At 39.7% G+C, this 56,595-nt stretch overlaps 1 pseudogene across 1 annotated transcript; it reads left to right on the forward strand.

The window, feature by feature from the left end:
* Nucleotides 1-26,288: 26,288 nt before the first annotated feature.
* Nucleotides 26,289-27,537, forward strand: LOC311601845 (serine/threonine-protein kinase H1-like; annotated as a pseudogene). Its single transcript has one exon. The product of its transcript is annotated as a serine/threonine-protein kinase H1-like (transcript).
* The last annotated feature ends 29,058 nt before the right edge of the window (nt 27,538-56,595 follow it).

Below are 56,595 nucleotides of genomic sequence, written 5' to 3' on the forward strand. Positions count from 1 at the left end.
CAGTGTGGTGGTTCAAGTGAGAATGTTTCCCAATAGCTCAATATTTGAATGTTTACTCCCCAGCTGGTGGCCTATTTAGAAAGGATTAGGAGGTATACCACTGGAGGTGGGCTCTAAGGTTTAAAAACAAAACAAAACAAAACAAACAAAAAACCCAGACCCAGATCCAGTGTCTATCTTTGCCTCTTGTGTGAAGATCATGATGTGAGCTCTCAGACGACTGTCCCAGCACCATGCCTGCCTGACTGCCACCATACTCCCTGCCAAGATGATCATGGACTTGAGCTCTGAAATTGTAAATAAGCCCCCAGTTAAATGTTTTCTCTTATAAGCTGTCTTAGTCATGGTGTCTCTTCACGGCAATAGAAAAGTAACTAAGACACACTGTATCTCCTAAGCTTGCTGGGTCTCATCTCATATTCTTCCCACTTCAACCTTCTGAGCGATGGAATTACAGATGTGTGCTTCCATGCCTGGCTTGACCGTAATTCTTTTGTTTTTGTTTTTTGTTTGTTAGTTTGGTTTTTCTAGACAAGGTTTCTCTGTATGTAACCCCTAGCTTTCCTGGAACTCGCATTGCAGACCAGGCTGGCCTCGAAATCACATGAGATCCACTTGCCTCTGCCTCCCAAGTGCGGGGATTAAAGGCGTGCACCACCACCACCCAGCTGACAGCAATTCTTTCAACTAAGAATGGTGTTCATGAAAAGACTAGTTTTTAACAGCACAAATGTTTGTCCCTGAGGTAATTGTAGCCCAGAGGCAGCAGAAGTGCTTCTCATTTTGTCATGTGATAGACAGCACCCTTGCCTCAGGTCTCAGGGGTCAAGATTTATAATACTAACAATTTTCCTATGTCATATACTATATTCTTAGACAAATTGGAATGTAGAAAACTGGCATTTGTGAGAAAAGTCCATTCTGTGGACAGGATACTGGTTATAGCAGTATTTGCCACTACTGCATCGATCTGAGCTGAGATGCCAGTGGTCTCCTCTCACCCAAGGTCAACTTCCTCAGGCTGGTGTTACACGTTTGTACAAGGTTAATAATTCTAAACCACACACATTATTGCCATATTGTTCTTCAGGTCAGAAGTCTGAAATCAGTTTCACTGCACATAAATGAAGGTGTCAGAGGGGTCAGTCTCCCTCTAGAGGTGTCATGAGAGAATCTGTTGCTTTCCCCTTGGGGGCTTCTGTAGCTGTGTTTGGCTCATAATTCTTTCCTCCATCCTTCAAAGCACAGTACCGTCCTTAGACCATAGCAGTCATTTCTGCCTTCTGTCCAGTTCTTCCCCTGCCCTGCCAGCATTGTTCATCCTGAAGAAACAGAATGAATGCCCTCCTGAAAATTATTTTTTAATGTCCAGACTTCTGACTATACACTCACCCACTTAGGAGATATGAAAATGTTTGTGCTCATGTGATGGTCACACACTTTTTAAAAAATTTTATTTTTATTAATTTATTCATATTACATCTCAATGGTTATCCCCTCCCTTGTATCCTCCCATTCCTCCCTCCCTCCCATTTTCCCCTTACTCCCCTCCCCTATGACTGTGACTGAGGGGGACTTCCTCCCCCTGTATATGCTCATAGGGTATCAAGTCTCTTCTTGGTAGCCTGCTATCCTTCCTCTGAGTGTCACCAGGTCTCCCCCTCCAGGGGACATGGTCAAATATGAGGCACCAGAGTGTGGTTTTTTTTTTTTTTTTGGTCATACACTTTTAAGAACCACACTAGATATAGAGACAGGAAGACCACCATGAGTTCCGGGCTAGCCCGGTCTTGCATAACACCTCTCTCTAAGCCACAGGGCTCACAATTGGCTCCATGATGGAAATACCATTCAGGCTGCAAAACTCAACATGTAGATTGTACAACCTGCCAAAATGAAAATAAAGATCTAATCTATGAAAGTCCATAGTTCTGAGAAAGTCTCTTGCTTTTTGGCTTCAGTAGGTCTGCTTCTGGCTAACTGTTTTTGTTAACTGAACCCATGTTCCAGCAATCTCCTCTGGTGGCTGCTCCAAAACAATTGAAACTTCATCTTGCTTGGAATCTCTTAAAGCAGGGAGGTAAACAGCTCAAAATAGGCCTCTCCCCACCATAGTAAGCAATAAAAGCTGAGAGTCCCTTTCAGAACAGCTACAAAGACAACTCAGACAAGGCAAACTACAAAGACAACTTTGAGACCAGACCAGCTGCCTAGAAGAAGAAACCAGCTGAGCTGCTTAGAAGATGTTTAGACCAACTGAATCACTTAGGACAATTTTCAGCCTGTTGAGCTGCCTGCAGGCTGTGCAGTATGTTCAATGTTAAAAGATTTTGTGACCTGCCACCCATACTGGGGCGGACTTTGGTGGTGCAGCTGTCTTTGAATCATTTCTGTTCTTGTAAGTAAACCATCACCCATACTCCTGTAAGTAATGTAACTCCAGTAAAACTTACTGGTTCACCATGTTTTACTTTTGGTGGTATCTACACTTGGTTCTGTTGTACGCTCCCAGTCTGGGGTAAATACATGTGTGTGTTGCATTACTCTAGAAAAAAGTTTGTCTATCTTTTGGGTACCTAGTGAGTTCCATGCCACTCAAGGCTATATAGTAAGACTATCTCAAAATCAACAAGCAAGCAAAAATTGTGTGTGTGTGTGTGTGTACCTGTTTGTATGGGTATGAGCATATGTGTGTAGATGCTAGAGGTCCACACTGAGTGTCTGCCTCTGTTGATCTCCTGTTGGGGAATAGCCTTGTGCATTGTGTATTCAGATGCTGATTCCTGTGCCCTGAGATCTGGTTACAGTCTGGACATGGGCATTGCCATTTCTATGAAGACTCTCCTGTCTCATTGTTGTGTAAAAATGGTTCTACATCATCTCTGATTGGTTAATAAAGAGCCACACAGCTTATTGCTGGTCAGGAGAGTTAGGTAGGGCTGGACTTCCAATCTCAGGTAGAGGGTCTGACTGAGGTGGAGAGAGAGAGAGAGAGAGAAGAAATAGAAGGCTGAGGAAAAGGGGAAGGTTGCCAGGAGCCATAAGGAGGTCATCATAAAGAATTCACCATGAGGACAGACAGGTGGAACAGAAGCAGCCAAGGCTAGACTAAAATGGCAAGTGACATGGTGCACATAACTGGGGAGTAGTAGCCAGGCAACTATAGACAGGTTAGAATAGATCAACATCTGCCCACATTGTGCTTTAAAGCTTATTAATAAATGCCATAGGTCTCTGTCTCATTACTTGGGAACATGACTGAGTGTAGAAAAAAATCTATTATATTATTTTACTCTCTCCACCATAGATTTTTAAGACAGGATTTCTCACTGAGCTCATCGATTCAGTTAGGCTGAGCTTAAGGATCAGTGCAAGACCCTATCTGGCCAATGGGCTCCAGGGATTCACCTGTGTTTGTCTGAAGGTACAAGCACACCTTTCTGCCCTTATTTCATGTAGGTACTATGCATTGAGCTCAAATTTTCATGTTTGTATGTCAAGAACAAGTTTTAGAGGTAAGCTATCTCCTTGGCACCTGAAAAGTTTTCTTTTTAGACTAGCATAATTGAATACTTTTAAGGCAGAGTATTGTAATCCTCCCAAGAAAGCCTGAAGAGTGAGTCAGGGAAGGAAATACATGGATGCTTAGTTCACTTTTTCCATGTTTTTCATCCCTGGACCCCAGCACATTAGATGGTGATAGCCATAGTCCAGGTGTGTCTTCTATCTTTAGTTAAAACTTTCCAAAAATACACTTATATTTGCACACATAATTAGTGTACAAGTGATTTTATTTTTTTCTTTCTGAGACAGTCTTAATATGTAGCCTTGGCTGTCCTGGAACTCACTATGTGGATGAGGCTGACCTTGAACTTACACAGATCCACATGCCTCTGTTTTGACTGGTGATTCTAAATCCAGTCCTCATCATAATTTTATAGTCCTTTAAAATTTTAACATATTTAATTATTTTCCTGTCTTATTGCCTTGTCTATGACCTTTAATGTTAAAATGTATGAGGGTGGCAAGATGATGTTCTTGGCAAATTTATTTTTGCCTTCTTACTAACATTAATGGAAATACCTCTAAAATTTCACAATAATCTTAAGCACAGATGGTTTTGGAATCCCTTTTTATTTTCAAGCTAATTTATATTCCTGATTCCAGTTCTTCCTCACATTTAAATTCTATTTAGTTCCAATAGTCTTTACCAAAATATCTTGGGCCTAGGAAAATCTTGCTAGAGAAAAAGAGGAGGAGTTAGAGAGATGGCTCAGTGGTTATGAGCACTAGCTATTTTTCCAGAGAACCTGGGCTCCATTCCCAGATCCCACATGGCAGCTCAGAATTCTCTATGATTTCAGTTCCAGAGTATCTGATGCCCTCTTCTGGTCTCTTCAGGCACAAGACATGCACATGGTGCACATACATACATACAGGCAAAATACATTACAAAATAAGTAAAAATTTAAACATTTATTATGTTCTATATTTTAGGACCTTTAAAAGTTGCAGGTCTACATAGTTAAGATAATAGATATGAATATAAAGTTTACTTTAAAAAATATCAGCTCCTGTGCCTCGTCTTTCTGGAGACAGCCACATCTTGTGCAGGCTAGCCTTTTCCCTGAGATATGATGGGGAAAGAGTGAACAAATTTGGCTGTGTTGGGTGCCTAGTCACCAGGTCTGCCTTTAACTCCGGCAAAGTAGATGTTTTTGTTGTCAGTGACCTCTTTATTGACCTCAACTACATGCTCTACATGTTCCACTATGACTATGCACAGCAAGTTCCATGGCATGGTTAAGGCTGAGAATGGGATGCTTGTAATCAACAGGAAGGCCGTCTCCATATTTCAGGCTCAAGATCCTGCCAGCATCAAATGAGGTGATGCTGGTGTTGAGTATATTGTGAGGTCTACTAGTGTTTTTACCACAATGGAGAAGGCTGGGCCCTCTTGAAATGTGGAGTCAAAAGGATCATTATGTAGTCCCCTTCTTCTGATGCCCCCATGTTTGTGATGGGTATGAACTGCAAGAAATATGACAACTCATTCAATAACATCAATGATTCATTCCTCCTACACTGTAGTGATTTGAACAGGAATGGCCCTCATAGGCTCATATGTTTTAATGCTTGGTCATTAGGGAGTGGCACTACTTAAGAAGGATTAGGAAGTGTGGCTTTGTTGGAGGAAGAGTGTCACTGGGGGTTGGCTTTGGGTTTTCTTTTTTTTCTCAATTTCTAAAAATTAATTTATTCAGATTACATCTAAATTGTTATCCCCTTGTTGTATCTTCCCATTCCTCTGCCCCTCCCTCTTTCACCCTATTCCCCTTCCCTAGGTCTGTGACAGAAGGGGACCTCCTCCCCACCATATGGTCACAGCCTATGAAGTCTCATCTTGGTAGCCTGCTTATCTGCGTGCCACCAGGCTTCTCCACCAAGGGGAAGTGGTCAAATATGAGGCACCAGAATTCATGTCAGAGTCAGTCCCCACTCTCCATACAACTGTGGAGAATTTCCTGTTCATTGGCTATATCTGAATAGGGGTTCAATGTTTACTGCATGTATTGTCCTTGGTTGATGCAGTAGGTTGAGCAGACCTCCCTGGGTCCAAATCCGCCCATCATGATGTTATTTTTATACATTTCTAGGACCCTCTGGATCCTTCTATTTCTCTATTCTTCCATGCTTCTCTCACCTAGAGTTGCAATAGGAAGTCCCTGCATCTATCCCAATCTCTTGGTAATTGAAGACTTTCATGGGACATCCCTTTTGGGCTAGTGTCCAATTATAAGTGAGTATATACCATGTGCATCTTTCTGGGTCTGGATTAACTCACTCAGGATGATCATTTCCAGTTCCATCCATTTGCCTGAAAATTTCAAGATTTCCTTGTTTTTAATAGCTGAGTAGTATTCCATAGTGTAAATGTAGTACAGTTTCTTTCTTTTTTAAAAAATATATTTTATTAATTTATTCATATTACATCTCAATTGTTATCCCATCCCTTCATCCTCCATACCACAGTCTTTATCCATTATTCAGCTGAGGGACATTTAGGATGTTTCCAGGTTCTGGCTATTACGAATAAGGTTGCTATGAACATGGTTGAGCATATGTCCTTGTTGTGTGGTGGAGCATCTTTTGGGTATATTCCAAGGAGTTATCACCATGCACAAAACTCAAGTCCAAGTTTGAGGATTAAAGACCTCAACATAAAACCAGACACTAAATCTGTTAGAAGAAAAAGTGGGAAAGAGCCTGGAACTCACTAGCACAGGTTACAACTTCCTGAACAGAACTCCAACAGCCCAGGCCTTAGGGCCAGCAAATAATAAATGGAACCTCATGAGGCTGAGAAGCTTCTGTAAGGCAGAAGACACTGTCAACAGAACAAAGCAATGGCCTACAGACAGGGAAAAAAATCTTCACCAGCCCTACATCTGACAAAGGTCTAATATCCGAAATATATTAAGAGCTCAAGAAATTAAACACCACCAAACCAAATAACCAAGTTAAGAAATGGGGCTCAGAATTAAACAGAGATTCTCAATAGAGGAATATTGAATGGCTGAGAAACACTTAAAGAAATGCTCAACCTCTTTAGTCATAATGGAAATGCAAATCAAAACAACTCTGAGATTCCATCTTGCACCCATCAGAATAGCTATGATCAGAAACTCAAGTGACACCACATGCTGGCGAGGATGTGGAGAAAGGGGAACGTTCCTCCACTGCTGGTGGGAGTGCAAACTTGTACAATCTCATTGGAAATCTATCTGGCGCTTTCTCAGAAAATTGGGAATAAGGTTTCCTCAAGACCCAGCTATTCCACTCCTTGGAATATACCCAAAATAGGTTTTGGGTTTTCAAAGGATGAAGTCAGGCCCAGTATCTGTCTCTTTTCCTGCTGCCTGCAGATCCTGATATAGAACTCTCAGCTACTATGTTTCTGTGTGCCATCATGCTCCTTGCCATGAGGAAATGAACTAAAGCTCTAAAACTCTAAGCAAACCCCAATTAAATGCTGTATTCATAAAAGTTGCCTTAGTCATGGTATCTCTTCACAGCAATAGAACATTGACTATGACTTACTCCACCAACTGCTTAATCCCCCTGGTCAAGGTCATCCATGAGAACTTCAGCACCATAAAAAGGCTCATAACCAGAGTCCGTGACATTACTGCTTCCCAGAAGACTATGGATGGCTCCCTCTGGGAAGCTGTGGCTTGATGGTTGTGAGGCTGCTCAGATCATTATCCCTGCATTCACTGGAACTTCCAAGGCTGTGGGCAAGGTCATCCCAAAGCTGAAAAGGGATTCGCTGGCATGGCCTTCTGTGTTCCTATCCCCAGTGTATGCATTGTGGATCTGACATGCTGCCTGGAGAAAGCTGCCGGGTATGATGACATCAAGAAGAGGGTGAAGCAGGCATCAGAGGCCCCTGTATTAGCCAGAGTTCTCTAGAGGAACATAATTGATAGAATGAACACACACACACACACACACACACACACACACACACACACACAGGACTTATTAGAGTGATTTACAGGCTGTGGTCCAGCTAGTTTAAAACTGGCTGTCTATCTATGGAAAGCACAAGAATCCGGTTGTTGTGAAGTTCATGAGGCTGGTTGTCTCATTTGGTTTTCAGTTTATGCCACAGTCCTGAAGGAGTAGGCTATAATGCTAAGTGGAAGAATGGACTTACCAGCAAGGGTGAGAGCAAGCAGACAAAGAAAGAGAAAGCATCCTTCTTCTATGTCCTTTATATAGACTGCTACCACTGGATTAAAACTCGGTCTTCCCACTTCCCACTTTAACTACAAAACAAAACAACAAACAAACAAACAAACAAACAAGAAACAAAACAAAACAAAACAAAACAAAAAAACCAAAAACCTCACAAGTATACCCAGACACATGGGTTTTAGTTAATTTCAGATGTCATCAAGTTGACAACCAAGAATATTCATAATAGGCCCGTTAGAGGGCACCTGAGCTATACTAAGGAACAGGTTGTCCCTTAGATTTTTCATGTTGCTTTCAATGATAACTTTGTAAAGCTCTTTGCCTGAGATGACAATGATGAGAACTATAGCAACAGAGTGGTGAGCCTCATGACCTACATGGCCTCCAAGGACTAAGAAGCCCTTGACCACATACCCAAACAAGGGAAAAAGAGGAAGAGAATGGCCCACAGCTACTGCGAAGTCCCAGTCCTTAATTAACTTCAGCACTGAGCATTTTCACACACACTTTCTATTCCAGGCCTGCAGGAAAAGGTGAGGGGCTTAGAAAGGCCTTCTCTCCTGAATACCATCAATAAAGTTCACTGCACCTGCGCATATATTCATAATTTTATAATATGTAAATAATCCACTTTGATAATATTCTCCCCATTATCCTCTCCCTTAGAATCCCTTCTTCCTAGCAAAAGAAGTTTTCTGAATTACATGGATTTGGGTGTAATTCTGCTCTTTACTAGGTGGAAACGTCACTTAATCCCTTTGAGGCTTAGATTCCTTATTTGCATGAAAGGCATAATATTGGTACCTACTTTAGATTAATTGAACAAACATTTAGCATGTCAGTCATGTCTTAAGCACTGTGGCCATAGCGGTAAGTAGAACAAGAAAATCCATGTCCGCATGAAGCTGTAGCTTGTAGTCACAAGACTGTGAGAGACTCAGATAAGAGAAAGGATCTATATCATGTTTTCTTTCTACCTTTTTAAAAAAAAATTTAGATTTCTTTGTTTTAGCTTATGTGTATGACTGTTTTGCTTGCATGTATGCATGTGTATCACATGTGCAAAGTGCCCCCAGAAGGCAGAATAAGGCAACAGATTCTTTGGAACTAGAGTTATAGATAGTTGCGAGCTGCCGATGTGGATGCTGGGAATTGAACCCTCCTCTACATGAGCAACAAGTGCTCTTAACTACAGATAGTAGCTGCCTCCTCTCCACTAGTAGTCAATACGTTTAAGAGGTAAGGTGTGGTCAGTGAGTCATTCCTGAGCCGCAGTTGATTCATATAACATAGCATTGGCTCTGGTGCAGGACCCCCTGCATGACATTACGGTAGGTGGTATTATGACAGCACATCCTCTGCTTAACCAGGAAGCTTGAGGACATGGAGAGTGGCCAGACTTGTAACCTCTCACTAGGCTTAGCTCTTAAAGTTTCCGCTGCTCTTCCGTATCACAACACAGGAGACAAAGCTTCTAAGACATGAATTCTTTTTTTTATTTTTTTATTTTTTTATTTTTTTTTATTAATTTATTCTTGTTACATCTCATTGGTTATCCCATCCCTTGTATCCTCCCATTCTTCCCTCCCTCCCATTTCCCCCTTATTCCCCTCCCCTATGACAGTTCCTAAGACATGAATTCTTGAAGAAATACTCAAGCTGTATTCAAACCATAGCATATGAATACAAAAATTTGAATTTGACATAATTTTCATAAAGTTACATTGCCCACAGGTTATACAAAAACAGGTAAACTCTGAACCACAGTTTTACAAGCTCTGGATAAGTATTTCACAATAGATGTAGTGCGAACACTACATTCGTTTTCAGACATATTATTCTATTTAATATTGAGAATATTTTATGAATCATATTCTCATTATCCCCATTTTTAGGGTTGAGAAAGCCAAGGCTCAATGATCTCTATAAAGTAGTGGCTTTTAACCTTGATTGCAAGTTGGAGTCACCAGTTTTTGTTTTTGTTTTTGTTTGGTTGGTTTTTTTTTTTTTTTTTTTTGTACTGTACTCAGAGAAGTTCTAACTTAATTGGTTTAGAACCACAGTTCTCAATACTGGGTGGTTTGTTTACTGTCCCCTAGAGAGCTATTTCGCAATGTCAAGAGATATTTTTGGTTGTACTGATGTAACATTGGCACACAGGGGGTAGAGTCTAGCTATGCTTTTAAGCAGCCAGAAAATACAGGTTAGCCCTGTCACAACAAAGACTTATCTAGCGTCAAAGGTTAACAGTGCCAGTGTTAAGAATCTGAGATGTGCCAGGGAGGATGGACTACACCAAGCAAACTGCTTTCCAGACACAGAAGCACTGATTGCATATATAAACTCAAAGACAAGTGCAAGCCAGATGTGGTCTCAGTGCTGAGAGGGGAAGTGGACATGGTTCCCTATCCCTAGTCCAGAGGCAAGACCCAATTGACAACCCCTCAAAAAGGCAAAATTAGTTCTCTCCAACGGAGTCTCACTGGGCATACAAACCACACTAAGGGCGGGCCCTATGCCCAGCAGTGGATGACAAATACAAAACTAAGTCAATGACATTTTGGAGCTTTTTGTTTCATAATGCTTTGTTAGGCCATTTAAAAAAAATGTCTTTGCTTATACATTATGCTTTCCAGTTTTGTGTTTTTATAGTGTGTGTGTGTGTGTGTGTACACTTGTGTATGTGTTCCTTGTGCTTTTTTCCTGTTTGTTTTGTTTTATTCTGGCTTTTTTGTTTGTTTACGTGTGTGTGTATGAGAGAGAGAGAGAGAGAGAGACAGAGAGAGAGAGAGAGAGAAAGAGAGAGAGAGGGAGGGAGGGACGGAGGGAGGGAGGGAGGGAGAGAGAGAGAGAGAGAGAGAGAGAGAGAGAGAGAGAGAGAGAGAGGGAGGGAGAGACAGACAGACAGACAGACAGAGACAGAGACAGAGAGACACAGAGAGACAGAGAGAGAAGAGGGGCATAGAGTTGGATGGGTGCAGAGATGGGAAGGATTTTGGAGGAGATGAGGGAAAGAAACTATAACTAGAATATATTGTATGAGAAGATTTTATTTAAAACATTGCAGATGTAAGGGCGGGCCCAGGCACTAACTGACAGGAAAGGCTCTCCAGTGAATTCCCACTTGATAAGTTTTCTGGGTGAGTCAGCGAGACATAGTACATGAGAACTAACAGGAGATTTCTGAGAGGTGGATGAGTCAGCCCAGGATTGCAGAGAGAACATTTATTAGAGACTTGGGAACAGAAGCATGTGTTGGTGCCAGCAAAAGAGGAAGAGCCACACACACCCAAGATAAGGAAGAAGATGTGCATATGCTAATCTAGACTGGGAACTGTTGCCAATCAAAATGTAGCAGGGCTTCCTTAAAAAACAAAACAAATGCAAAAAGATACCAGCATGGTTTAAAAAAAAAATTAAGACTTAGCTTGGAACCAGGTGTGGTGATGCATTCTTGTAATCCCAGCACTGGAGAGATTCTGTCATCAGGATTTTCAGTATGTTTGACTAAGATATGTTAGTGAAACAGACATAGAGGGTGTGGGATAGAGAAAAAAGAGGAGAAGGAAGATGAGGAAGAGAGGGATGGAAGGAAGAAGGAAGGAAGGATGAAGGGAGGGAGGAAGGGAAGGAGGGAGGGAGAAAGGAATGTGAACATCAGTGGCTGGTACCAAAGTGGTGGCTGATTGATCTTTTTCTTAATGACGTTGTTTAGTCCATGGAGTTTTGAATACATGTCAAGGGTACTCGGTAGGATAATGGAGACTACAGATAACATGTATAGTGCACATCAATAGACAACTGACTAATGACAACTGTGAGTTTTCAAGAAAAGACAGTTGCATCTTTTAATTGGCAAGCCTTTTTTCTTGAGCTGCCAATAAGATGCTAAATGGACCAGCTTGAGAGCCTCCTTTTTTGTTGTTGTTTGTTTTTCTTGTCTACTATGCAGAGCAAAGGTTTTGATAATGCTTTCCTTAGTAGGTGGGAGATATGTGTACATTTACTTGAGAGGTTCTTGCTTCCAAATACTTGGGAAACTGCTTGAAGGAAGGAAAGCTGAATACTCTGAGGAAAGTTGCAGTTTCTGGTACTTTACAAAGAAAATGCATGCATGAAGATCCCGGAGGTGGAAATATGGAGAAAGAAAGTGTCAGAGCTGTATGCAGTTTTCTCATTCAAGCTAATGAGATGGGGTTAGGCCAGAGAACATAAGTGGAGGTTAAATAGAGCGTGCAGAAAACACTCCAGAGAGATACTGGGGAGATTCATAATGCAAGGATTCCTAATAATGTAATACCAAAATGGAAGGAAAACACTGTGTGGAAAATATATCAAAAGGTTCTTTGACTAACCAGAATAAAACTACCTACTGTACTTGTTAAAAATACAGATTTTCCAGGTCTGGCTGAGGTGTGTGTGTGTGTGTGTGTGTGTGTGTGTGTGTGTGTGTGTGTGTGTTTGTATGTACTTGTATATGGAAGCCAGTGGTTGCAAGCAGAGGTTGCCATTATTAATTGCTTTCTACCTTATTTTTATTTAACAGTTTTATTTATGTTTATGTTTTGAGGTGAGTGTATTCAACGTGTATATGAGTATGTAAGGAGGCCAAAAGAGGGCATTAGATCCTCTGAAGCTGGAGTTACAGTTAGTGGTCTAACATAGGCACTGGGAACTGAGCTGGGGAAACTGGGGAAAAGCAGCAAGTGCCTTTGACCTGCTAAGCTATCTCTAAGCTCTTTGTTATTTGACAATTTCATACATATATAAACTAATTTTGGTTACCCTGCCCCATTGCACTCTCATCTGTCCTTCTTTCCTGCTGAAATCCCCCTTTTCCTAACAACCCCTCCCTTCTAACTTAATGTTTTGTTTTCTTTCACTGAATTTAATTATGTTTGTTTGCATGAGCATGAGCATGAGTGGTGTGTGTGTGTGTGTGTGTGTGTGTGTGTGTGTGTGTGTGTGTGTGTGATCCTCAGTGGGCAAGTCTGTTGGGAATTTTCTTGATTGCTAATTGACGTAAGAAGGTGCAGCCCACTGAAGGTGGTGCTACCCCTGGAAAGGTGAGCCTTTGCTGAGCAAGCTGGGAAAGTGAGATAGTAAGCAGCATTGCTTTGAGTTTCTGCCTTGATGCTCTTCAATGATTGACTCTAACTTGTAAGCCAAAAGGATCCGTTCTTCCCGGAAGTTGCTTTTGGTTGTGGTGGTGTCTATCACAGCAACAGAAGAGCAAAGGAGGACACAGTCAGACTTTGCCTTACCTGGCATTTAATGTGCTGCTAAAGGTTGAAACTCAGGTCCAAAGGCCTGTGCAAGGAGCACTTTACCACCGAGGCATTGCTTCAGTCCCTGCTGAGAATTGTGAATGAAGCACCTGGTAAGACCTCAGAGTATGTATATTTAAAAGGCTTTGCATGTGTTTCTGATCGATCCTGAAGTTTGGGATACATTGGTGCAGGCAGAACACTGGCTACGACTGGAATATGATCAAGTTGTCAGTATACTATGAAATACAGACATCGTTTGCCTTAGGAAAGAATGTTTTCCTGAGAAGTGCGAGTTAATAGAGGGTTTTCATATTTTTCTTCTGTTGTAGTTGCACCAGTGGGAATTATTATCCCTTCCTAGAAGCCAAAGTTTAAAGCTTGTACAGAGAGAGTGTTCACATTCTGTTTATCTCTTAAATTTTTTTTCAAGGGAGGTCTAGTCTAGTCTCTTAAATTTTTTTTTACATATATTAGCATTATTACACATATATACAATAAACTACCTACAGCAAGAAGAACCACAAAACAATCAGGAATTCTGTATCTGTTACATTCATGGAGTTTTGGCTATTTGTATTTGGCAGCCTTGAGGAAAACATCTTTCCTATCTTGGTGAGTCTAAAATTCTGAATGTAAATCAATATCTATCATATCTCTTCATTATCAACTTAAAACATCTATCTAGACCTAAAAAACATCTTAATCCCTAAACACTTAAGCTTAATTGTAAAACTAAGCTATCTGGTCTTCAAGCCCATCAGAGACTTGAGATGGAATAAAATTATTTGAGTAGACAGGAAGTGTAGGTTAGTAGCTTTCCAAAATGAGACGATGACAGAGAGAGTTTGCTGCTTGAACAGTCACCCAAAGCTCTCTATAACATTGGAGCATCATCATCAGCCTTCTGGCCCAATATCTCTAACAGACATATTTGTGAGTCAGGAACTATTGAGGACTTGCTTACCCTGTCTTGGCAGAGTTTGGCTGTCGACTCTGCCTGCATCGAAGCTTGCCCATTTTTAGGCAGAATTCTGTCTGTGACAGAAACGAGGACATTTTGCCCAGTGGGTTGTTTGCCACATTTGAAGCCATCTCCATAAGGAGGTTCACTGATGCTCATCATCTTCTTTGAGTAGTCTACTCTATCATAATCAGTTTTACCTAGCTCTTTAATCTAACCTAAACAAACTGCAGAGATCACAAATTCACTGTTAGCCAGGCATGTGCGGCTTTGAGGCCAGCCTGGTCTACAAAGTGAGTTCAGGACAGCCAAGGCTACACAGAGAAACCCTGTCCAAAAAGAAAAAAAGAAAGAAAGAAAGAAAGAAAGAAAGAAAGAAGAAAAGAAATAAAAGAGAAAAAATTCATTGTTGTATACCCAATTCTGCAATTCTTCATCATTTTTGCCTTTTGCCAAAATGCTTTATGTCAAGTTTAAGTTTAGAAAACAGAGTGAATTAGGTTTAATTAATTTTGACAACCATGATAACATGCTTGTTATGATTATATAAATGAGATTTTTTGTGGCTTCCATATCTGTTGTATCTCATGATTAAAACAAAGATTTCACATTGGGGCAGGAATATGCTGATTAGATGAGTAACATTAAGTACAAAATTATACTGTGCTGGGTGCATTTGAATTTTATACAAAGAACAGACTCAGAGGCTAATTATTCAAGTCTCTGATTGCTTTGTCATTCATAGTTTTGATAAATGGTTTAAACATTTAATGAATTGATAATTTGCTATTGAGTCAATGAATTGCCACATTGTAAACCTTACTTCTGAAAATCTGAACATTAGTTGGATTTTCACTCTTTGCATTATTTAACAGTGTATGTATAATTGTTCTTTAAAAAAAAAAAACCTGTCCTTAATCATTTCCACTTGATTTGATAAGGCCTTTGCCTGTTCTCTGGAAGATTTTCATTTTGACAGGATGATAATAGTACATGGCATAATGAAATTACCACAATTCTAGTAGAGGAGAATAATGCCTTTATAGTGTGAAGATGTAGAGTCTCTGTTTAGAAAGTCCAGTCACAGGGCAATGAAATGCCTTCCCAGCCTGTTGCCAATTTACCCATTCATGAAGGCCCATGGCAATTCACAATGTTTTCAGTGTAAAGGAATCTAGGAGAATGTAGAATTGAAAATTGAAGATTGTTAGAACTGGGAGGAACTTGGGAGTTCTCAAGCTTAAATGTCTCAAAGCGCCAGGTAATTATCATAAATGAGTGACAAGCGGTAACCTGCAATTAAAGAGGGATTCTTTCTATGTTGCTTGGTGTGGAAACATGGGCTTGGTGTTTGCAAGTATTCTGATTTTGAAAGAGCTGTCCAAATGCAATCTTTCCTGGGCAGCCTACGACCTGCTACCTCCCCTCTTACCACAGATAATTAGATCTTGGATAGGCACCTTTCTCTGAGGAATGTTGCCTTATGTATACCTGGCAGTTGACTTTTTTCTTTGTCTTTAAGTAATTAAATTATTCACTTTACATCTCAGCCTCCTCCCTCCTCTCCTCCCAGGCCCATCCTCCCACCCTCTTTCCCATTCCTCCTCCCCTTCTTTCCAGAGAAAGTAGCACCCACCCCCCTCATGCAATCCCTCCCCGCCACATCATGTTGTATCAGGACTATGCACATCCTCTTCCACTGAGGCCAGACAAGGCTGCCCAGCTAGGGGAAAGTGATCCAATAACAGGCAACTGCATCCATGTCAGTGACAGCCCCTGCTCCATTTGCTAAGGAACTCACATGAAGACCAGGCAGCCATCAGCTCCGTAAGTGTAGGGGGTCTAGGTCCAGTCCACACAGGTACTTAGGTTGGTGGTTCAGTCTCTGTGAGCCCCCATGGACCTAGGTTAGTTGTCTCTGTTGGTCTTCTTGTGGAGTTCTTGTCCCCTTTGGGAGATGTCTTTATCTTTCTCCTGTCTCCCCCACAAGATCCCCAGATCTATGCCTAATGTTTGGCTGTGGATCTCAGGAGCATCTATTTCCATCTGCTGCTGGGTGAAGCTTCTCAGAGAACAGTTAGCTTGGCTCATATCTGCAAGCATAACAGAATATCATTAATAGTGTCAGGGGTTGGCTCTCTCCCATGGGGTGGGTCTCCAGGAGGGCTAGTCATTGGTTGGCTATTCCCACAAACTCTGCTACATTGTTATCCATGCTCATCTTGTAGGCAGAGTAAATTTTGGGTCAAAAGTTTTGTGAGTGGGTTGGAAGTGCAGAAAGGAGGAAGATGGGTCATGAGTTAGGTGGAGGAGAAGTGCATGCCCAGCGTGGAGGGAGAGTTTGCCCCCAGTGAAGAGCATTAGCAAGTATTTGGGATAATGAATGGGAAGTAGTTTGATAGAAATTATTAGAAGCAGATGATGTGGGATTGGAGCAGGCATCCCATACTTGCCCTAATATGGGAGGTAATTTAGAGGATTAATATTTGCCCTGCTCCCGGTTAACTAAGGCAATTTTCAAATCTAACAGGTGTGAGCTGGGCATGGTGGCACATGCCTTTGATCCCAGCACTTGGGAGGTAGAGGCAGTGAATTTGAGGCTAGCCTGGTCTACAAAGTGAGTCCAGGACAGCCAACGCTACACAGAGAAACCCTGTCTCAAAAAACCATATATATCATTGATGGCTAGAGGGTTAGAAAATACAGCCCTTATAATAATTATAGGCCTGATAATAAACATTAATAGGTCTACTGATAAAATAACCACAACACGTTGTTATACCTTTCCCACCACTGGAAGTCCTGCATGGCTATAGGGAATGATCACTTCAGTCTCCATATCCACTTGCTGCTAGGGGTCTCAGCTAGAGTCACCCCATATCCCTCTGGGAGCCTCCTGTGTTGCAGGTCTCCAGCTTGTCCCAGAGATCCCCACCCACTGGTTTCTCATCTCTCTCCCAGACCTACTGCTGCCTGACATGCCCACTTTCCAGCACCTGGTTCTCACCCTTATTATTCTCCCCACCTGTCTCCCCTACCCAGTTCCCTCTCTTCATCTACTTCTGATGTTTCTTTTACTTCCCCTTCGGAGTGGGATCCAAGCTTCCGCCCTTGGGCCCTCCTTGTTACTTAGTTTCTTTGGGTCTGTGGATTGTGGTATGGTTACCCTGTACTCTATGGCTAATATCCAGTTATAAATGATGCATGTCTTTCTGGGTCTGGGTTACCTCACTCAGGATGATCTTTTCTAGTTCCATCCATTTGCCTGCAAATTTCATGGTATCTTTGTTTTTAATAGCTGAGGAGTATTCCATTTCTGTAAATATACCACAGTTTCTTTATCCATTCTTCAGTTGAGGGACATCTAGGTTGTTTCCATATTCTGGATATTATGAATAAAGATTCTATGAATGTACTTGAGCAAATGTCCTTGTATGATGGAACATCTTTTGGGTATGTGGTATAGCTAGGGCTTGAGGTAGAGCTATTCCCAATTTTATGAGAAAGCATCAGATTGATTTTAAAGGTGGTTTGTACTCCCACCAGCAGTGGAGGAGTGTTCCCCTTTCTCCACATCCTCTCCAGCATGTGCTGTCATTCGAGTTTTTAATTTTAGCCATTCTGACTGGTGTAAGATGGAATCTCCGAGTAATTTTGATTTTCATTTCCGTGATGACTAAGGACAATGAAAAATTTAAAATGCTTCTCAGCCTCTGTTGAGAATTCTCTGTTTAGTTCTGTATCCCATTTTTAAAATTGAATTATTTGGTTTGATGGTATTTAATTTCTTGAGTTCTTTATATATTTTGGATATTAGTCCTTTGTTGGATGTAAGGCTGGTGGAGATCTTCTCCCATCTGTAGGCTGTCATTTTGTTCTGTTAACAGTGTCCTTTGTCTTAAACAAGTTTTCTACTCTCATAATGTCCCATTTATTAATTGTTGATCTTAGACCCTGAGCTGTTGGTGTTCTGTTCAGGAAGTTGTCTTCTGTTCCAATGAGTTCAAGACTTTTCCACACTTTTTCTTCTGATAGATTTAGTGTGTTTGGTTTTATGTTCTTTAATCCACTTGGACTTGAGTTTTGTGCATGTTTATAAATATGGGTTTATTTGCATACGTTTACATGCAGTTCTCCAGTAAACTAGCATCATCTGTTGAAGATGCTTTCTTTTTTCCAGTGTATAGTTTTGGCTTCTTTGTCAACAACCAAGTGTCTGTGGGTGTATGGGTTTATTTCTGGGTCTTCTATTCAATTTAATTGATCAAACTGTCTATTTTATGCCAATATCATGAGGGTATTTTTATTACTATTGTTTTGTAGTACAACTTGAAATCAGGAATGGTGATACCTCCAGTTCTTTTGTTGTACAGGATTATTTTCCCTATCCTGGGTTTTTTCATATTTCCATATGAAGTTGAGAAATACTCTTTCAAGATTTGTAAATAATTGTGTCACAATTTTGATGGGAATTGCATTGAATCTCTAGATTGTTTTTGGTAAGATGGTCATTTTTACTATGTTGATCCTATTGATTCATGAGCATGGGAGATCTTTCCATCTTCTGATATTTTCTTTCTTCAGAGACTTGAAGTTCTTGTCATACAGGTCTTTCCATTGCTTGGTTAGTGTTCCACCAAGATACTTTATATTACTGTGGCTACTGTGAAGAGTGTTGTTTTCTTAACCTCTTTCTTAGTCCATTTATCATTTGTATAAAGGAGGGCTACTGGGTTTTTTTTTGAGTTAATTTTGTATCCAGCCATTTTGATAAAGATGTTTATCAGCTGTAGGAGTTTTTGATGGAATTTTTGGAGGTCATATATGTATACTATCATATCATCTGTGAATACTGATAATCAATAAGATAGATGAATTAATTTGACATTCTTTAGTTGTCTTATTGCTCTAGCTAGAACTTCAAGTACTATGTTGAATAGATATGGAAAGAGTGAGTCTTGCCCCTGATTTTAGTTGAATTGATTTAAGTTTCTCGCCACTTAATTTGATGTTGGCTATCAGCTTGCTCTATATTACCTTTACAATGTTTAGGTATGGGCCTTTTATCCCTGATCTCTCTAAGACTTTTAACATGAAAGGGTGTTGAATTTTTGTTGAAGGCTTTTTCTGCATCTAGTGAGATGATCATGTGTTTTTTTTTCTTTCAGTTTGTTTATATGGTGGATAACATTGATGGATTTTCATATGTTGAACCATCCCTCCATCCTTGGAATGAAGCTTACTTGGCCTTGGTAGATGATGTTTTTGATATGTTCTTGGATTTGGTTTGAATGTATTTTATTGAGTATTTTTGCATGAGAGGGAGATTGGTCTGAAATTCTTTTTCTTGGTTGAATCTTTGTGTGATTTAGGTGTTAGGGTGACTGTCACTTCAGAGAATGAGTTTGGCAATGTTCCTTTTTGTTTATACTTTGTGTAGTAGTTTGAGGAGTATTAGTATTAGCTCTTCTTTGAAAGTCTGGTAGAATTCTGTGCTAAAGCTATCTGGTCTTGGGCTTTTTAAATTTATTTTTTGGTTGGGAGACTTTTAATGACTGCTTCTATTGTCTTGGGTTATAGGATTATTTAGATCATTAGCTTGATCTGAACTTGATTGAAAATCATCCATTTCATTTAAATTTTCCACTTTTGTGGAGAATAGCCTTTTGAAATAAGTCCTAATGATTCTTTGAATTTCCTCAGCATCTGTTATTATGCCTCCCTTTTTATTTCTGATTTTGTTGATTCAGGTATTATCTCTCTGCCTTTTAGTTAGTTTGTCTATCTTATTGATTTTCTCATAGAACCAGCTTTTAGTTTCACTGATTCTTTGTATTGTCCTCTTTTTTTTCTAATTTATTTATTTCAGCCCTGAGTTTGATTTTTTCCTATTGCTTACTCCTCTTGGGTGTGCTGTTATGTTGCTAGTATGGGATTTGTCCAATTTCTTTATGAAGGCACTTAGTGCTATGAACTTTCCTCTTAGCACTGTTTAGATTGTGTCCTATAAGTTTGGGTATGTTGTGCCTTCATTTTTACTGAATTCAAGAAAGACTTTAATTTCTTCTCTGACTCAGTGGTCGTTGAGTAGAGAGTTGTTCAGTTTCCATGAGTTTGTAGGCTTTCTGTTGTTTCTGCTGTTGTTGAATTCCAGCTTTAATCCATGGTGGTCTGATAGGATAGAAGAGGTTATTTCAATCTTCTTGATCCGTTAAGGCCTGCTATGTGCCTGAATATGTGGTAAATTTTGGAGAAGGTTCCGTGAGATGCTGAGAAGAAGGCATATTCTTTTGTGTTTGGTGAAATATTCTGTGGGATACCTTAAGTCCATTTGATTTATAATGTCTGTTAGTTTTTTTTTTTTATTTCTCTGTTTAGTTTCTGTCTCAATTATCTGTCCATTGGTGAGCATAGGATGTTGAAGTTTCCCACTAATAATGTATGGGATATGTGATTTAAGCCTTAGTAATTTTTGTTTTTGTTTACAAATGTGGGTACCCTTGTATTTGAGGCATAAATATTCAGAATTGAGATATTTTCTTGGTGGATTTTTCTTTTCATAAGTATGAAGTGTCCTTCTCCATCTCTTTTGGCAATTGACTCTTTTTAAAAATTTTTTTATTAATTTACTCTTGTTACATCTCAATGGTTATCTCATCCCTTGTATCCTCCCATTCTTCCCTCCCTCCCATTTTCCCCTTATTCCCCTCCCCTATGACTGTTCCTGAGGGGGATTACCTCCCCCTGTATATGCTCATAGGGTATCAAGTCTCTTCTTGGTAACCTGCTATCCTTCCTCTGAGTGCCAACTAGTCTTGAAAGTGAACAGTGACAGGTTATTTCCTTAGAAAGCTTCAAGAGAAAGGGGGAATTTGCAGATTGGTGTTCAGACAGAAAGAGGTAAATACAGAGATGGAGCCAAGTTATGTAGCTCCCAGCTGATGAAAAGCTGTCTGCTACACAGAGGTCCCCGAGTGCTTAGAATTAAGATACCTGACTATATGAATCCCCAGTGATGAGAATGGAGTTTTATGTAAATTGACCCACCCAAATTCAAGTGAAATGGACACAGTATTTCTAGGAATACTTGTTTGTAGGGTTAAGTTAGTTGAGGATAGTTGTTCTTACCTGCTAGAGATGTTCTAAAATGTATGCATTTGGGAATTACAAGCATAAGAATTACACATGGGAAGAATGTTGAAATTTGAGGCCATCCCAGGCTGTAATAGTTTCAGGCCAGCCTAAGTTACAGAGTGAGACCCTGTCTCAAATTAAACAAGCATGCAGACAAACAAATAACAAGAAGAACATGTACGAGTGTCTAGGTTATTAGCTTACACAAGGAAGGCACTTAGTGCTGCTTCCCTGGCTTCCTTCCTTTCTTCTTTCTTTCTTTTGTTTGTTTTTTCAAGATAGGGTGTCTCTATGTGTAGCGTTGGCTGTCCTGGAACTCACTCTGTAGACCAGACTGGCCTCAAACTCACAGAGATCTGCTTGCCTCTGCCTCCCGAGTGCTAGGACTGAAGGTGTGCACCATCATTGCCTGGCTCCTGGCTACTTTTTAAATGGTTCTTTCTCCTGGTTGTTTATATACAGCAGTATTGGGCTCAACCGAGTCTGCAGCTCAAGATTTTTTTCCTATTAGCTAGCTATTACCTGAAGTGCCCTTGTCCATACCCATATTTTTCCAGACTCAGGTCTTCAGGAAAATTGATGAAAGAATATATATCTGACTCTGGCTTCCTTTCCTGTCAGTAAGCAGTGTTGGAAGCAATTGCACTGTGTAGTTGAAGGAGAAGTTGATTTAATGAAGGAATTTAATAAGGGAAATTAAGGCATCCTTTTGCTGCCAATCTTTCTGCCCTCTGGCTCTTAAATTCTCTTTGCCCCCACTTCTCCGATGTTCTCTGAACCTTGGCGGCGTTGATATTTGGTCCCAGCACTCCACTATCACTTGTTCTTGGGACTTAGGCCAGTTCTGAGTCTGCATTAACTGCTGCCTGTAAGAAGCTTCTTTGATGCAGGCTGGCCATGACATTAATCTCTGAATAAAGCAGTAGTGTTTAGAAGGCAATGTAACCTTAAAATAGTTTTTGTTTTAGTTTGTTCCTTGGTGATGACAAGTAGTCTGTGTTTTATGGAAGCCTTGGCTTGGGTCCAGCCTTCTCTTATAAGCTCTTGGGCCACATTTCCACAAGCAATAGTCAGAGCTAGTTAGATTGGAGTAGTTGAAATAAGAAAGTTCTTAGGAAAATTACTTTATGACTTTCTGGAGCATAAATACAATTACTTTCTCTGACACTTGTTTTCAGCCTTCACTGGCCACTGAATGTCACTGTGGTTCCAAGGAAATGCAATAAAGGTAAGACTCCTTTGGTCTTAGTAATGACTATGAAGGCTGAGACAAAAAATGAATAGGTTAAATTGACTCCAGAATTCTCTAGATGTTTGTACAATAGATGTGGTGTACCATTTCTGTTTAATAATGCATTTGTGGTGGTAAATCAACAACAGGAACAAAACGTTTGAGTAAAAATTTCCAAGTCTTCAAGTCCTATATAGAAAAAGAACCAAAAAGCCCTAAGTTGTGATTCTGGCTGTGCCTAACCCTGATTAAATTCCTTCCATGGAAAGGTGGGAAAACTGAGATAAAGGAAGGCAACCTGCGGGGCTTCCAGCAAAGTAAAATCACCAACTAGGGATGCTCCCTTTGGAGGCAAAGCCTTTGTAGGATTTCTTTCTATACCACACAGGTATCAGAATGCGTTATCTCACATATAGTAGGAGTTCATAAAATGTTTGAATGACTTCCTATTACTTCTTTAGTGTAAAAGTTTCTTTCCTTTATGGTATGACCCTTGTGTTTATTTCCATCATAACACTTACGAGTTATGATGATCTCTTTATATTTTGGTTGGATAATGGAGGCTAGGTTGTCTTTTGATAGAGTTCTTTATGCAAAAGAGTTTTCAGATTCTTTCCTGAGTTTCCCACTACCACCTACCTGAGGGCTCATAGTAATATGAAGAACTCTGACTGAATTTCAATTTGTAAAAGCTAGAGTGGGTTAGGGAAAGGAATGAAAGGAATAAACCAGCCATCCCTCTTCACATGAGAAAGGGGCAGGTAAAATATTTATTTACTCTGGACTTTGAAAAGTATGATTTCTAGTAGAATGCTTTCTTCCTATCATAATAATTCTCTCTCTCTCTCTCTCTCTCTCTCTCTCTCTCTCTCTCTCTCTCTCTCTCTCTCTCTCTCTGTTTCAATATGTCTATTTTTATATAATGTGTTCTGATCACAGTTTCTTCTCCTTTAACCCTTGTCATATCCTTCCACCTCCCCACCCACCCTGAGGAGGTGCAAAGATTGTAAGAACTCTGAGGATGAATGACTCCAAGGAAACTGCCTTCCAGACACAACAGAACTGATGCACATATGAACTCACAGAGACTATGGCAGACACTAATTCTTTTGTTTTTGTTCACTCAAGAGAGTGTCTCACTAGGTAGCCCATGTTGTCTTTGAACTCACAGTGATCCACCTGCCTCTGCCTCTCAAGTGCTGGGATTAAAAGTGTGCATCATAATGCCTGCCAGCTAGATGTTACCTTTTTAATCCAAGCAGCAGTGATCACTCCCAAGAGACCCTCAGCAAGGTCAGTTCTGTTGATAATTTATCATAGAAGGAGGGGAGTGAGGGACGGGTCGATGAGACACTCATGTGAGATTCCAACTAGTCCGCTTCTCCCAGGTCCATGTAATTCTGCCCCCCGGTACATGTGATCTCAGGAGGTGCTAGAGTATGTAGGAGGCGGTGAGTTAACTTAAGGGAGGTACTCCATTTTGCAGATATGGAGAAGTTCTCATCTACAGTGGAGTGTAATTCTCTAGTGGCACAGCTAATTAGGGAGTCACTCACAGTTGTGCAAGCAATCCTCTACTCATATGCTTGTAAGCAAGCTCAATAAACTTATTTCTTCACCAAGCTGGACTTAAATAGAATACTTTCTATTATAATAGGATAATTAAATAGAATAATTTCTATTGTAATAATTTATTGCAGGTGCTTTTTTGGTGTAGACATTTGTTCTTATCTCTGCACTCTTCTCTGGACTCTTTCTTTCTTTCTTTCTACATTCTTGTCTGTCCTCCACATCATCTGTTTCTTCCCTGAACTAGTTCCATTCATTCTGTTCCCCATTCCTTCATGTCATATTGTTTCATGAGCTTCAGACTTACAGAGCCAAGATCCCCTTTAATATCCTCATTGGGATGTTCAATTGAGAATCTAAAAATTGTAATGCCCAAATTCTATTGCTCAGTTCTAGGGCTTTGTAGATAGCCCTGGCTCTTCTCTTTTTCTTATATCCCTCGCCAAATTCTTTAGCAATTTCTTTAGTTATACATCAAAATACAACCAGAAATGGATTTGTCCTTAACAACTTGACAGCAACCACTCTGATTTAAGACATTATTTTCTCTTCCATCTAGACTCAATTATCTTCCAAATGTCTTTCCTGTTCCTACCTTTTGTCTTATCCAGTTTCTTAACATAGCAGCTAGATGGTCCTCTCAAAACTTGTGTTAAATTATATCATTCTCTTATAAAAAGCTCCAATAGATTTTACTTTATCTCAGAGAAAATCCCCCTCATCCTGGTGAGTGTCTCCATGTGATCACTGACTTATCTGCCATTACTTTCAACTCTTCTTGCTTGCTGCACTACAGCCTCAGTGACTTTATTGCTGCTCCCAAACACATCAAGTGTTCTCATACCTCCAGGTTTTTTACATTGATATTCCAAATATCTGTGATAATTTTCAGCTAAATGTGAGCAGAGATCTGAAGTGGAAGATTCTGGTCTCTTTAGAAACTCAGTTTTGTCGTGTGATGTTTTTCTGGAAACTGTCTTGTGAGAGGGCACATGATGTGTTGATGAAAGCTCTCTTGTGAGAGGGCATGTGATATTTTGCCAAAAGTAGACATGTGAGAGGGTGCTTGATGTTTGAGAAGAATACGAATAGTCCCACAGGCAGTTGGATGAGGCTTTTTTGCATTGTTATTCTGTGTAGTGTTTCGCTAGTCTTTGCTTTGCAGTGAGAAATGTTCCAGAAAAGTTCTTATGGTACTCTGGCTGATTCTGTTGGCTTCTACTGACTTGTGCTGATTTGGGTGGAGTCTAGCAGTTTCTGCTGGATCCTGCTACCACCACAGATTCATGTTGCTGTTTGGTGTTGGCTATTGGACTGGACTGCTGGTATCCTGACAGCACAGAGTAGAACTGGCCCAAAGAACTATATCTAAACAGATCCACAACCCCTTTTTCCTATTAACACTCTTTCTTTCCTCCCGCTGGTCTGTGGGTTCGAAGTGAGGTTTCCAAATTTTAAGCCTATAGAGACCATTTACCATTTAAAGGCCTTTGCTTAAATGTTGATCATAATAGTTTTTATGCAAGTTGATTCTTTGCGGATGTCATCTCAGGAGGCAAGAGTGAAGAGAAAGAGAAGTACATAATGGAGGTGGCAAGTTAATATAATGGCTACTTATAGAGTTGACCACAGTGATGGGCAGTTGCAGTTTGACTCCTGCTGGGTATCTGAAGGGGTTCAGGGTATGTACATCAGCACCATGATCTGAGGATTATAAAGGAGGCAGAAATTCTCATCAGCTGCTTAGTCCCTATGTAGCAATGTCTACACAAACTGTGGGACTCATTGTAGAATGACAAACGGCCCCTTGCCAAAAGTTATTAGGATGCTCAAGGTAGAAGAGGCAGTTTAAAAAGAAACCTGGAGCAGGAGGAAGAAGCCTCAGTGAACAGCTCTTACAAGACAGTGCCATATTGACTACACTTGAGGCTGCTTGAATCCTGTATGAAACTACTTACTACTGCTATGGCTGAAATAAAGAACAAATCCAAGGGAGGCTGAAGTGTTGCATAAGAGGAATCTAATGAACCTTGTCATGTTTTATGCTTTTTCCTATCTTAATCTTCGGTATGGAATTTATTTCCTAGGTACTTGCCTACTTCTTCCATTAGAATGTAATGTATGAAAGACAAGAACTATATTTTATTTTGGTCATTGCACCTAGAACTTTCCCTGGGTTAATTTCCATTGAATGAGTGAGTGGATGATGCCGAGAGGGATGATGGTGGCATTGCCAGTGGCCTGGGCTGGGAGACCAGTGGGCTGAGCTGCCAAGACTTCGAAGAGCCCACTGCTTGCACAAGGCAGTATCTACAGAGCAGGTCCTGCCAGCCTCTCTGGAGAGGATGATCCCATGTTGGTGATGGGCTGTGGGGCAAGCAAGGTCCTTTGTCAGCTACCCAAGGGTGTCCAACTGAAACTTGTCAAGAAAGTGGAGCCCTTCAGGGGCACTAAGAATGATATATGCAAGCACTTTATCACAGAGGTTGGCCTTCTCAAAGGTGGGTTCCCAGCTACCAGTTGATATACACCTCCCTGCCCTGGTATGCCCTGGTACTGGTCACACAGAGCCTGCCTCAGAACCCGTGCAGGGCAAGGGTGGCAAAGTACAGGACCAAGTTTGACGCGTGTTTGACAGCTAAGTACGATATCAAGGCCTTGATTGGTCGAGGCTTTTATGATATCAAGGCTTTAGCCAAGTGGTCTGTGTGGAACACTGGATAACAAGACAGCCATATGTTATCAAGATGATTGAGGCCAAGTACCGAGAAGGGTGGGAGGTGTGTGAGCTCTGTGTGCTGTTCCTGGTGTGCCACACCAACATCATCCAGCTGGTGGAAGTGTTTGAGACACAGGAACGTGTGTACATGGTGATGGAGCTAGTCACTGGTGGTGAGCTCTTTGACCGGATTATTTCCAAGGGTTCTTTCACTGAGCGGGATGCCACAAGAGTGCTGTAAATGGTACTGGATGGTGTGCGGTATCTGCATGCCCTTGGCATCACACACCGAGACCTCAAGCCTGAGAATCTCCTCTACTACCACCCAGGCACTGACTCCAAGATCAGCATCACTGACTTTGGCTTGGCCAGTGCCTGAAAGAGCTGATGACTGCCTGATGAAGACCACCTGCGGCACACCTGAGTACATCGCTCCTGAGGTCCTGGTTCGAAAACTCTACATCAAGTCTGTGGATATGTGGGAAGTGGGTGTCATTGCCTACATCCTGCTCAGTGGCACCATGCCCTTTGAGGATGATAACTGCACCCGGCTATACCAGCAGATCCTCAGGGGAAGATATAGTTTTGGGGGGTTCCCTGGCCCAGTGTATCTGATCTGGCCAAGGACAGTGGACCCTGGAGCCAAGATGACTGCACTGCAGTCCCTAAGACACCCATGAATAGTAAGCACAGCAGCCACTTCATTCATGAAGAATGTGCATCCATCTATCTCCTGAATCTCCTCAAGCATGCTTCTTCTCATTGCCAGAGCACCGAATCCTTTCAGTCCACATGTTTCAGCCCCTTCACATGCTCCAATAAGTCACGCTATGTTTGGGAGCGTGAACTGCCGGAGCTCAACCTGCGCTATCAACAGCACTGTAATGGCTGAGCCACTAGCTATGACATTGACACACTCTTGTCTCTTCCTGACTACTTTCTGCCATGCCACCTGGGCCCAATTCCTTCTCTCTAGCTAGGTCTCATGGCCTGCAGTGTGTAGAGCATGGCTGGGCCGAGCTCTTCTCTTCTCTATGCCTTTAGTAGCCCCATCTCCTATCATGTTCCTGGCCTTGTTATGATGGAATGGACTGGGAGGCAGCTGCTCTGTTTGATTTGGGAAAAGGTGCAGGACCCAGTCCCCCTGATCTCCTTAATGTTTGCCTATTCCTTGGACCAAAGAGACCTACAGTGTGGGGTAGAAAGGCTCTTATGGCTCAGGACTCTTTCAAACCCACTCCTTTTATAACCCCTTTCCTCCACAAAGCATTGGTCTAGCTCCCGTATTCTCTACCATGCTAATCTTTAAGACCGTGCTTGCTCCAGTGGGAGGTCTAGCTTTTGCCATAGCTAGATTGCAGGGCCCAGATGCTTCATTGGTCCCTTAGCTCTAGTTAGATCCAAGCAACCCCACCATTTTCCCGAGCCAAGGACTCTTTCTTCATGGTGCCACCAAGGACCCCTTCTAGCCCTCTGAGTTGCCAGCACCTCTGGCAGTAGGACTGTGGCATGGATCTTAACCTCAGGCTCTATCTAGCCTCTCTATGAGAGGGATTCTGTCTATCACCCTCAGTGCCTTTGCAGAGCCCGCTATTGTCTCTCTGTCCTACTTGGATGCATTTCATTATCCATCCGCCTCCTTCCCAACAGTGAGGGGTTAAAGGAATGCGTCTGAAAAAGGTTTACCTCAGAATTCCATTGAAAACTCTTGCTCTATCCCTTTGCTTATCCTTTGGAGCTGCCAATGCCCTCCTTTGTAGCTCCACGATGGCGCCATCTAGTGTCTGGTCTGGGAATAGGTGGCCAGTGGAGGGGGTGGTGACTGGTGTACACCCTTGCAAACCTCCAAAAGGAAGAGGAAAGAAAGAAGTTGCTGAACTGAGGCAGAGTCCTGGGTTGCTCAACTCCCCTTCTGCTCGGCTTCTCCAAACCTCACCCTGGAACTTAGCCGTACTGTGTTACCTGCCTCTGAACCCTGGGTGCCGTGGGTGCTGACCTTGCTGTAAGAGCTGGTTTTGCTCTATATGCCCTGTGCCCATTTCTGTTCATAGCATTACCTTTCTAGGCTGGCCTCACTGAGTCTCAGGCTGGAGGAAGCCCTTTTAGGAAGTAGGTAGGGCCGCAGGGTCTGTTTTCCCAGAGGACTAAAGGACAACAGTCCCTATAGCTGTTATGGTTTCCCCTACCACCACCACCACTACCACCGCCACCATCACCATCATCACCATCATCACCATCACCACCACCACCACCACCATCACCATCATCACCATCATCACCACCACCACCACCACCACCACCACCATCATCACCATCACCACCATCACCACCATCACCACCACCACCACCACCACCATAGAAAGCTGGAATCTAAGCTTCCTTCTGCTATAGCTGATTTATGTACACAGGAAGGGGGCAGGCAGAGCCTAGCTCGAGCCTTGGCTAGACTAAGAGCTTCTGTCAGCTGGAAAATTCTTATTCCATTCAACTCCTCAGGAGGCAGCCTTGGGCTAGGTCTTCTTTTCTACATATGGCACCTTCACTGGGAAATGGACGAGGCCACTCTTTGCCAAGTTAACTGTGCCTTATGTACCCTCTCCTTCTGTCTCCTGTCCCTTGGCTAGGAGGCAGTGGTGAGCCCAAGCCTCACAGCCTCAGAATCCCTCACCTGCCAGTTCCCCAGGGATCGCTGATGTATGAACCACTGGAGATGTATTTCCTCTCTTGCCCAAAGTAATTCTAGTTGTGAGGCTAGGACAGAGGGAGTTTAGTGTCTTAGGCCTTTGATAGGTCCACCAGGCCTTCATGCCATGGACCATGGATGGAGAATATGCAGTTATTTGTTTTGTACTCTGTGAATGTATCTTCTGTATCTAATAAGCAGGCTGCTCTCCCCTAAGGAAGGCTGCCATTTTTTTTCTGACCAAAAAGCAAACAAACAAAAAACAAAAACAACAACAAAAAAGAAAACCAAAAACAAATGAACAAACAAACAAAAAAACCCCAAAACTAAAACCTTGGCCTCTGATGCCTAATGGCCTACTTTGAATGAATGTTAATGTATATTAATGTGTGGTCAAGGCCTCTTTCTTTGTGGCTGCACTGCGTTTATACAGGGAGTTGGTTCAATTGAGTATCAAGGGTGTTTACAGCTGTTCAGTTTGTTCTCAAACATTTTTTAACATGAATGTTATTATCATGCAGCTTTACAGAAGAGGCTTAGTGAAGAAGAAAGAATATCCTTAAATTTCACTAACTTTTGAACTGAGGGACAGTGCTGGAAAAGGTTAAGCTGTTAATTTTCATTTTGATTACTGTGCTTGTGGTGCACTTGTGGTCTGTACATCCCTAGCCTGGTGGTCTGGGCCATATTCAAATACTGGCTGAGCACAAGCCAGAGACAGCAAGACAGTAAATGACACTCTTCCATACTTTCTGTTACAGTTCTTTCTTGGGTTCATATTGTGATTTCCCTAAGTGATGAACCTGTTACCTGGAAGTCTAAGCCAAATAAATCCCATTACTAGAACATTATCTGTTGTTTGTAGGACTCTAAGTTAGCTGAGTCATGTATAGATGAAAATATAAATACAAAGTTAAGAAGCTTTGGTCATGTGTTTTTAACCTTACTTGTACTTGCTGAAATAAATGTAGAGGGGCACAAAGAAGTGTTAGAGTAGAAATATAAGTGTTGTGGCCAAAACAATAGTTAACATGGTGCGAAATCTTTCTGACTTAACCCAGAAGGCATACAATGTATTTTCTCTTCTGTTACAGAGGTCAGACACATTCCAAGTAAATTTAGAGTTTTATTGGAGATAGATTTAGGAACAGGAGACTATTACCAATGAATGACTTGTGAAGATTAATGCTATGAGATGTTTTGGTCAAGTGAGTGGAAGAATTTGACACTGTTAACTAATCCTGTCTATTCTTTGATGGTTCTTTTTTCTCTCTTCCAAAGAAATAGGAAATAATGTGACACTCCTTAGAACAATTTGTATATGCATATGATCATGGCATTAATATGTTAGGGAGTGTGTGGTATTTTTCTAATGTCTGCTATTTTGTCTAGAGTGATAATGTTTTTTGTAGTTTGTGGTTTTGTTTGAAAAGTTATAAGACATTCTAGAACTTACGTTGGGGTTAGCTTCTCTTTCTAGAAAAAGCTTTAAGTATGGACACAGCATATATGGATGGGTCTTAATTTTCATTTGTGTTAAAGACTGTTGATTGGCTGACAAAAGAGTCTTTTTCTAAGAACACAGTGAATAGCTATCCTCCAGTTACTTGTTTAGAGACTGATTTAGCTACCGAATGTGGTGTCAAATTGAATGTGAATGCGAGTGATACATCCCATTTCCAGACCTTAGAAGAGTAAATATGTCCTTTTGCGCTACAACCCATAATAATACTGTATGATTTCTTATGTAGATTCTAAGTTTGAGAGAGAGAGAGAGAGAGAGAGAGAGAGAGAGAGAGAGAGAGAGAGAGAGAGAGAAACACACATACACACAGAGAGACACAGATAGAGACAGAGAGGAGACTGACTCTACATATTGTCCAGTTGCAGGTCTCAGAGTTATTTCCTATGTACAGCATGAAGAAGCTTTTTTGACAAGGATTGAGTAAGGCAATGATCTATGGGTATAGCAATATATTATTAGGAATCATTTTATTGACATGGTCCTTAGCAGAATAATAGTAGTAATAACATACAAAGTAGCTGGAAGCTTATTTAAAGAAATAATGACAGAAAACTCCCCAAACCTGTGTGTGTAATGACCAAATATCCATAAATACAGAGTACAGTAATCCTCAAATTAGATTGTAGGTACATAAGCATTTAACATGACACATTATAATCATATTTTAAAAGATAAGGAGGAAAAGAGTTGTTTGAAATAATAAGAGGAGTAGCAATGCACAACGTACAAGAGACTACACATAAGAAATATTGCAAACCAAGAGGCAGGCAATGGATATATTCAAAAGAAACATGAAAGACCCACTACTAACCAAAGCTTCACAGCACCCCATGAAGCTGCCCTTAAGTTATGAAAGAAGGATAAAGATACTCACAGATAAAATATGTCTATTGTGTTATCACTAGACTTACCTTAAAAGAGAAAAAAAGGTTTTACACTTTAATTTAATTGTATTTTATTACACATGCATAAAACAAACTACATACAGCAGGAAGGACCATGTGTCAATCATGAGTTATTACATTCATAGTGATTTGCCTATTTGTGTTTGTCATACTTAAAGTGAACATCTTTCTTGTCTTGTTGTGTCTAAATTTCTGAATGAAATTCAATATCTATCATATCTCATCTCTATTAACTTAAATCCTTTATCTTGATCTAAAAACATCTTATCCCCTAACCAACTAAACTTTATAGTAAAACTAAACTATCTTGTCTTCAGTGCCCTTCAGAGACTTGAGAAGGAATAAGACTTAAATGCCTCGTTGAACCGGTAGTGCAGGTTAGCAGCTTCCAAGATGAACAAAACTGAGGCAGTTTACTGTCTGAACAGTCACCCAACACTCTCTACAATGTTGGAGCATCTCCTTCAGCCTTCTGGCCCAATATATCTGACAGACATATTTTTGAGGCAGGAACTATTGAGGACTTGCTTACCTGTCTTGGCAGAGTTTGGCCATCGACTCAGCCTGCATCTAAGCTGCCCAAAATGAAGAAAAATTAATTGTTAATGATAAAGGTTTAGTCAGTCTAGAATAATAATATTAATGATGGTACATAAATTACCTAGTATAAAGGATAAAAGACAGCAGGTTATATTTTTGGTGGTTGTGTCATGTACTGAAAATAGAACTTCATAGCCCTTATTCTTATCTCCTGGCTCTTTAGATGCTCCTGGTTAAAATCAGTGGTAACAAAACAAAACATTACAACTGTGAGAAAGGAGCCTGAAGGGAAGAGGGCAGATGATAGGCCTGGGTGGGAGATAAGCAAGGGTCAGGGTGAGAGTAAAGAGAATGCAGTGTATACATGTATGAAATTGTCTAAGAACAAGTTTAATAAAGAAAAATGAAGAGGAATTGCATTGAATCTATAAATTACTTTCAATAATAGAACCATTTTCACAATATTAATTCTCTCAACCCACATCTGGGAGTTCTTTTCATGTTCTAGTATCTCATTCAATTTCTTTCTTCAGCATTTAAAATTTAAAAATTTTAATTTTAGTGCAATTCCACTCAAATTCCAATGAACTTCTTCACAGAACTAGAAACAGAATCCTAAAATACACATGGAAGTAAAAAGACCCTTAAAAGGCATGCAACCCTAAGTAGAAAGATTAATGTTTGAGATAACACAATACCTGGTCTTAAATTATATTACAAAACCATACTAGCAAATTTAGCACAATACTGTCACAAATAAATGTATAAGCCAATGGAATAAAATACAGGACCCAGAATTAAACCCATGCATTACAGCCATCTAATTTTTGACAAAGGTGTCAAAGATACACACCAGAAAAAAGGCAGCCTCTTTGACAAATGGTTCTGGGAAAACTGGATATACATAATTAGAATAAGTCTAGATCTTTTTATCTCTTGCCCTGTACAAAACCAATTCAAAATGGATCAAAGAAGTTGATGTAAGATCTAAAACTCTGAGATTGTTAGAGGAAAGCATGGGCAAGACAAAAATGTCAAGATATGTGCATTGGCAAGGACTTTCTGAAAAGATTTACTAGAACAATAAATAAGCGTAAGACTAGATAAATGGGATTGCATGAAAGTAAAAAGCTTCTGCACAGCAAAAGGATACAATCAGCAAAGAGAAGACAGCCTACAGAATGGGGGAAAAAATCTTTGCCAGCTTTATGTATGGCCAGGGTTTAATGTCCAGAGTATAGTATAACTCAGATATTAAACATTGTCTCCCAAAAAACATCCAGTCAGTAAAAAAATAATTGTTAAAATAGTCTTCAAAAGAAGAAATATTAGTGGTTAATAAAGACTTGAAAAATATTTAATGCTCTTATTTATAAGATAAACACAAATTAAAATGGACTTGAGAGTGCATTTCACTCCAATCAGTATGGCTAACATCAAGAAAAAATAAATGCTGGTGATGGTGTATGACAAAGACAATTCTAATCTCTATTGTTGTGCATGTAAGCTGGCTCAGCCATTAAGAAAATTGTTGTGGAGGTTTTGAATAAAAATTAAAAGCAGAGTTACCATATAATACAGCTATACCACTCCTGGGTATATATTAAAAGAACTGTAAGTCAACATTCCACAGCAATACTTGACGTCCCTGTTTATTGCTATACTACTCACTGTACCAAGGAAATGGATACAATCTGATCCACCAACAAATAAATGGATCAGAACATGTGGTGACAAAATGGAATTTATGTAGCCATAATGAAAATAAAATAATTATATTTGTAGAATAAAATGGGTGCAATTAGAAATCATCTTGAAATAAGCCAGACTCAGAAAGAGAACTCAATATATTTTACACGTGGAACACAGTTTAAAAAATTATATATATGTGATATATAATTTTATAAATATAATATATCAAACATAATTTATACATAATCTGAATATGAAGGTTACAAAACTAGAAAAGGGATCATCATGAGAGGGGAGGAAGTAATCTTGAGAGGTGGGAAATAGAGAACATAATGGATTACAAGTGATAAGACAGCAGAAGTCGAGACTAACTGAGGGTAGAGTCGGAATTAGATGCTTGGGAGAGGAGGCATGCAGGAGGACAGTGCCATGATGAGAACACATTACTTTGTGTGTTAACCTAGAAAGTTAATAAAAGACATATTGGGCATTTAAAAAATATCACTGAAAGTAGGTTTCAAATATTCTCGCCCTCTCCAAGCAATCGATTTTGACAAGATGAATGTCAGTTTGCCTTACTTATTCTGTATCACATTAATAAATCATGACATTACTTTTTGCCCATAGATATATGCAAATATAACTTGTCAATTGACATTAAAAGTAGAAAGAGACTCGAATAGCCATGTTTTCAAAAATAATAAATAAATGCCCAACAGGTAGAGGAAAATGGAAATCCAAATAAGAACCACAATTAGATATCATCATGTATCTTTTAGAATGTCTATCATCAAAAAGGATAACAAACATTTATGATAGTGTTGATAAATGGGAACCTCAGAACATTGTTGACAAAACTGTTAATTGGTGCAACCATTGTGTAAAACACTATGGAGTTTCTTTAAAATTAAAAACAAAATATCATATGATTCAGTACTTTCATTTGAGACCATTTGTCCAAATTAATTGAAATTACTACAATCAAGAAATACACATATTCTCATTTTCATTACAATATTATTCACAATAGCCAAAATGTATTAGCAACCTAAATAACCCCTGAAAAATAAACTGATAACAAAAATGTGATATATACATGCAATGGAATATTATTCAACCTTAAAAGAGTGAAGGAAATTCTGAAATATGTTACAACAAATGGTCTGGAGAACACTTCCTAGGTGAGATAACTTGAGCATCCTATAGGATCTTACCTATATATAGGACCTATAATTGTTAAATTCACAGAAGCAGAGAGTAGAATGGTGCTTGCCAGTTGTTGGGTGGAAGGAGAAAATGGGAGAGATGGTTAAAGAATATAAAATCTCAGTTATGCAAGACAATGATTTTGAATATTTGATGTATTAGCACATATAGATAACAATACTGCATGATATATAAAAATCTTAGATCTTATTTCCATCACACGCACACACACATACACACACAGATGTGCACACGCATGCACACGTGTGCACACACACACACACACACAGAGAAAGGGGGGAAGAGGGGGAGAGAGAAACACAGAGACAGACCTACTCACACAATTATAGGGGAGGGAAGGATCTTTGGAATGAGATGGATATATGTTTATGATAGTGATTTTATGCATGTATATGTATCTCCAAACTTTCTGAGCTGTAAATATTAAATAACTATAGCTTTTTACCTGTCAATGATATCTAGAAAGTGGTCTTATAAAGAGAGAACATCATGAGGAAAAGAAACATCATCATCCTAGTTGTGTTTGTTGTAGCTACCCGTTATTTTCCTCTAAAACACTGTATGTGCATGTAGACTCATTCCAGGCCCTGAGTTCCTTTTCTCCTCAGTTAAATTTTGTGCAGGTGCAACAGTCATGTTTCCTACGCAAGACCTGTGTAAAATTTAACCCGTCAACATTCTGTCATAGATCCTCCCTGAGGCAGTTAATAATTGTCATGGGAGAGAGAGACAATTTCTTCAGTAATGTAGCCCCTGGAATGTTGCCCATGCTTCTCTAAATTCCTCCTCACCCATGCTCCTTTAACCTGAATTAAACACATTGGGCCACAAAAAGACATGGAAAGAGAGGTAGGAAGCGAAAGGGGATTATTGAGAGTGGGAAAAAGAGAATAACAGAGGGTAATGGACGGAGAATATGAACAAAATACATAATTTATTTATGTATGAAAACGCTATGACCAAATTAATTATGAATACTTGATCTATGCTAATAAAACTTTTGTGAAGGTGGTGTCAAATTATGCCTATAATCAAAGATTAGCTCCTTCCCACAGTGGGAATGTCAGCACAGATGCAGCCCTAATAGCCCTTGCTCTTCCTGAGGCCAAGGATTAGCCTTAAGCTAGCATGGGAGAGGCACCTGGAAACACATTGGGATTGAAGGTGTCCAGACCTCAGCCTTGTGAACAAGTACAAATACACTTGTTTAATGACCCCCTAGCTCATCCTCAACTCCCCCCAAAGCCCAAGAGCATGACAAAGTGTTTTTGTTAAAAAAAATAATAGGGATCCTAAACCATTTGCATTCAAATAAAAGATCCCAGGCACAGAAAAGAAAAGGCACATTCCTGTCACTCTAACTCATTTCTATGGTCTCTAAAGATTGTCTTTCATGGGAAATTTCACTTGACTGGTTTATCAGAGCTGCAGATTTTCTTGAGAAAAGAAAAGTAAAATTGTCAAGAGTTGCCAAATCTCAAAGACAAATGGTTTGAGGAATTTTAAAATTTTGCCAAATAGCAAAGCTACCTTTCCTTTAGGGTGCCAGAAATAGATTTTTTTGTCTTCATAGAAATCCACAGAAAGCCTTTGTTGATGCCATAAAAGCAGAATCGTGGGGTTAAGAAACATTGGCTGGGCACTTCCTTGAAGACACTGAGAAATGTTCACCTTTTAAATATGAAAGAAGTAGACTGGGATAAAAGGTGATCTTAGAGATGCATTTTTTTTTAACAAAGTAAGATTTACTCCTCTTGTATAATTGGGGGGAAAGAAGGTGAAACTGTGAGAAGAATGAAGCTCACATAAGAATTACATATTCATTTGCCTTCTAAATGAGATTGAAACAATAAATCACTAAGTAAAAGTCTTTGGAAATTTCTCATTGCTTTCAAGGAGGGAAAATCTACCACCCAGTTAGTACCCAGTTTTAGTAGTAGTTGACAAAGTTTTCTCCAAAGAGCAGGGTGTGTTTTAAATTAACTGGGAGTCTTGTATGTTTATTTTTCCTTCTGCATTTTTACTTTGAAATGAGACATTACCCAGGCAGTCCTTGAACATGTAATCTACTTGCTTCAGGCTCCTTGAATACTTGGGAGCCCAGCTTACATCTTAAACTTCCTTTGAGGACTTTGGATAGATAACACAGTATTTGACAGTTTTGACACTGAACGTAGTTGGAAGTCCTACATTCTTTGACAGTAAAACTAATAGTATGCTATGGTACATAAAACACTATGGAAATGGTATGAGCAGACTTAAGGGACAATGGAATAGAGCATGAAGCTTAGACATAAACCTTGACATATGTGACCAACTTAGTTTTGGAAAAAGTAGAGACTATTAAGTAGAAAGAAAACATTGCCATTGAGTAGTGGTGGGAAATCTGCATATTCACAAGCAGGCTTATAAACTCAAACTCTTTGTAACATCAAATGCAAAATTAACCCAAATGAAACAAAGACATAAATTATAAGAGCTGAAAGTATAAAAATCTTAGAAAGAAACATAAGGAAAACTTTAGAATTGACAATGGATTTTTGAGTATGATATCCAAAAATATGGGCAATAAATAAAGATAAATTGGTCCTAGTCAAAATGAAAAATCATTTGTGAATCAAAAAGCATTATCAAATGTAGTAACAAGGCAGTCAATATAATAGGTTAAAAACTTGCAAGTCATATATCTGACAAAGGTTTTATATCCATAATATATAAAGAACTCCTACAACTTAGCAACAAAAATGATGACAAAACCTGATTACCAATGGACAACACTTGAATAAACATTCCACCAAGGAAATTATATAAATGCCCAATTTACACATAAAAAGATGGCCTGCCAAAGACCTTGTAAACAGCCTGGGACCTTTTCCACTCTTTCTGTTTCCCCAGACCAAATTCGCAGGGTCACCTTTAGCTCTACAACAAGAACACAACACCTCCTGTTGACCACACAACCCATCCTCCAAGCCTCCAACAGTAGCAAGTAATCCTTTTGAACACATGAACCAGGGAGGTGAGTAAGACAGGTAACAGTCAGCCAAGGCACTCTGAAAATCCAGAGAGGAAACAGTAACCGAGAAATAAAACACCCACCCAACAGAGACAAACCCAGAAATCATCACCTAGACTTGTAATGAATCACCTCCAAAGCAGATTCCTGGATATCAGTGTAAAAACAAAATAACAGCCAGGGCAATAGATCTCTACCAGAACCCAGATATCCTACCACAGCAGGGCTTGTGTATTCCAACATAGCTGAAACACAAGATAAAGTATATGAAACTGATAAAGGTCCGTAAAGAGAAAAATTAATAAATCCCTTAAAGAAATCCAAGAAAACACAAACAATTAAAGAAATAGATAAACTCCTTAAAGAATGCCAAGATCAAACAAACCCTCATTGGAGGAAATGAGTAAATCCCCTAAAGAAAGTCAAGAAAAACCAAACAGGTGAAGGAAGCAAATAAAACTGCTCCAGACCTGAAAATGGAAATAGAAGCAATAAAGAAAACACAAACTGAGGGAATTCTGAAAACGAAAAAATGAGCAATGTCAACAGGAAGTACAGAGGCTAGTTTTATCAGCAAAATACAAGAGATGGAAGAGAGAATCTCAGGTGTTTAAGATACAACAAAAGAAACTGAAACATCAGTCAAAGAAAATGTTAAATCTAAAAAATTCCTGACATACAATATCCCGAAAATCTGAGACACTATGAAAAGATCAAAATATAAGAATAATAAAAATAGAAGATATAGAAAAATTCCAGCTCAAAGGCCCAGAAAATATTTTCAGCAAAATCATAGTAGAAAAATTTCCTAAACTAAAGAAGGCAATGTCAATAAGGGTACAAGAAATAGAACACCAAATATATTAGACCAGAAAAGAAAGTTCCCTTGTCACATAATAATCAAAACACTAAAAACACAGAACAAAGGAATAATATTAAAAGCTGCATGGGGAAACAGACTAAATAACCTAGAAAAGTAGACCTATTAGAATTATGTCTGCCTTCTCAATGGAGACTCTAAAAGCCAAAAGAGCCTGGATAAATGTTCTGAAGACTCTGAGATCACAGATTTGAGCCCAGATTACTATACTCATCAAAATTTCAATCACTACAGATGGAGAAAATAAGATATTCAATGATAAAGTGAAATTTAAACAATATATACAAATCCAGCCATACAAGAGGTGGTAGAAGGAAAACTCAGACCCAATGAGGTTAGCTACACACATGAAAAAATAGAACAAGACAGAAATTAAAAAAATAGACTTTCTAGAATTCAATGAAAATGAATGAACAACATACTCAAGCTTATGCAATACAATGAAAGTAGTGCGAAGAGGAAAGTTCTTAACACAAAATGACTACATAACAAAATTGGAGAGATTTTTATACCAGAAAACTAACAGCACTTCTGAAAGCTCTAGAACAAAAAGAATTAAGCAAGAAGATGGCAGGAAATACACTGAGGGTTAAAATCAATAAATAGAAGCAAAGCGAATAATACAAAGAATCAATGGAACAAAGAGTTGGTTCTTTGAGAAAATGAAAGATAGACAAACTTTTATGCAAAAAACTCCTAAAAGATGGAGAGAGAATTTACAAATTAGCAAAATAAAAAACCAAAAGGGCAGGGTGTAACAGCAGACATTGAGGAAATCCAGAGATTCATAAGGACATATTTTAAAAATCTGTGATCCACCAAATTTGAAAATCTAAAAAAATTTTAACATATATATTTATTTTATTACACATGAATAAAATAAACTACATACAGCAGGAAGAACCATGAGATAATCATGAGTTATATAAATGTTACCTTCATAGAGATTTAGCTATTTGTATTTGTCAAACTTGAAGTAATCATCTTTCCTATATTGTTGGGTCTAAATTTCTGAATGAAATTAAATATCTATCACATCTCATTTCTATGAACTTAAATCCTTTATCTTGATCTAAAAACATCTTATCCTCTAACCAATTAAACTTGGTTGTAAAACTAAACTATCTGGTTTTCAACCCCCCTCAGAGACTTGAGAGGGAATAAAACTTAAATGCCTGAGTGAACCAGTACTGCAGGTTAGCAGCTTCCAAAATGAAAAAATGACTGAGACAGTTTACTGCCTGAACAGTCACCCAACACTCTCTATGACGTTGGAGCCTCATCTTCGGCTTTCTACCTCAATATCTGTAACCGAATGACTCTCAGGCAGGAACTATTGAGGACTTACCCTCTCTTGGCAGAGTTCGGCTGTTGACTGCCTGCATCTAAGCTTGTCCATTTTTAGGCAGAATTCTGTCTGGGGCAGAAACTAATCCTACTGCATTGGGATAGCTCTGAGACTGTTAGAGATATGAATGTAAATGCATAGAGAGGCTTCACGTTGGCCACAGACTCTCTGTGGCTTATTACCAGAGGCCATTCTTAGTATGGCATGAAGGAAGATTTGCAGATGTCTTACTTCTGCTCATACAATGAGCAGAGAATCAGCCTTAATTGCTCTGTACATCCCACACACCTCATACAATTATAATGTTAGAACTGTATAATGCTTTTGAGAAATTATGTTTTCAGAACAAAAGAACTGGACACTGATGCTGGATCAGACCTGACAGGATTCATTCCTTTCAGCATGCTGGACACTGACATTCTGCATCCTCCTTGCTCCAGCCCCAGGCGCCTCTGTTGCTGTTATCCATCAGATTTGGACAGCTTCCCGGGCAGTGTTGTAGAAAGCTTCTGATCCCAATTGGTCCAGCATTTCAATCTGTCCCACACAGGACTCCTATTAAGCCTGTAATCTCTCAACATTTAGAAACTGGACCACAAATGCAATCTTTGGCTTGCTTAACCATTTTCCCCATTTTTGGGGCCCCTTCTAAGGTAGGTTTCTGTTTGCTCTACAAATGCTCATTTTCATAGGGAAGTGGTTATAAGTTATTATTGGTCTTATACAGAGAGAAAACTATGCTGAACTCAGGGATGTCTCTCTTTTCCTTTATCTTTCATTTGTAGGCAAGGAGATAAGAGCTGAAAAGAAAGAAAGTGGGATATAGAAATATAGAGGGAGGATAGAACAAAAGGTAGATGTTTGAACCTACTCCTAACTCAAGGCCTTAATGTTACTCACAAAGAAGGTTACCTCTAAGTCATTGGTATAGAATTTTGTATATCGATGCAAATCACGATGTGTCAAATACTAGTCTGATTTAGCACAAGAATACATATCCTAAGTCTAACAGATAGATATGATTCTATAGATATATAAGGTTAAATAGTTAGATAAGGTCTTCAAAAGCCTCAGAGACCCACAGAATATGGCATATGGCATTTAAAGATGTTTTTATTATTCTAAGGATTCTTTGACAACAAGACAAGTTAAGTCCTGACAACACTCAGATGACCTCAAAGAAGATGGTGAGCATCAAAGAACCTCCTTATGGAGTTGGCTTCAAATGTGGCAAACCAGCCACTGGGCAAAACGACCATTTTCTTGATAGACAGCACTTACCAAAGTTAAATCAAGATCAGATAGACAACTTAAATAGACCCAAAATCCCTAGTATGTAGGGCTTGTGGACCATGCCAATAGTGGAATTGGCATGGGACTAGTGAGATGTAGCATGTTCAAATGCTGAAAATCTTAAATTTGAGATTTAAAATCTTAGCCCGAGAACGGAAGGTGTGGGACAAAAGCTCTCTCCTTGTTTCTGTGTCTTCCTTAGGAGCTCCCCACTACCACCTGGCCTGTTGTCAGCAGCCCAGCTAAAAGAGCAGTAACACTTACTGTGGGAAAATCTCCCTTTCCTGCCCCCCAGGCTGGACCAGAGATCTTGTGACACAGACTTCATTCTATGCTCACTTGGGACCTCATGCTTCTTCCTTTTCTACCTAGAGCCCAATGACCCTGGGACCTTCCAGCAGAGAGTCACACAGTTCTGGCTTGGTGCCCTGGCAGCATCTGGTAACCTTTGCAGGCGATGTAGAACCACCCTAGTGAAATAGAAGCAGTAAGTAAAGTCCCCCAAACAAAAAAAGCTAGGGCCAGGTTGTTTTAGTGTAGAATTTTATCAGAATTTCAACGAAGGGTTACTTCCAATACTCCTCAAATTATTCCACAAAAGAACAAAAGGCACACTGCTCAATTCATTTTCTGAAGCCACAGTACCCTCATAACAAAACCACCTAAAGACTCAAAGAAAGCAAATTATAGAACAATTTGCCTTATGAGTGTAGATGTAAAAATACTCAGTAAAATACTTGTACAATAAATAAAAAACAGATTTAAAAAAGGTCATGGGCAGCTAATCAGCTTATAGAACAAAATGACTAGTACTATGTTTTTACTACTTCACAGCCGTGGTAAAGAACACAGCTGGCCCCATCCAATCAAATTAAAGGTTAGCTCCTGAGTAAGAGCCAAAACCTCAGTGACTCAAAAAGTCCTCAGTAACCAAACAAGCAGCCAATCCTGAATCCCCTTGTATACCCTGACTCAATTCTGACCAATCAATTAAAACGTGTCACCAATCCCTCCAACTGTCTATAAATTGAGCCTGAGTGCTTATTTTGGGGTTGCCCTCTAGAGGAGAGAGGTGATCCTAGCATGCTAGAATAAAACCACTCTTTGTTTTTGCATACTGCCTTGGGGTCTTTTCAGCAGCTCACCCGGATCCTAACAATCAATAGAGGACTAATATCCAAAATATATAAAGAACTATATAAAAAACAAATAATATAGTCAAAAATGGGATACAGATTTAAACAATTCTCAATAGTGGAATCTCAAATGACAGAGAAACATTGTTCAATATCTTTAGCGATCAAGAAAATGAAAATCAAAAAGGCTTTGAGATTCCATCTTGCACTTGTCAGAATGGCTAAGATAGAAAACCCAAGTGACAACTCATGCTGGTGAGGATTGTGGAACAAGGAGAACACTTCTCAATTGCTAGTGGGACTGCAAACTTGTACAATCATTATAGAAACCAATACTACCAGTACCTTGGATATATACTTCATCCTACTATAAGGACACTTGCTCAGTTATGTTCATTGCAACTTTAATTATAATGACCAGAAACTTGCAACAACCTAGATGTCCCTCAACTGAAGAATGGATAAAGAAATGTGGTACATTCACACATTTGCAGGCAAATGGATGGAACTAGAAAAGATCATCCTGATTCAGGTAAAACAGATGCAGAAAGACAAATATGGTATGTATTCACTTTTAAGTGGATATTAGCTGTTAAGTAAATGATAAAGTACAACCCACAGCCCAAGACTGGTTAGGTAAAGAAGATGGGTCTGTGGGGGTGGGATGGGAGGGGGAATAATACACGGAGCTCCCTAGGAAGGGGAAACAGAATAGATTTCAGGATGGACTGAGGTTAGGTGGGGACAGGACCAGGAGGGGTCAGATGAAGATGGAGGAAGAGTGTAGGAAGAGATGGCTGGAGTTAAGGGGCATTTGAGGGTTGGTGTGGAAACCTAGTGCAGTGGAAACTTCCTGGAATTTTTGAGGGTGACCCTTGTGAAGACTCTTATTTATGAAGGATAGGGTACAGAGTCTGAACTGGCCATCTTTTATGGCCAGGCTAGGCTTCCAGTGGTGGAGCAGTGCTGCATTCATTTGAGAGGTGTTGGCTGTGGGGGAACTGTGGAGATCCCCAAACAAACCAGGTTGATGCTAGGACAGAGAGTCACTCTTCTAAAACTGACAGTGGGGCCCCATTGCTGAGGATAAGATATACACAACTTATTGAACATGGAGATGTTGAATTGGTTCCTACATGGAGCCTTCATGCCCACGTTCTAGTCTCTGTGGTGCAAGAAGGCACTCTGCTGATAAAGGAAAGAGGAACCTGGACACCAACTCAGCCACAAAACCTTCTACCTACAATCTGTCCTGCTTGAAACATGTGCTGGGGGCAATGGTGGCACTGACCTTGTGGCAATGGCAAACCAATGTCTGGTTTAACTTGAGGATCACTCCACGAGAAGAAGCTCATGCTGGATAGTGCCTGGATGGCCAGGAACCAGAGACTTAGGGTAGAACCAAACATAACTAACCTCCCTCAAGATCAATGAAATGATTTCTAATGGTATTCTGCTATACTCATAGATTGGTCTCTTGTCCAGTCGTCATCAGAGAGGTTTCCTCAGGCAGCACATGGAAGCAGGTGCAGAGACCCACAGCCATGGCCAGATATTGTGGAGAAAGACTCTAAATTGGAGGTCTCCATTAGGTCCTTCCCCTAGCTTGGGAACCCAGCTGAAGAAGGGGAAGAAGGATTTTAGAAGTCAAAGGGGATGGAAGATACCAGGTGAACATGGCCCACTGAATCAACCAAGCAGGTCTTATATGGACTCACAGAGAGTGAAGCAGCAAGTACAGGGCCTACATGGGTCTTTGCTAGGTCCTCTGCAAACATGTTGTGGTTGTTTAGTGTGCAGTTTTTGTGGGACTCCTAACAGTGGGAGCAAGTGTAACTGACTCTTTTGCCTGCTCTTGAGACTCCTTTCCTCCTATCGGGTTGTCTTGTCCAGTCTCAATTTGAGTGCTTTTTCCTTGTTTTATTGTATCTTGCTTTGTCTTATTTGGTTGTTTTCTCTTGGAGGTCTGCTTTTCTTCTGAAGGGAAATAGAGGGGGAAGGGATTTGGGGAGAAGAGAACTTGGCATTAGTGGCGGGGGGAGGAGTTATTGGGACAAGTGGAGGGAGGGGGAACTGTGGTTGGGATTATTGTATAAAGAAGAATCTATTTTCAATAATAAAAGGAGATGGTAAGCAACACAAATTATCAGGTAATGAAATCCAAAGCTACAATATGATATCTCACACCTACTAGTGTGTTTATTAAAACAAAACAGCAGAAATCACAAATTTTACTGATAATATGGATATACTGGGAAATTTTTGCATTGTTTAATGGCAATGTAAAATGGTGAAGTTACTGGGCAAATTGGTCTTGTGATTGCTCAGATATTTAAATATAAAATTACCATGTCATTTAGCAAATTTACTTCTGTATATACATCTTTAGATATTGAAAGCAGGGAATCAAAGAAATATCTGTAGACCCATGGTCAAAACATCTGGGCAAGCACTCACCCATTTTGCAATATTCAAGCCTTTAATAACAGCATTATTCATAATTGCTAAAGTATGAGCACTATTCTAATGACAATTAATGCCTGATTAAATAAATAAATATGCTCTCTTATATTTGCAATAAAATATTATTCAGCCCATAAAAAGACAATATGCTTTATTCTGCAGCACTGATGGACACTGCAGAAATTTAAGTGAAGTAAGGTGGTAAAAAAAAAGAATATGACATTACAATTGTGTTAGGTATGTAGTAAAATCCCTAGAAAAAGAGAATAGAATGGGTCTTTGTGAAGTGGGAGAAAGTAGAAGTAGGGAATCATAATTTAATGTCTATAGAGTTTCAGCTGGGGAAAATAAAGACGTTCTGGACATGGATTACAGTGATGTTGGACAATAACTTAAAGCCACAAAAACTGAACGAATATTTACCACACTAAAATAAGTAAGTAAATAAGTAAGTAAGCAAATAAAAAATACCTTTAAAAACAGTAGAGGTAAAAAAAAAATCCTTGTCCTGGTAGACTTTTTTAATAGAGGAAAGAAAACTGATACTACAAGTGTGGCTCAGAATATAAATGTTTTTATTTCCTCAGATCAGGGCATGAGATGAGAGTCATACCCAAGCTTTACTAATACATGGCTTGGGCTGAGCCCAAAGCCTTTCTATCTAACTATCCCTAGGCCTAGGCCTGGAAGTTTCTACCCTCCATACAATCTAATCTTCTGCAAACCTGAACCTTGAAGGCTTCAGCTTCTAGCCTTCATCTGCTAACCTAAGCCTAGAATATTTTCAGCCTCCAAGATTTACTACTGAATAAACTCAACCTTACTTGCTCCTTCTGAACTCTGGCTGTCTGGTTCAACTGAGCTGTTCTGGCTTAAAACTCCTCTCCACGCTGACTGATTCAAGCTGGCTTCTCTCAGATTCTGACTGAATTGCTTTGCTTGGAAAAACTGCCTCTGAACTCCATGAACTGAACTGCAGGAACTGCACTACTCTAAACCGAACTGCACCAAACTGTACTCCTGAACTCTACTGTACTGTCTCTACAAACTTTCTTTCTCTCTGTCCAAGATGCTCCTAAGTAGCATCTATTTCCTGTATCCTATCTCTGACTCATTCTGTTAAATCTTTCTCTGATTTGTCTCTTTGTCTGTGGTTCAATTAGATGTCAGTGTTTGGGAGTAAAGGTATGTCTATTCCAGCCAGAGGGATTAAAGGTGTATACTAAGTGTGTGTCTCTATTCCAGCCGGATCATACAGACCTAGATCTTTGGATGTGATTCCTTGCCATGGCTATGTTGCTGGATTAAAATTCCTCTACATCAGAGTCACAATTTCACTGGCCCAACTTCCTAGCTTCTTGTGTACTGAGACAAAGAATTGCACCGGGACATTTGGCAAGGCATACTATACTTGTATTATGTAACACATACAGTGAGCAGTTGCTGGTTTTCTGCCACCAGGGTTATTAACTATGTTAATCTTGATGCTGATGTCTCCTGCCACATGGTGACTTAATGAAAACTAACATACATACACACATACACACATGCACACACTTATGCACAACACAAATATGGTTGTGAGAGCCCCTAGTTTCACAAATGTGATGCAAGTCTTACTGGCATTTAACACGTTTGAAAATCTACTGGCTTTTCTGGCAGTGGGTCTTCATAGAATGGGTCAGCATACCATTGTACCTAGGAATGGCTGGTGATGATGCTTTTCCTTCAGGTTCTATGTCAGTACCAGTCCTTGTTAGAGTTACTATTGCTGTGAGGAAGCACCAAGACCAAAGCTACTTGGGGAGGAAAGGGTTCATTTGACTTACATTTCCATATTATTGTTCACCATCATAGGAAGTCAGGTAGGAACTCAGAGTAGGAACTTGAAGGCAGGAGCTGATGTAAAGGCCATGAAGGAGCGCTACTTACTGGCTTGCTTATCATAGCTTGCTCAGCCGCTTTCTTATAAAATCTAGGATCATCAGCCCAGGAATGGTATCTACCTCAATGGACTGAGCCTTCCTCCATCAGTCACTAATTAAGAAAATGCCTTACAGCCAGATGTTATGGAGGCATTTTTATCATTAAAGTTCCCTCCATTCAGATAATTCTAGCTCATGGCAAGTTAATATAAAAATGCCAACATAGTACCTTTCACCTGCCCCTTTATCCCACTGCCTATGCTTCCCTCAAAAAACAAAACAAAACAAAACAAAACAACAACAACAAAACAAACCCTCTAGCCAAACAAGATAAGACTTAGAGTATGGGGCATGATTTAAAGAGGACAGTCAAAATATTATTTTCACTTTCTTTCCTTACCACTAGAAGACTATCCAGCATAGTCTCCTGGATCTGTGGCTGTGCTCTAAGCCTGTGTGATGTTGGTGCTGCCACAGCTCCATCCTCACATGGAGAAGAATTTTATGCAGTAGGAAAGAATGAATCAATTCAGAGAAAGGGAAGAGAAATTCCTGATGGCACTGTGTTTCATTCCTCTACGCCTCTGGTTTGTATCACTTCTCTGCTATAAGCATACATATTTCCTGGCCAAGAGAGCTCACCAAATCCCTGTATTTTCCCCCTAAGCTACTTGGAGGCAGATCTCTGTTATAAGCTTATTAGAGTCTTGATTTGAAAGACATGAAACTCTCCCCTAGAGATTCCAGGAAATACTAGGGAGACATTTTCAAAGTGGTTTTGGACATCTCAGGGATTCAGCAAGAGGGAAGAAAGATAAAAGGATGAATTTGTGAGGTAATAGATATTATTGAACTCATCTTTGTCTAGAAAGCTGTTTAGGACAGGGATATTTATATTATATCCGAAATGGGATAATGACAATACCTATCACAAATGGTTTTTGAAAAAGATTGTTGTAATGTTTCCTTCTATTGCAGAAATCACACTGTATAAAGCAGATGGAGATTTAATATAGGAAATGGATTGCAAAAGTTTTGGAAGGGCTAGAGGTGCAGAAGGAGGAGGATGCTATTATGAGTAACTGCTGGAAGGCATAACTTCCCAAGGCTAGAGGAACAAAAATAAAGAAAATTGATATCCTCAGTGAGCATGTGTGGACAGTGCTTCTGGAGTCCCTGAACTTAACCCTGACCCCTGGAATACTGCTGGAGCTAGAACCACATGCCACTGTTGCCACTACAGAACCTGGTGCTACTGCAGAAGTCAAGCATAGGATGGCTTCCTTATCTTGTACTTCTCTATCAAAAGCAATGGCCTCCTAACTGGCTGAAGTTAGAAAGTAGCTGGGAAGAGAGACTGAAGCCATGGGAATACTAGCGCCCAACACCAGCAATACGGGGGTGATCACAGAAAGTCACATGTATACCTTTGCAGCCAAGACAACGTCTACAAACCTATTTCAGAGGAAGTTGAATGATAGAATACATGAAAATCACATAATATGGTTCTTAGCTCTTAGCAAAAACTCAAAAGGGTAGTTACAGTTAGAACAAGGTATCTTCCTCATTTATGGTAATATTTTCCTTTCTTTTTCTATCATCTTCTCTTATATGATGTCACAGGCAGCACATAGAAATTTTCTTATTTATCTATTACAAAATATTTCACAGCCACAAGTAAACTTCAAAAGCCTAGTGCCACAAATAGATGAATGCGAGTGCAATAAACATCAAACCCTTACCCAGATCTAGCCAATGGACAGAACATTTTCCACAGTTGTGTGGAGAGCAGGGACTGACTCTGACATGAACTCTGGTGACCATATTTGACCACCTCCCCTTGGTGGGGAGGCCTGGTGGCACTCAAAGAAAGAATAAGCAGGCTACCAAGATGAGACTTGATAGCCTATGACCATATAGTGGGGGAGGAGGTCCCCCTTGGTCATAGACCTAGGGGAGGGGAATAGGGTGAAAGCTGGAGGGAGGGAGGAATAGGATGATACAAGTGATGGGACAACAACTGAGATGTAATCTGAATAAATTAATAAAATAAAAAAATTTAAAATTTGTATATTGGGCTAGGGAATCAAAACACTGAGGTAATAACATTAAATTATGTCCCCACTTACCTCAATTTGGGGATACATCCCAGTTTTAATGAGTGATGTTTAATTTTAGGGATGATGGCAAGATATCTTTTGGAATAAATTTACATCAAAATATTAAAAAAAATAAATGAATGTGAGTTGAACATGTACGCGGTGTACTGTTTCATTTTGCTTCAGTATCTACAAACCACGTGCTGCCTCTTGTCTACAGTGTGGCTGCCAAGCTCTTGTAAGCATGAATATCCCTCTGACCCATTTTCATGTCCCTTTTATTTTAATGTTCACATTTTGCTGCTCAACACTCTGAGCTTTAAGGTGCAGTGTTTTCCTTCATGTAAATCTTGGAGATGATGGTTGGGTTTAAATTCCTTCATGCACACAGCCTCAAGCCAGAGGCCTCTACTCTGTAGCATTTCAACCTCCTGTAATAAACTTGAGCTAACTTCTCTGACATCATCACAGTAGCCATCTGTAGGGAGCAGAGGAAGACCAGAGTAAAGTCCTGAGTGAGTGTGTGCTGTTGACACGGATACCCCAGAGCCTCAGAGGCAAGAAGAAAAGGGCAGAGCTTTCCATGAGGGTAGAGTCTGTGTGTAAGGCTCAGAGGGAAATGTCAGAGCCTTCCTTGAGTCTGGGTGCAAATGCTGATGTGGACTGAGAATGTCCACCTTAGCTGTCTCCCCATGAATATTTACAGCAGGAAGACTGTTACCTCACGGAGACTGATGTAAAGAGATTAACTAATCATGTCTCCTTAATCCAGTTGCATTCTTGTTTGTCTCTATGCAATAACCCTGCCTCCTTCTCCAGCTGTGTGCAATAACCCAGCTTCTTTGTCCAGCTCTCTATAATAAACACACCAAGCTTCCAGAGTCCTTCCATTTCTGCAGCTGAGAGAGAAGAATTCCCAACTTTCTGTCTCTGTGTTAGTTTGTCTGTTTTTCTTCCTTCCCTCACCATCCCATTCAGGTCTAAGTTTCTGGAGGCATGCTGGATGAGTCAGTCATAGAAATAAGCCTTTAATTCTCTGAAGGCACATGGCTCTCCCCCTAAGGCTAGATTTTGAAGTCAATCCATAAAGACAATTTCTGCCTTTTAGCAGCTTCTTTAAATTTGGTATTCAAATGGTCATGGTTAATGGTAGAACAATGCCACTAAATGGCAAGGAGCAAATCAGAAAAGTAAAGATGGATTTTGAAAATGAAAAAAAAAATGAGAAACCAGAGAATATCCCAGTTTGACTTTACTTAACCAGTTGTGAAATGTCAAAAAAAAAATCACGTTATTAAAATGGAAATTTTTATTAGCAAGACTATCCATATGCTCTTATGTCTCACCAAATATACACACATATTGGTTGCTTAGCTGCCTTTAGCCTTCGTTTGTCACATGACTTTCTAAGTTTGTACTTGTCCATGTGCTTGAACCATTACCTGGACGATATTTAAATCAATTGGAGGCTAGGGATGTAGTTCAGTTGGTAGAATGTTTACCAAGCATGCAGGAAGCCTTCGGGTACCCTTCTCTAACACTGGGTAACAGCAGGCATGGTAGTGCGTATCTGTGATTCAAGTGTGTAGAAGATAGTGGTGGGCAGATCACAAGTTCAAAGTTATCCTTGACTACATAACAATTTTGAGGACAGCTTTGACTAAATGAGACCCTGTCTCAAAAAAAGCTTTCTATTACCTTTATGATAAATATAAACTGCATTTGATGGTGGTCAAACAGTATTATATTTGGCTTTTGGGTTTTCCATTCTGGCTAAACTTGTACAATTCCCTACCTTATCTGTTAATGAATTTCAGCATGTATACCTACCATTTAGTATACATCACTCACTATCAATAATCAACATCCACTAACTAAAGTCAGTTGTCAGTTATGCTTAAGCAGGAAAGTCCATTAGCCCTTCCCTGCCCTCAGTATCCCAATAGCCCTGACTACCATTATAATTTCGGCCCATAGTCACCTATGTATGGGTGCAGCAGCTCAACTTACTCGTATTCTGACTTTCACAGCTTGTTAATTTAATCCTATTGATTCTCCTTAAATATCTATTCTATCAGTTACTTTTTCTGTAATTCATGACTGCCTCTCTTCCAGAATATTGTTCTAGTCAGACCAGGTGTCCTCCCTTCTTCCAGGAAGAATCCCTTTCAGCATATCCTATCTATCTATCTATCATCTATCTATCTATCTATCTATCTACCTATATCATGAAGGTGATCTTTCTGAAATTTATATAGGATCATACATATTGTTTTCCTGCAGAGTCTGGTAGTCACCAGGTTGTCTATTAAGCATAAATGCACATATTCATGCATGTAGTAACAATGAAAAAGAGAGCATTTACTTGAGAAAGATAGCAGAAGGGTATACTGGAAGGCTTGGAACGGAAAGGGAAAGGGGAAATGTTATAATTATATTACAATATCAAAAAATATACATATATGCCTCTATACTCTTCCAGCACATGATAAAATCCAAGTTAGATGTGATCATGTGACCTGCTATAGCAACTGAACTGTAGGCAGAAGGCTTGTGTGATTCTTGATAGAGTAGTGGTTCTCAACCTGTGGGTTGTGGCCCCCTTAAGGGTCAAGCGACCCTTTCACATGGGTCACATAACACATACCCTGCATATCAGATATTTACATTATGGTTCATGACAGTAGCAAAATTACAGTTTTGAAGTAGCAACAAGATAATTTTATGGCTGCGGGGGAGGAGGGTGTCACCACAACATGAGGAACTGTAGTAAAGGGTCACAACATTAGGAAAGCTGAGAACCACTGAGGTAAACTTTAAAGATTAGTGTAAAAATGACCCCAGTCGTTGTCTCTCAGTGCCAGATGGTAGCCACTTTGTTGGCCAGGGTCCAAGAGTAAGGGATTCCCAGACTACTCACAATGGCAATGTAGCATGAATCCAAAACAAATCTTGATTTGAGCCACTTGTTTTGCAGAATTTTCTGGGCACACTTTGTATAATCAAAGATGGAGGCAAAACTCAAGTTTCTAAGCAAAATGGTGATAACCTTTTATTCGACCTGTACTTTTCAACGTCATTTTAAAATTATTCCTCTTCCCACGCCCACCTGCTGTTCCTAGCAGGTGAACTTGTGCTTCTCCACTTTTTTGTTTGCTCCTCTACCTCAAATACTCTGAGTGGGAAGTGGTTCCTCCCTCCTTAATCTATTGTAGCTTTCTTTCTGTGCCACTATTCTGCTTGGATCGGAGTTTCTTTTATATGTATCTAATTGATTTTTCTTGTCTGGAACTCCTTTCAAGTAAGGATTTATTTTGGAAATAATTTTTGTATGTGTCCACAAAACTTAGATTAATGTCCTTTATATTCACACTCAAATATTTGTCAAATGACCACACTTCATTCCAGAAATACTGTATTCTTGAATTGATTGTCTTAGTTTTTATTTTTATTTTTTCAAGACAGGGTTTCTCTGTGTAGTCCTGTCTGTCCTGGATTCATTTTTAGATCAGGCTGGCCTCAAACTCACAGTGATTCTCCTGCCTTTGCCTCCCCAAGTTTTGGGATTATAGGTGTGCACCACAGCAACTTGCTGTCATACTCTTTGTGACAGAGTTTGTCTGTGTGTGTGTGTGTGTGTGTGTGTGTGTGTGTGTGTGTGTGTGTGTTTGTGTGTGTGAGACTGTGTAGCTGATAGATGTGGTATGGATAGTTCTAAGAGAGTGTAGTGTTACTCAGTCAGGGTGTGGGATGAAGAAAGCATAGGAAGAAACCCTGAAGGTAACAAACTGTTACTGTGGCACTTGCTCTAAACCTCCCACTGTGCTAGGTATTGTGAGGAACTTATGAAAAGTAGATACCTTTATGACATCAGTTGTTTTACTGTCTAGTTTGGAAAAAAAGCGTCACACGCATGAAGCATGAAGACTGTCTATAGAGTCAAGCTACTGGAATCCCATTCTACAAGGTGACTTCAATTATTATGAAGTACGCTTTTCTTTTTTATTGGAAATATTTTTTCATGGCAATATATTCTAATCACAGTTTCCCCATCTTCAACTCCTTCTGGATATTTCTCATCACTCCACTCACCCAACCCTATGCCTTCTTTCCTTGTCTCTTTAGAAAACAAACAAAACTGGTAAACAAACAAAAAAAAATCAAACCAGAATTAAAAAAAAACGCAAAACTTTAAAAATTAATAAAATAAAATAAAGAAAAACACTCTTCAAAACTTATTAATTAACTTTTTGAGAAGTTAAAGCATATGCAGAATGTAATTTGATTATTCTCATATTCATTCCTCCTAAGTCTTCCCAGATCTACACCACTTTTATCCTTTCATGAAGTGTTCTGTCTCTCAGGCAAGTGTGAAGACCTGGGTACAGATTCCCAGAACCTACATAAATCTAAGCACAGTAGCGCACACCCATAATCCAAATGCTCCCCACAGTGAGATGGGAGGTAGAGATAGGAAGCCATAGTCCACCTATCTTGATGTATTTAGCTATGAATAACAATACTGAATCAAACAAGATGGAAGACGGATGAGGACTGACACTCAAGGATGTCCTCTGACCACCACAGAAGCACTATGGCTTGCATATATCCACATGTGTGCACACACATGTATACAAATGCCTACGAGATTAAAAAGAAAAAAGTTGTTATAAGATGATTGATTTTGTTTAGTTTAACTCAAGAATATTTTCAGTTTACTGAGTTCTTTGGGACAACTTGATTTTTATTGAAAATGGTGTGTGTGTGTGTGTGTGTGTGTGTGTGTGTGTGTGTGTGTGTGTTCAGAGGCCTGGTAAATGTTTAGCAATCATCATGAAGGTGTGGGCATCCTGATTTGTAGTATTTGCCAATTTCTAGAGTGTATTTTTTTTTCTGAGACAGGGTTTCTCTGCATAGCTCTGGCTTTCCTGGCACTTTGTAGACCAGGATGACCTTGAACTCACAGAGATTCCCCTGTCTCTGCCTCCTGAGTCCTGGGATTAAAGGCATGTTCTGCCACACCTGGCTTGGGTGTAATGATTTTATTGTGGCCCACTTTAAGCTGCCAATTGAAGATCACCACACGCAAACTTGAGGGGTGGATGTAAGTTATGGGCTCTCAAAAGCCCATGTAAATAGGCTTTAGTTCATAGTTTGGTGTGAGAGACAGTGGCAGGGGTGGAGGTGGGGCAGCAAATGAAGCATGAGAGAGAATAGTATGTTAAAGATAGCCCAGGAACTCTGAAGGAGTGAGCAAGTTTAGGTTTTGCATAATTTCAAACAATTGACTTGTTTTTTGATTATTTACTTATATTTATGTGCATGTGTAGCTATATGAGTTTATGTGTACCACTTGCATGCAGGTGTCTCAGGAGGCCAAAGGGCACTGGATCCCAGGGAGCTGGAGTTACAGACAGATGTGATCCACCCAAACTGAGTTCTAGGAAGCAAACCCAGGTCCTCTGCAACAGCAGCATGTGTTCTTAGGCCATCTCTCCAGGTTTGGATGATTTTTTGATGACACAGTTATCCTCTTGAAAATGCGATGCTATTATTGTTATGCCTCACTATTAGGATCACCTGTGTTTTGCCAGAGAAGTTTTAGCATTTCTGACAAATTACTCCAATTCTCAATGTAGAGGCTTCAAAGAACTGATTTACATTAAAAAATATTTGCTTATTTTAAAACTAATCTGTGGGAATACCAGTCAGAAGAGTAGGTACCTTTTGCATGTAGGTGGGAAACTTTCTGGCTGGCAGAAACTTCATGCATTGGTATAGATGGTGATTATGTGTGTACTCATTTCCATTTCTACAAGAAATAATTTAAAAATAGGCTGCTCAGTTTGGACTTCCTTTCTCCACCTGTGACATAGTTCTTTTGGGTGTATATTACATTAAAAGTAATAGGAAGGAGATGAGGTCAGGGAAGAAATACAAATAATCTGATTAGGCACATATATATGAATAACTAGTGTTTTTACATGGTGTACATTTCACACAGTGCATTATTCATCATGCACATGGTGGTGGTATTAGCTGGGAAATTGGGTTCAGGTAAATAACACCAGGAAGTAATGACTGTTGGCATTACATGTAGTAATCTGTTTTCCCAGAATAAACTGCAAATGTATTCTGTTTGGAATTAATACATTATTTTATATTTTATCTATAAAAATGACTTATGAGATTGCATCCATTAGTTTAATGGAATATCACAATCATTATTCTAAACTTATTTATATTGTAATCATTGGAATGGGATGCCTCTTCGGAATAAAAAAATGAATGTGAATGCCAAAGATTTTCTCTTATTTAATTTTAATAATTGTAAATCATCATATGTGATATGTATTTTTTCATATTTATGCCTGAAGTATAAATTCTACCAAAGAAAATAGAAGAGGGAAAAGCCACATTGAGACTTTTAAACCAAGAGGGGTGTGATGGTGCTTATTTGTATATAGCATTTGGGAGATAGAAGAAGGGGGATCAGGAGTTCAAAGTCAATGTGTATTACAAGAGACATCTCAAAAAAATGAAAGAAAAAGTTTCTTTTCTTTTTTCTAAAATGAAACCATATGTATACAGTTGTATTCATTAAGTAAGCTAAGTCAAACGCTATATAATAAAGAGAAACATCATTGGGGCAAATGTACGAATGAAGACATTCCTACATTCCCATTTCATTGCGCATCAAAACCCACCAATCTTTTAGTATTTTTCTTGTAAATTATTCTGTATCCACATTCTCTGCATCTGATTGGATCCCTTGATTTTATTTCATTTTTGGTGTGACATTCTCCCCAAATATATATCATTGGCTGCTGCATTGGGGGCTGAATGTCTTTCTTGGTGTCCACAGCTGGAAGATTCCCTTCTCTGTGCCAAGAAGGATTTTCAAGTTGTTTTCCTGATATAGCTTTGGAATATCATATTTGAGCAACAAAATGTTCAGCATTAAATTATGCCTCCTAATATGAGAGGTTGGGTAGAAACCAGGAGTTTTGAGCAGGGGAAACCCGAAGGGTTGCCCTTACTTCTTCAGCTATTTCTGAGGACCCTTGCTTTTTAGTAAAATCTCTGTCAAGGTTAGAATTTGGTAAAGAATGTTCCAAAACATCGAGTTGGATGCTGTTGGCTCTGTTGCCTCTGGAAATGAGACTCTTAGCAGGCTCAAAGATTTGTCTTTGGGCAAATCCTTCTCATTTGTAGTAT

Source organism: Acomys minous (assembly GCF_964271855.1).
Source record: "Acomys minous genome assembly, chromosome: 7".
Classification (NCBI taxonomy): Eukaryota; Metazoa; Chordata; class Mammalia; order Rodentia; family Muridae; genus Acomys; species Acomys minous.